This window comes from Dendrobates tinctorius, unplaced genomic scaffold (genome assembly GCF_039654945.1).
Source record: "Dendrobates tinctorius isolate UK_male_01 unplaced genomic scaffold, ASM3965494v1 ptg000086l, whole genome shotgun sequence".
Taxonomy (NCBI): Eukaryota; Metazoa; Chordata; class Amphibia; order Anura; family Dendrobatidae; genus Dendrobates; species Dendrobates tinctorius.
The window spans coordinates 61543945-61616033 of record NW_027361754.1 but is presented as its reverse complement, the minus strand read 5'-3'; the positions used below and the strand labels follow the sequence as shown (position 1 = coordinate 61616033).

Here is a 72089-nt window from a genome sequence, read left to right as displayed (position 1 = left end):
TGGGAGTTTGCAACCATTTTATCTCCTCTCAGCTGGTTTATGACCACATAAGGAGAGATGTGATCATAAATCAGCTGAGAGGAGCTCAGAAAATAACAGATAAAAGGAGTTAGAAAACAAAGAAGTTCACTGACAGATTCTTAATTAACTCATTCTGCAGTTAGCAATGACCAGTGCAACACAGAGGCTATAAAAAGCAAACTGGGCAAAGTTATTAAACTGTTAACAAAGGTCATTTTAATTAATAGATCTTAGAATAAAAATAAGTTCCACATTTGGATGTGTTAAAGGGACTCTGACAGCACAGAAGGACTGTTCAAACCAAGCACAGACACTCGACTCTCTCATACAAATGAGCGCTCGCTTGCCCGCGCACTCCCGTGTTCTCTGTGCGAAAGCCGCCGACTGACATCTTTTTCCCTCCTTTAGTACATAGAGCAGCATAGCTGGACACACAATGGTGGTCGAGGTCTCTGCACCATACATTTTACATCAGCTGGAGTTATGGCGTATACTCCACGCTCTGGACCAGATAACCGTTGATAGCAGCACAGAGCGCAGCCCTCCATAGCACCATCACCTCACAGAGATCACTTCATTATAGGCCTAAGGTCTGCCTTATCGCTAACCATCTGCTGCATGACCCGGCAATGTATCTGGTCACACCCCGGACTGAGTAGTAAATGATTTCTTCATTCATAAACTGAACATTGCTCTATAAGGAACATGAAATCTCCTCAGTTTTTCTCATTACAGTAAGTCCAACAATGATTTTACCTGAAAACAAAGAAAATTAAAAACATTACTAAATGACTCCACAGTTTAACCCAGGGTTCCCCAACTCCAGTCCTCAAGGCCCACCAACAGATCATGTTTTCAGGAATTCCTTTGTATTGCACAGGTGAAGCAATTATCACCCAAGCAATACTAAGGAAATCCTGAAAACATGATCTGTTGGTGGGCCTTGAGGACTGGAGTTGGGGAACCCTGGTTTAACCTACCGTATTTTTTCAGACTGAAGGCTGCCCCTTACTATAAAGCAAATCCCAGGTTTAGACAGTAAAATTAGGAAAAACATATATATCCTACTAGTTTAAACTTCCCTGGAGGTGTAAAGACGAGGAGGGATCAATTTCACTAATTGTAATAAACTGGTGTAGAGTTGGAAGGTAACAGATCTATTGTTTCTCTACACATATCTATACAGCACACATTATGTACATGTTGCGCCCCTGTGGGTTCAGTCGCCACAGGGGTACTGCACCTCCTCCTGAGGTGTAGTATCCCACTTCCCAGGTAAGATGGAACACCTGACCAGACTCCACCACTCACATCCAGCACAAACACTAGTAGTGTAGCAAAGCACCCTTCATGGCTCCCTGCTTGGAGCGTAGCAAAGCACCCTTCAAGGCTCCCTGCTTGGAACACGAAGAGTGCTTGGAGGTGGGTGGAGCTTAGACTGCGCAAGAGAGGGGGGAATGTTAGGAAAAGTCAGTTGGTGAGAGAAGGTCCCCTGAGAGGGATGGAGTGAAGGAGGTGCTGCAGCAGTCTTCAGAGACCTGGAGCTGCTGGCACAGGAAAGAGATATTCGGAAAGCCTAATTCTCCATAAGAAAGATAGTTTTGTACGGAACATAAGGAGAGGAAGAGAACTAAGGACTAGGATTAGAGCAGAGCCCTTCCTCAAGTTAGAAGTGCATGGCCGGAGTCCGGTCTCTGAGGCTGTTTGTGAAACTAATGTTCCTGCAGCAGAAACTGGAGGAATAGGAGCTGTGACCACTCTATTCCCACAAAAGACTCGAAGACACGGTGGCAAGCTAAGTGTGAGCCGGGACATGACGGATGGAGTCCCCGAAGCAGGCTACAGTCACTTGTCATGCGAGTGGAGTTTGAGTAACAACAAGTGGAGGAACTTGAGTGTAACTCAGTACTGCAAGTACCTCAGATAAACGCTAGAAAGGAGACATTCAGAACAGGCACACGAAAGGGAGTGCTGGAAAGGTTAATTCCACCTTCCTGGGAGTTGGCTGAGGCCCTGATCTGAAGACCGCAGCATTGAAGCGGGCACCTGTCTGTGCCAAGAACGTGAGTAAAAGAACTGGAACTGCACTCAGCTGTCTCATCGCCTTCTTCCTGCGCAAACCCACTCAGCACTGCTACATCTCTGTGCCTAACACTGCACCATCTACCTCAACACCTATTGCTACTGCCCTGGGACTACAGCTCCACCTGTGGGGAGCATCAACATCTTTGCTGCACCACACCATCTGTCCCAGAGAAGCAACCCTGCCGCGCTGGTCAAACTGACCAGAAACCACAGGTGGCGTCATGAATCATCTTACTTTATCCCCATCACTCTACCCCTTTTACATTGACCACCTGAGGCCATGGACCGGGTCACGGAGACATCTCCCATTGAAATCAACGGGCCCGGCACCGAGTACCCCACGGCCTCAGGGAGCGAGTCAATTTTTGTGTCACGAACAGGATAACGAAGCCCGGTACCACCGGGTCCTGTGTGCTGAAGATTTATTGGACTTAAGATTTCTGAAAATGTGCAAAATAGCCAAAATGATAGACTGTAAAATGGACTCTCAAAATGGCCGCCGGCACGGTGAAGAAGGGTGTGACAACATGGGTGGCCCTAAGAAAAGAGTGCAAACTGTCCTGGGCCTCCCCTGCCTGAACTTCTATGCAACAGCAACATGGCCCACCCCCAGAGGGGTCCATATACTGGCTTGGTATGGAGGAAGAGGAATGAGGCGCCGCCCCAGGAAGGAGGAGCAAAGCTGTGAGGCGGGAAGGGAGCCCAGGGAGAAGCCTGAACGCCAGGACGCCGTGTTGGAAAAAGGACGGAGGCCTGAAGAGCGCGAGGAAGCTGAGCTTGTCTTCCCCGGCGTACTAGTCGAAGGCTCCGGCCCTGCTTACGTGATGGACCGTCAGCAGCTGGAGGAAGAAATTGCCCTGCTGAACCGCAGTCTGCGGCTGAAGCAGGAGGCTCTGCAGGCCTTGCATCGGCAGCGCACCCAGGAGGGGCCTGCAGAAGCGGTACCTCCACCACCGGTACCCGCCATCGCTGCAACAGTTCTCCCCCAGGCAGCACCTGTGGAACCCGCGGCTGCTGCGTTGCCATCGGCAGCACCTGTCACCACCTCCACGCTGCTACCGCCGCTGGGCGCTGCCTGCCAGGAGGAGTTATCTGAGGACCTGGGAGCTGAATGTGAGGCAGAGACTGTGATCTTGTCTGGCCCTGGCGCGGCCGTGCAGGTCCCACCAAAGGCCTCAGCAGACCCTGAACCAGCACCAGACCCAACTACCACTGCGTGCAACAGGCCGGTGCTCCTCATGGAGCAAGTGGAGGAGATGTGTTATCAATTTCAAGACGCTAAGCTGATCGCAATGGAGAACTGGAAGAAGTCCCTGCTGAAAAGAGCAAAGTTGGAGCAGACGCATCCCATCCGGCGGCTTCTGATCTCAGCGGAGGAGCCTGAGCAGCTGATAGGTGTTACTATGCATCACGGATTTCCCCTACCAGAGATTTGTCATCCCCGCATTTCACCATGCAAGTGATGACAGGCTGCTACTCTACCACCGCAGGCAGCCATTCCCCAAGCTCAAAAGGAGGACTATGGACCATATGTGATGCCACCAGGTAGCGGCCATCCTGAAAGTCTTCCCTCGAAGCAAAAGAAATCTGCTTCCACCACCCCAGGAGGGGAAAACTACTAAGTACATTTACCAGTAACTGAACTGTTACCCAGGTGGGTTTTGGCACCGTTGTGCCCTCATTTTCTGTGTTTCCCCAGTTCGCCCAGTTGGCACCAATTTTATTGAACTGAGCGATCATGAACTTGGAGTGATCCAAAAACTTTCATTGTATATAGTTTGCGCCTCTTAAGCTGCTCTCTCTTGGTTTTACACAAGCCTTTCTTCAAATAAAGAACTACCTGAGATCAGAACCAAAACTCGCGGGTGCGGCCGAATCCTGGGTCTGAAAGTCAAGACCAGTAAGTCCTGCAGCCCACCCAAGACCACTGTTGGAGGTTTGGGGCGAGTCCTCCACCAGCAAAAGGGACACTGCAAGACATCAGGCTGGGACGGTGTCTGCTACTCAAGAATCCTTACTGTTTTAAAATAAAGCACTTTATATTATGCCTTATAGAAATGTTTATAGCAATGTTTAGCTGCAGTATTAGAAATAGATGTTTTGCAGAAAGTAGTCGAGAAGTAATTGGGTTACCCTCCCAGGGCCGTGGGGTACTCCGTACCGGGTCGGTGTCAGCGGGATGTGTCACAGCAGCGGTGACCCGGTCCGTGGCCCCGGGCGCCCAAGCAATGGCGGGGAACAGAAATGGTGAAATGCAGTTAATGGAATAGTTTGTGACGCCACCTGTGGTGTTCGGCAAGGGAGGTGTTAAGCCGACGCTGCAGACAGATCCTCCGGGACAGATGGTGTGGTGCAGCAATGATGTTATAGCCCTCCACAGGCAGGGCTGTTGTCCCAGGGCAGGATAGGTGAAGAGACACTTAGATGGTGTAGTGTTTGGCGCAGGGGATGTAGCAGTGCCAGGCGGACAGACGCAGGAAGGAATGGAGGACACCTGGGCATGTAGTTCCAAAGCTTTACTCACTGTCTGTAGTGCCCGCTTCTGTGTCGTGTCCTCCGGGTCAGGGACTCAGTCAACCTCCAGGCAAGATGGAATGCTCCCTTCCAACACTCCGCCAACTTATGTGCCTTTTCTGAACGTCTCCTCTATAGCGCCTTTAAGTGTGAAGATCTCCTAGTACTGAGTTGCACTGGAGTTCCTCCTGACAGATGTTCCCAAGAACCCTACTTGTACGGCAGACAGCTGTAGCCTGCTTCGGGAACTCTCTACTCCTGAGTCCCGGTTCACTATCCCTGTTGCTGTTGTGCCCCCAAGCCTTAGATGGGAGTAGTGCATTTACAGCCCAATACTCCACCGGTGTCTGCTGCAGAACCATTAGTGTCCATACAACCTAGGGGACCAGGCCCCGGCCTTGCGCTTAGAACTTCTAGGCAGGGTTCTTCCTCTAACCCATGTCCTCTGTGTTCCCTTTCACTCCTATGTTCCGTACTTGTCTTTCCCTCCTATGGAAGCTCAGGCTTCAGTTCAATGCCTTTCTCCTTCTTTCCTTTCCCGTGCCAGCTGGCTCAGATCAGTGAGGCAGCTGCAGCACTCCTTCCTCCATCCCTCTTCCAGGGATCCCCACTCCTCTCCGAGTGGCTTCCTCTCTCTGACTCTCCATCTGACTGACCTCTAATCCTTAAACCTTCCCGCTCTTTTATGTGTATTCTCAACTCCACCCACCTCCCAGCACGTTTAGTGTTCCAAGCAGGGAACCATCAAAGGTGCTCTGCTTCTCTCTCAGCAAGGAGCCGCAATGTGGTTTTGCTGAACTACTCTATTGGGTGGGGTGCGAGTATTGGAGCGTGGTCAGGAGCCTCCAACTTACCTGGATGGTGGGGCACCACACCTTAGGAGAAGGTGCAGTACCTCTGTGGAGACTGAGCCTCAGGGGCACCACATAATCTTTAATAAAAATGTGAAATTTTGAACAAAAAAATTTGAACCGGGTAACAAACCAGGAGTCAGCGGTTGTCACCTATGGGACTAAAAGAATAGGAGTAACAGTAGATTGTGAAAAATATGTTGAAGCAAGGATGGTAATGCCTAATCTGGCAGTGAACTTCTTGGTAACAGTTACTGCCAATAGCACTTCAAAATAGGTGAAATGCTAAATTATAGGTATTCTGTAAACTTGTTCTGCAACATTGAAGCTTTAGTACTCTCCTTAAGAGAAACTGTTTTACATTGTTAATCTAAAAAGAAAATTTTGTATGTTCCGGTAACATCTTAATTCTCATTTGTTTACAGCCCGCGGACGTGCTGCGGTTAACGGAGGGGGAATGTGGCGCCCCTGAGGGTTCAGTCGCCACAGAGGTACTGCACCTCTGGCTGAAGTGCAGTACCTCTGTGGCGACTAAACCCGCAGGGGCGCCACATATACACACAAAGCTCTCCTATAAATACACACACAGCTCTCCTATAAATGCACACACAGCTCTCCTACATGTACGCATACAGTGCTCTGTAAAATAAGCACACAGCTCTCCTATATATACACACAGCTCTCCTACATATACATATGGCACCCCAAGAGTACGGTTGCCACAGGACGTGCAGAGAGAAGCTGGGGACAGGAGCCATAGAGGAGCTCACCCCCAGGCTTGAGCTCCAGAGACTGGATGCCGAAGTCCGAGGCTGTGTGGGTACTAAAGGTCCCACAGCAGAAGCCGGAGGACAGGAGGCCACAGATCCTCTGTTCCCAACTGAGACTCAATGACATAGCAGCACGTGTGAACCACAGATGCCATATAGGAGCGATTCCTGAAGTAGGCTGCAGCTGCCTGTCATGTGAGTGGAGTTCTACCTAAGTAGCAGACACAGAGAGGAGCTTGAATAGAGTCCACGGCAGCAGGCACCTCAGAGAATAGCGCCAGAGAGGAGGCCTCACAACCCACCTGAATAAGGAGATTCCCAAATTGCTTTCAGGCTGACGGTCTCCAGAACCATCTGTAGCCTGAGCCCAAGACTGTACCTACACAGCTCAGTAAAAGGTAAAGGAAACTTCACTCTGTTGTGTCCTGTAATTGTTCCTGTGTCACCTATCCAACTCTGCTGCATCTATCATCATCAAATACAACATCTTTTCTATCACCTCTGCCCTGGGACAAAGCTCTACCTGTGGAGAGCTATACCAACTCTGCTGCATCACCATCAGTCACAGAGGTCCTGCCATGCAACTCTGGTGCCTCTGACCAGACAACACAGGTGGTGTTAAAAACACTTTATAAACTGTGCAAACTCTTTATTTTTCTCCTGTAAATATCCCCTTTTATTGGACGCCCAGGGCCACGGACCGGGTCACTGCCACTAGTGTGGGAGAGAGGGTCCCCATCGAGTGTCCGGGTCGGAACCAAGGGAACGTCACCTGGGTTCCGGGGGAAACTGTTTCCGGGGGACAGAGTTCAGGGACGGACCATGGAGACTGACAGGTGAACTGGGGGAGGAGCCAATATAAAAGGGGCGGGGAACGCTAGTCACAGTGAGTCAGCAGAACGAGACAGAAGGAGCAGGAGATCATGGGAGCAACTGAGAGCCAGAGCGACTCACTCGAGCCAGGAAGGAGGCCAGAGACAGGAGAGATACTTCCCCTGGACATCAGTGGGACGGCGCCGAGATGACCGTCTGAGAACCGCTGCCCCGCGACGACCAGCGGCGGCCGCCGCCTTCCTCCTGCCTGCGGCTGCGGCCTGCCCGCGGTCACCAGCGGCCATTGCCGCCTCGCTCCTGCCCGTGGCTGCAGCCTGCCCGTGGTCACCAGCGGCCGTTACCGCCTCGCTCCTGCCCGCGGCTGCGGCCTACCCGCGGTCCCCAGCGGTTGCTGCCACCTCGCTCCAGCCCGCAGATGCGGCCTGTCTCCCGCCGCCCACAGCCGCTCTGCCCTCACCTGTGGTTGCGGCAAGTCCAGTGCCGTCGGTGGCCACCACTGTCCCGCTCCGGTCCGTGGCAAGGGCCGAGCCTCTGCTTGCCGCGGATTCCCCGTCGCAGCTGTTAGCTGCGCAGGTGGCCTCCCCCTCGCCACCCCACATCGCTGCCGCTTGCCCCAGTCCGGGGGCTGCGGCCCATCCGTCCAAGCACTCTGCCGGGGCCTGTGGTGCTCCAGTGTCATCAGAGCGCCGGAGCGCTCAAAGACTTTGTCAACGCTTCAGCAACTGGACCCAGCGACTGCTACGCCGAAAGACCACCATCCCGAACGGCGAGGGATGTCTGGACGGCTAAGTTGACTATATAATTAAGGACCCGTAGTCGGCCATACCGCGGCCCTATAGTGACCGGCTATTGCTGGACGTAGTCGTGTTCTACCCCGTTTGTGTTTGCTTGTATAGAGCCCCTGCGAGTGCAACCCTTGTTACCCCTTTTTGTTGGTCAGGCTGTGACTGAGGATAGTTAACTCTAGGCCTATAAACGTTATTAGAAAAATCACCAAACCGTCTCGCGACTTGTCACTGCATCCTGCGTACCTGCAAGTACCACACTGTGACACATCCTTTTAAGGACCAGCCCAGTACCAAGTACCCCACGGCTCTGGCGGGAGATCCATACACATACAGTGCTCTGCTACATACACAGACAGCTCTCCCACATACACACACACAGCTTTCCTAAATAATCATACATGGCTCTCCTATACAGCTCTGGCAAAAATTAAGAGACCACCACATCAAAACCCTGTCATGGCCAGCCCATTCTCCAGACCTGAACCCCATCGAAAATCTCTGGAATGTAATCAAGAGGATGATGGATAATCACAAGCCATCAAACAAAGAAGAACTTCTTAAACTTTTCCGACAGAAGCAGTGTGAAAGACTAGTGAAAAGCATGCCAAGACGCATGAAAGCTGTGATTAAAAATCATGGTTATTCCACAAAATATTGATTTCTGAACTCTTCCTGAGTTAAAATATTAGTATTGTCGTTTCTAACTGATTATGAACTTGTTTTCTTTGCATTATTTCAGCCTTTTTCAGGTCTGAAAGCACTGTTTTTTTATTTTGACCATTTCTCCTTTTCAGAAAAAAAATAATTATTGCTTGAAAATTCGGAGATGCTGTCAGAAGTTTGTAGACTAAAAGAACAATTTACATTTTACTCAAAAATATACCTACACTGCGTTCCAAATTATTATGCAAATTGGATTTAAGTGTCATAATGATGTAATTGTTTGTTTTTCAAATAAACTCATAGATGGTATTGTGTATCAGGGCTCTTTGGATCACTGAAATCAATCTCAAATTCCTGTGATAATTAGTTTACCAGGTGAGCTCAATTAAAGGAAAACTACTTAAGAATGGTGTTCCACATTATTAAGCAGGGCACAGGTTTCAAGGAATTTAGGAAAGAAAAAGGACCTCTCTGCTGCTGAAAAAGCATCAAATAGTGCAATACCTTGGTCAAGAGATGAAAACATTAGATATTTCCCAAAAATTTAAACGTGACCATCGTACTGTTAAGAGATTTGTGGTTGATTCTGAGCACAGACATGTTTGTGCTGATAAAGGCAGAATGAGGAAGGTTTCTGCCAGGCAAGTTCATCGGATTAAGAGAGCAGCTGCTAAAAAGCCATTACAAACCAGCAAACAGATATTTAAAGCTGCTGGTGCCTCTGGAGTCCCTCGAACCTCATGGTGTAGGATCCTTCAAAGGCTTGCTGTGGTGCATAAACCTACTATTCGGCCACCCCTAAAAAGTGTTCACAAGCAGAAATTGTAGCAGTGGGTCCAGACATACATGAAGACTATTTTTCATACAGTCTTGTTTACTGATGAGTGTCGAGCAACCCTGGATGGTCCAGATGGATGGTTGGTGGATGGCCACTATGTCCCAACAAGGCTGCGACTTCAGCAAGGAGGAGGAGGAGTCATGTTTTGGGCCGGAATCATGGGGAAACAGCTGGTAGGGCTCTTTAAGTATCCTGAAGGTGTGAAAATGACCTCTGCAAAGTACTGTATATAGAGTTTCTGACTGACAGCTGTCTTCCATGGTATAAAAAGCAGAAATGTGCCTTCAGGAGCAAAATAGTCTTCATGCATGACAATGCACCATCTCATGCTGCAAAGAATACCTCTGAGTCATTGACTGCTATGGGCATAAAAGGAGATAAACCCATGGTGTGGCCACCATCTTCCCCTGACCTTAACCCTGTAGAGAACCTTTGGAGTATCATCAAGCAAAAGATCCATAAGGGAGGCAGTTCACATCAAAACAGCAAATCTGGGAGGCTATTCCAACTTCATGCAAAGAAATCCAAGCAGAAACTCTCCAAAAACTCACAAGTTCAATGGATGCAAGAATTGTGAAGGTGATGTCACAGAAGGGTTCTTATGATAGCATGGAACTTGGCCTGTTAGGATGTTTTGGAGTTAAATAGCTTTTTTGTTCAGTGAATGTGACCTCCTAATGCTGCAAATTCCAGAAATGAGCATTTTCAGTTCTTTAAAACAGATCAAATGTTTAGAAATTCTACTGTGCCTAATAATTTGGAACAGTGCAATTTGAGTTTTTATTCATTTTGGAGATTATACTGTTATCATTGGGAAGTTTCTTCAATAAAATTTGATGTATACTCTAACGGGTGATGACTTTTATTAGACTGACTGTCATTTGTACTGACTATTTAGGAAAATCAGAGAAAAATATCATTTGCATAATAATTTGGAACACAGTGTATAAAGAGAAAAATCAGACAAACTGAACATTTTAAAGTGGTCTCTTAATTTTTGCCAGAGTTGTATATACATATACTGTGCTCTGCTACATACCCACACAGCTCTGCTATATATACACACACATCTCTCCTAAATATGCACACTTAGCTCTCATACATATACACACATAGTGCTCTACTACATACCCACACAGCTCTTCTATATATTCACACAGCTCTCCTATATACATGGGTCGCCCTCCCAGGGCTGTGGGGTACTCGGTACCGGGTTGGTCTCAGCGGGATGTGTCACGGCAGCAGTGACCCGGTCCGTGGCCCTAGGCGCCCAAGTAATGGGGGAACTGAAATGGTGAAATGTAATTGATTGAATGAATAGTTCGTGATGCCATCTGTGGTGTTCAGCAAGTGAGATGTTAAGCCGACGCTGCGTGCAGATCCTCTGGGACTGGTGGTGTGTTGCAGCCAAGATAGTGAAGCTCCCCACAGGTGGAGCTGTAGTCCCAGGGCAGTGTAGATGTGGGGGTAGAGGAGAGGCGCAGGCAGTGTAGAAGCTGGTACCCAGATGTAGCGGTACAGGGTGTGTTGGCGCAGGAATAAATGGAGGACACCAGGGCTTGTAGTTCCAAAGCTTTACTCACAGTCTGTAGTACACACAGGTGCCTGCCTCCGTGCTGTGTCCTCCGGGTCAGGGACTCAGTCAACCTCCAGGTCAGATGGAATGCTCCCTTCCAACACTCCGCCAACATGTGCCTTTCTGAACGTCTCCTCTATAGCGCCTTTGAGTGAAGTACTCCCAGTACTGAGTTACACTGGAGCTCCTCCTATCAGATGTTCCCAAGAACTATACTTGTGCAGCAGACAGCTGTAGCCTGCTTCGGGGACTCCTTACTCCTAAGTCCCGGCTCACTATCCAAGTTGCCAGGCGCGTTTCCGGTGGGGGCAGCCAGGGCATTTGCCCCGGGCGCAGCCGACAGGGGGCGCCATCGGGCCGCCTGATGCGGTGGTCCAAGTAGGAGACTCTGCCGCCCCCCCACAAAGATGATTCTCCCTACCCTTTCTCTGACTGAGAAAGTGCTGCGCGGCATCGGTGTACTAGCGTCTTCAGACCAGACGCCAGTACATACATGTGACTGTCTGTCTGCCGTGGCGCCACTGACAGTGACTCACAGTCACTTTTTCTGTAAGCTCCAGCGGCGCCTCACCGCCACCGGCACTTCCGCATTCATGAAGCACTAGCAGCGTGATCAGATCACATGATCACGTTGCTGACGTCACACGCCGGGGGCCGGTTCTTCAGAGGCGAAAACTCAGGAGGCAGCGTTGCGGTTGGTGGTAAGTGCTCCAGACGGGTAATGGAGCTGAAGACACCCGAGAAGATTATTGGTGGAAATTAGGACATGCTCTGGGGGCTAGGAAGGGATGGTTGGGGTCGGGGACTGATGCTAGTGGCTATAATGGAGTCAGTGCAAGGGAAGATTGGGCCCAGACAGTGTGTGAGGACGAGCAAGGCCATGGTGCACTGCAGACATATTCATGTGGTGTGGTGGAGAAAGATGAGGACGTTATGGGGGAAACCTGAGGATATTATGGGGGAAACCTGAGGATATTATGGGGGAAACCTGAGGATATTATGGGGGAAACCTGAGGACATTATGGGGGGAAACCTGAGGACATTATGGGGGGAAACCTGAGGATATTATGGGGGAAACCTGAGGATATTATGGGGGGAAACCTGAGGACATTATGGGGGGAAACCTGAGGACATTATGGGGGGAAACGTGAGGACATTATGGGGGAAACCTGAGGACATTATGGGGGGAAACCTGAGGACATTATGGGGGAAACCTAAGGACATTATGGGGGAAACCTAAGGACATTATAGGGATAAGTGGGGATAAGGGAACATAATGTGTGGGGGGATTTTGAGCGGGGAGGGGGGAACATAATGTGTGGGGGGATTTGGAGTAGGGATATTTAATGTGTGGGGGATTTGGAGTGGGGATGGGGGATACTTATGTGTGTGGGGAGATTTGAGGACACAAATAAAGAGTGTATGTATGAGGGCATGTATGAGGAAACAGTATGGGGGATGGGTGCAGGCACAGTATGGTGAGTGGGGGATGGGTGCAGACAGTATGGGGAGCCAAACGGGTAAATGTATGTGGACACAGTATGAGTAGCGATGGAAAAAATCTATGTGGACACAATATGGGGAGTGAGGTGATGGGATGTGTGCAGACACAGTATGGGGAGTCAGGGGTATGTGTGAGCAGGCAGTATAGACAGTATAGAGAGTGTGGGGGTAAATATATGAGGAGACAGTATGGTGAACAGGTGGGCTGTTAGAGGAGACAGTATGAGGAGGGGAATAGTGTGAGGAGACAGTATACACTGTATTGCAGATATTTTTATTTAGGAGCATTATAATGACACTTCTATCTTTAAGGGCATTGTGTGGAGATTTGCTGCTGAAGACCTTAGAAGATGGAAGTCTGCAGAGATGAGATGTGGATGAGAAAACTCATCAAGGGGTCTGGACAAGAAGAAAAGAAGGAGACCGACTTCAGAGACGACGTCATCTATAAGGTACCTGGACGTAAATATTATTTGTGATACTGACTAATTCTCATGTTTTTTATTTATGTTAGGAGCATTACAGGGGTTGTCCAGGTCTGTGCTGAGTCTCCAGACATTCTGTGTGACTGCAGACTTCTGAATTCTCACAGTGCTCACTGAACGCTGTTAGGATTCTCTCGTGCCGGTAATTTACATACATGCGGTCACATGCTGACTAGACGTGTGTGGCCTCACTCAATGAAAATTAACAGAGCGAGGTCGGGTACATCTAGTCGGAATGTGGCCAGAAGTATATAAATCACATACTTGTGCTGACATGACCGTGTACTCTTGCCATCTTGCCACCGGTACGGGAGAATCCTAAGTGTGCAGTGCATTTGTTGTGAGAATTCAGAAGCTGCAATGTCAGGATTCAGCTCTGCAGGTTCCAGTAGTCATCACATGGACACTTCACTATGAAAATCGCATACTTATGGTCTTGTGATGAGCTTCTCTTCCTGCTTCTTTCAGTTTTTCATTGAACATTGAGATCATTAGGGAGAGCAGCTCGTCAGTACATCACCAAGTTTGGAAATCGCTTATGTACTGGGGGGGCGCAGAACCGACTTCTTGCCCCGGGTGCCAGAAAGCCTAGATACACCTCTGGAAGTTGCTGTTGTATCCCCAAGTCTTAGATGGGAGTAGTGCATTTACAGCCCACTACTCCACCGGTGTCTGCTGTAGGACCCTTAGTATCCATACAACCTCGGGGACCGGGCCCTGGCCTTGCGCTTAGAACTTCTAGGCAGGGCTCTCTTCTAATCAACGTCCTCTGTTCCCTTTTACTCCTACGTTCCGTACTAGTCTTTCCTTTCCATGGAAGATCAGGTTTCTGTTCAACGTCTTTCTCTTTCTTTCCTTTCCCATGCCTGCAGACCCAGGTCACTGTGATCTGCTGCAGCACCTCCTTCCTCCATCCCTCTCTCAGGGATCCTCACTCCTCACTCCTCTCCGACTTACTGACTGACTGCTCAAATCCTAAACCTTCCCACTCTTTTATGTATTCTAACTCCACCCGCCTCCCAGCACGTTTCGTGGTCCAAGCAGGGAGCCACCAAAGGTGCTCTGCTACACTCCAAGCAGGGAGCCGCAATGTGGCTTTGCTGAACTACCGTGTTGTGTGGGATGCAAGTGTTGGAGCGTGGTCAGGAGCCTCCAACTTACCTGGATGGTGGGGTACCACACCTCAGGAAGAGGTGCAGTACCTCTGTGGCAACTGAACCCTCAGGGGCGCCACACTCTCCCCCGTTAAACACAGCAGGTCCGCTGACTGCAAGGTAAACAAAGTTGACAATACAGGAACATACAAAATTTTTTGTAATGCTGAATAAACATTTCTTATACTAAAGTTCCCAATGTGGGAGGTACGGTTTCTTGAACGTTGCAAACAGTTTTAACTAGCTATCTAAATTCAAAATTATGCTACCTAATTTAAAGTGCTATGGAAGCAAAGTCAATGTCCAACATCAATTCACATTTTCTAGCAACACATCTCTTTTCTGTTACTTTACACATTTTTCTACTTTCTTCCTTACATGACAACCGCTGGTGTCTGGTTCATCACATGTAACTTCAATTCTTTATTCACATTCAAGGGGTTTGTACTTCAAAATTTCTTTAGTATACCATTTACTATACTTCTACATTTGTAAAACATTCACTGTATTCCTTTCTCAATTATACCCTATAAAATCTGTCATTAAACATTATCACTTTCTAGCTTTCTGTTTCAAAAATATGTTAACCATTATCAATAAGTGCAAAGAGTAGACACTGGTCCGGCCAACATGTCTGGAAATGTCCCTATGATGAGGTAATTCTTCCTTCAGGAAGAGAGTCCTATGTAAAACCAAGAGAGAGCACCTAAAGAGGTGCAAACTATGTACAAGTTGCAGTTCTGGATCATTCAGTGTTCATGATCTCCACAGTTCAAATGTGATGGCTGCCAATGAAACTAGGCAACAACTGGAAAAACAAAACTAAACCATGATGATCAAAATAGGAAACAAAAGGCACAACGGTGCAAATACCCTCCTGGGTAACGAGAGTTATTTTTGCTTTAGATTGCTAGTGGTGGTCTCCTTCTGGGATTTCTGGAAACTGGTCACTGGAACTGTTTCCAGGGGAGATACCTTGGGTGCCTTCATCCTGTTGCTGGTTGCTTGCCATAGGGCATGGTGGTAACAGCTGGTGAGATTGCCGCATAGGGCATTGAAGCTGTGGTAAAGGGAACCCATGATGCATATCAATGCCCATCAGCTGTTCCTCATTGGTGGGTGGTTCCGCTGCCCTGGTGCGGGGCCTAACATCCTGGGAGGCCGCGGCCTGTTGGCGCTGGTAGGCGGCTACGCGGGGGCTTTGCAGCCAAGGGATCCCGATGTCAATATCCCAAAGCGACCTAGACTCCTCCAAGCCCTGAAGATGCCAGATCGTGCGCGCCTGCTCCAGCCGTACCCTTCTCAGTAGGGACCTCTTCCACCTCCCCATCTCCAACAGCCTAGTGTCCCCAGCTAACTCTTCCAACTGCCCCATTTCGAGTTCCGCAAGCCAGCCTCTGACAATGTGAATTCGGGTGGCAACCCATTATGAGGGCCGGGGTATATACCTGGTGTCTCCCGGCGATGCGGTCTCTGCTCCTGTGCAGGCATAGTGGCAGTGGATGCTGTTCGGTAGGATACCGGGGACGGCGGTGGAGCCAATGGCGGCTCCGGGTCCGCAGAGGTCTCTGGAGGGACCTGCGCGGCCATGTCAGGTCCGGATGGGAGCTCTTCTTCGTCCGTTTCGGCTCCCAAGGCCTCAGACAGCTCCTCCTGTGGTAACGGCAGAGAGGGGACAATGGATGCTGTTGGGGGCATGGCAGCGGTCACAGGCTCCACAGAGTCTGCCTGGAAAAGATCCGGAGCAGCAACGGCGGGTACCAGTATTGTGGGTACCGCAGGTGTAGGCCCCTCCTGGGCGCGCTGCAGATTTAAGGTCCATAGCGCTTCCTGCCTCAGTTGCAGGCGGCGCGTCAGCTGGGCTATCTCATCCTCCAGCTGCTGGCGGTTCATCTCGGACACTGGGTTGGAGCCTTCAGCCATGGCGCCGGGGAGATCCAGCATAACCTCCTTGCGTTCCATAGGCCTCCTCCTGTCTCCTTCCAAGATGGCGTTCTGGCATTCTTCTTCCTGTCTCTGCACTTTTCCCGCCACTGGCTTCTGCTCCTCCTTCTTGGGGCGGCGTCTTCTTCCAACTCCTCCATACCAAGCCAGTATACGAACCCCTCGTTGGGTGGGCCATGTTGCCGTTGCATAGTAATTCAGGCAGGGGAAGTCTAGGACAGTTCGCGGTCTTTTCTTAGGACGTCCCATGTTGTCACGCCCTTCTTCACCACGCCAGCCGGCCATTTTTAGCATTCATTTTACAGTCTATTAAATTGGGTCTTCTGCACATTTTCAAAAACTTTAAGTCTTAGGCACACAGAACCCGATGGCATCGGGTCTCATCATCCTGTTCATGACGCCAAGTTGGGTCGCCCTCCCAGGGGTACTCGGTACCGGGCCGGTCTCAGCGGGATGTGTCACGGCAGCAGTGGCCCGGTCCGTGGCCCTGGGCGCCCAAGTAATGGGGGAACTGAAATAGTGAAATGTAATTGATTGAATGAATAGTTTGTGACGCCACCTGTGGTGTTCGGCAAGTGAGATGTTAAGCCGACGCTGCATGCAGATCCTCTGGGACTGGTGGTGTGTTGCAGCCAAGATGGTGAAGCTCCCCACAGGTGGAGCTGTAGTCCCAGGGCAGTGTAGATATGGGGGTAGAGGAGAGGCGCAGGCAATGTAGAAGCTGGTACCCAGATATAGCGGTACAGGGTGTGTTGGCGCAGGAGTAAATGGAGGACACCAGGGCTTGTAGTTCCAAAGCTTTACTCACAGTCTGTAGTACACACAGGTGCCTGCCTCCGTGCTGTGTCCTCCGGGTCAGGGACTCAGTCAACCTCCAGGTCAGATGGAATGCTCCCTTCCAACACTCCGCCAACATGTGCCTTTCTGAACGTCTCCTCTATAGCGCCTTTGAGTGAAGTACTCCCAGTACTGAGTTACACAGGAGCTCCTCTTATCAGATGTTCCCAAGAACTATACTTGTACGGCAGACAGCTGTAGCCTGCTTCGGGGACTCCTTACTCCTAAGTTTCAGCTCACTATCCAAGTTGCTGTTGTGCCCCCAAGTCTTAGATGGGAGTAGTGCATTTACAGCCCACTACTCCACCGGTGTCCGCTGTAGGACCCTTAGTATCCATACAACCTCGGGGACCGGGCCCTGGACTTGCGCTTAGAACTTCTAGGCAGGGTTCTCTTCTAAAAGCCTATACTATTACTGGTGGTTCAGTCCCTCTGTCCTTGTTCACATTCACGTCACTTGACAAGTGGAAAGGTTTTAAATACAAGAGTTAGGACTGTCCCACAAGGGTTGCCGTGACGTGGCGGGATGGCTTCTACATTATTTTGATCAAAATTATGTTAACTAAATACCCTTATTATTACTATTATTACTACCTTCATGCAATTTTTGCAATATATTTTTTTACTTTTTTTATTTTTTTTACTTTTTTATTCCAGGATATTTGTTTTGTGTTTTGCTTTTGGTTTTCTCTGTGTAAAGGTCATGTGTTCATATGCAATTACATTTTGCATGCACATTAATTTACTTTTTCTGCTCAGACCCAGTTTCTCACAGGGTTCTCTTCTAACCCATGTCCTCTGTTCCCTTTTACTCCTACGTTACGTAATAGTCTTTCCTTTCCATGGAAGATCAGGTTTCTGTTCAACGTCTTTCTCTTTCTTTCCTTTCCCGTGCCAGAAGACCCAGGTCACTGAGATCTGCTGCAGCACCTCCTTCCTCCATCCCTCTCTCAGGGATCCTCACTCCTCACTCCTCTCCGACTTACTGACTGACTGCTCAAATCCTAAACCTTCCCACTCTTTTATGTATTCTAACTCCACCCGCCTCCCAGCACGTTTCGTGTTCCAAGCAGGGAGCCACCAAAGGTGCTCTGCTACCCTCCAAGCAGGGAGCCGCAATGTGGCTTTGCTGAACTACCGTGTTGTGTGGGATGCAAGTGTTGGAGCGTGGTCAGGAGCCTCCAACTTACCTGGATGGTGGGGTACCACACCTCAGGAGGAGGTGCAGTACCTCTGTGGCAACTGAACCCTCAGGGGTGCCACATATACACACACAGCTGTTCTACATATATACACACATAGGTCTCCTACATGTAGACACACAATGGTCTGCTACATGCCCCACAACTCTGCTATATATACACACAGCTCCCCTATATACAAACAACTGTCCTTCATCCACACACATGCAGCTTTTCTATATGCACACATTGGTTTTATTTTACTGAATACCTCTATTTAGCAAAAAAGTAATATTTAGTTAGTGCACTATCAGGATTTTACATACGGTATGTCAGCTCCCAGCAGTTTACTCCCCTCAATGACAAGAGCAATATTTATACCAACTGTCATTACTCATACATTTCCAGAAGTATGGCAATAACCCGAGGAAGGTTCTCCACAACTGTTATTTCATGGAGAATGCAAGTATTAGACCGGTCCTCTAACAGGAGCTCAGCCGAAGACAGGAAAGACATTGATGGCATTCTGGACAGACATGTTTTAGGGTCCGTTTAAATGGAACAAACGGCAGTATGATACAACCAGTGATCGTTGAACTTTTACAGATCCATGGTCGTTTAAATGCCTCTTTACAAGGGCAGACCAAAGTATACGATACTATATTAGATCGCTGTGGGTGCATAGGCTGCCGTTACTCTCGGCAGTGAGACTCCTGTTTACATGGGACGATGCACCGCCAAGAATGATGATCTTTTCACACTGCACAAAAGATCATTGCACCCGGTGAATAAGCGTTTTGCACATTCATCAGGTGATCGGCAGCAAGAAAATCGTGAAACTAGCATTTTTTAGCGACGCTCATTTACGATTATTTTGCAGCTTTAAATGATCCTGTCACCTCTTTCTCCATGTATGAACCAATAACACCACTTTATTCAGCGCCTGTGCTGCATTCCATAAAGTTCTATATTATGTCCCGACTTTCCTTATATCCCCCTCAAAAACTTTAAAACTTTTGAAATGCTCCATCGAGGTATGCAAATTCACATAGTCCAGTCTAATGGATGTCATTGCAGCGGCGCCTGTCCAACGCCTCCCCTGCTAAACGCGGTCCTCCTGCTGTGGATGATTCATCCAGTGTCATCCATATTGCCGAACCAAGTTTCGCCCCTGCACAGGAACATCTCCAGCTCGCGCAGGTGCACTTTGCTCTGCTCTAATGCAGGCAGAGTCTAAAACCTAACTGCCCATGCACCGGTACACATCTTTCTGGCTCTGTTTACCGGAACCATATTGCTCATATTGTTTTGTTCCCTGCTGCAGGTATTATCTCCTCTTCTGCAATTTCTGGTGGGCAAAATGGTTCCGCAGTAGGGCAGAGCAAATTACGCGTGCGCAAGCTGGCGTTGTCAATTTCATTTGGCTACATGGATGACAGAGGACACCATTCACATCAATCACAGCCGGATGACAGCGTTTAGCAGGAAAGAGGAGGGACAGGTGCCGCAGCAAATGACACCCATCAGACCGGGACTGTTTGTTATCCCTCAATCTCCACCACCTCTTCTATGATGGATGGCTCTGACTTCATAAAACCATAGAAGGATAGGGATAGATGGAAAAAACAGGTAGGAAGGTGTAATTAAATATTTGACCTCACCCTGATGCACTGAGAACCTGTGCTTGGTTTGAACAGTTATTTTGTGCCGACAGACACCGTTTAAATTCTGAAGGCTATGGCACAAGTGTTCCACCACTGGGACCTATATCTGCATGTCCAGAATGGAAGCCTCCCACAAGCCTAGTACCAAAGTCACAAGAAATAGAGTGGTGTCTAGACAAGCTCTCGGTTCTCTTTACTCTTTCCTTTGGAAGTTACCAATACATCCAGGACTAAGATAAAGCGCCTGTTGGGTGTAAAACGCCTGTTGTCCATGTCTTGTAGTGTTTTCACATGCTACGATGTTGATATTTTACTAACTTGGAATAAAGTCTACTGAAGTTTTTATAGGGAGCGTGCCGCATATTGGATTCCTCTATACTATATTGGACTGTTTATTTCTATTTGCTTTTTACTGAGCAACCAACTAATGTGTGGTGCAGATTGTGTTTTTTTGACATGCCAGTACTGGCTTTTTCTATTTGGACTTGGTGGGGCAAGCCACTAAAGACTGAGCAAGGTGGAGCAAGCCACTGAGGACCGGGCAAAGTGTGGTAAGCCACTGAGGACCGAGTAGGTGGAGCAAGCCACTGAGGACCGGGCAAGGTGGAGCAAGCCAATGAGGACCAAGCAGGATGGAGCAAAGCCACTGAGGACCAAGCAAAGTGGGGCAAGTCCCTGAGGATCGAGCAAGATGGATCAAGCCACTGAGGACCGAGCAAGGTGGGGCAAGCCACTGAGGACCAGGCAAAGTGGAGCAAGCCACTGAGGACCGAGTAGGTGGAGCAAGCCACTGAGGACCGGGCTAGGTGGAGCAAGCCAATGACGACCGAGCAGGATAGAGCAAAGCCACTGAGGACCAAGCAAAGTGGGGCAAGTCCCTGAGGATCGAGCTAGATGGATCAAGCCACTGAGAATCGAGCAAGGTGGAGCAAGCCACTGAGGAGCGAGCAAGGTGGAGCAAGCCACTGAGGGCCGAGCAAGATGGAGCAAGCCACTGAGGACAGAACAAGGTGGAGCAAGCCACTGAGGACCGCCCTCTAGGACTAGTTATTACAGACACAGAGTCCCCGGAAGGATTTTCTCTAAAACAGCAATTTGTTTAAGAGTAAAAGATACAACACTGGGCTCTGATCCATTTGTTTCCAGTGATTTCTGATCATCAGGTGCCTGATCCAGCCCATGTTGGCAGGATTGGGCGCAGTTATTTGCTTCTGATGCTATCAGACATCTGTGACCACACGATCGGTGCCAGAGCAAAGTGAAATGTGCATGATCGTTACATGGGTATGTGTTTGTGTAGAGATAAATGTGGATAAAGGTCATTGTGCGAGGAGTAAGGAAACTGGATTTAATCTGTAATGAGGCACGAGATTAATGTTCATTTCTGCAAATACCAGGGCGCTACACAACACAATAACAAATGCAGATAATTCAGCTGCGGTCTTAATGCCACATGAAGCCTCCGCACATCTCGGTGCATGATCACAACAGTGGTATTGTACGTACTCGCTGCCTTACAACCCGAGCCTTTGTTACAGATCTTCGTGGAAAGTAATGCATTTGTGTGGTCTGGGCTATTGTGTAACCGAACACTCACCAAAACCCACATGCTTCCCATCCAGCCAATCGCACATACAGCGAGCGGTGTAAAATTGGCAGCCTCTCGTTACAGGGCCGGTGTTGGCCTGCAGAGGAAAACACAGGGCATGTTTACATGTATATTCACCGCAGAGACATTAATGGAAAAAACGGATGAAAGCAGAGCTGATGTTAGAGAGCTACTAACCCCAGAGTCAGGACCGTATATAATAGGCTTTGTAGACTTCCTATAATAAGTCACACTTGAGGCTAAAAAAAACAATTTTTGCAGTTGGGTTTCTTTAAAAAAAAAAAAAAAAAAATTGCACCATTTTCATTCTACAGGCTCTGTGTTGCACTGTCTATTGCTGGCTGCAGAATGAATTAACTGAGAAGCCATCAGTGAGCTCGTCGTCAGAGGTCGTAACTCCTTTATCCATCTTTTACTGAGCTCCTCTCAGTTGATTGATGTTTGACTACAGACCACATGAAAGTTGAACGTGCGGCGAAATCAAAACAACATTTCTTATGAAAACCAATTGCAAAAAATATTTTCATGCATTTAAGTATGTAAAAAGAGTAATAATAATAATTGCATCACAGGTGGACAACCCATTTACGTGGTGATATTTTACTAGACTTTTTGCGGGACAGAAAGGTTGCCCTTGTCCCAAGCTATAGGGCTGATACCTGAGAACGACAAAGTTCAAGACCCAAATTTACAGAAGAAAAGTTTGTGCTTCTTCAAGTTGATCCGGAACAAGCGGAGAATCTGTCCTGATCTGTAAGACGTTTCAATGTAATGGTACGCGGCAGCACACAGTGTGTGGATACCGGACCAGGGGACTGATTGTTTTCCATGTACCCAGCACGGGGTCCAGGAACTAACGAGAGCCCCTCGCTGTGAGCCAGAATAACTCTCCTTGTCTTCAGGCTTCAGCTAGTCTGACTATCCACTTATTCCACATAGCGAGCATTTAAGAAATGTGATACCGGTTTAGAAATCCAAACGCTTCAAAGGGGGAGCGAGAAAATTACGCAGGATCAGACGCCGAACGGGATCTCCATCACTTTCTCTGAATCCGTGCGAAAGGCTGAAATATTAACCAGTCCTTGTCCTTTCCGGGTGAATTTTTTTTCTCTCTTTTTTTTTTTTCTCCATTTTTCCTTTTCATCTTCCAAGACCCACATTTATTTATTTTTCTTATCAACACGGACATATCAGGGCTCATTCATTTATTTTACAACGTATTGGAAAATAGAAATAAAAATTTTAAACGCTTTGAAATGGCAAAAAAATATAAAAAAATAATAATTTTTGGGGGTTTTGATTTTTCAGTGCTTGTTGTGTGGTAAAAATGTGTCTACGTTCTCCGCGACCTGTAACTTTTTTTATTTTTCAATCTGTGTGGACTTGTGATTTTACATGACGAGTTGACGTTTTTTATTGATACCAATGGTACATACGACATTTTGATCACTTTCTTTAATTGCAAATTTGGCTTTCCAATTTTTTTCCGCTTTATGTCGTTTACTATAAGAGTTATTTATTTTTATATTTTGATAGGCTGGACTTTTATAGACGCGGCGATACCAAATCCGCTTTTATTTCTCCAATTTTAGCGGGTTTAAGGGGTGATGTGAGGACAAAGGCTGGCTGCGAGTTATAAGAGTATGGAGATGGTCACCATGGGGGCTTATAGCAGGTCCCCGGTTACTATGACGACCCATTGGCACCCCACTATCACCTCGGGGTTGGAAGAGAGGGATGCGAGCCATGCGCACACCGGCGATTGTGCCAGTAACTGCCGATGTCAGTCTATAAAGTAGAGCACATGAAACAATCATCTGGTTTTTATAGTGCCGCCATCTTTCATGGTGCAATACAATTTCTGATGAAGACAACCCTGGACAAAAATCAAGAATTATGCTAATTCTATCTATGTTTAGGCAAGTGCCAGATTAGTCAACGCTCATAATAATAGATCCAGGTTATAGATACTGAATTTTGCCATGCGACTCTTGTTGCAAAACCACAACTTCCAGCAAATGAGTAAATCATTTATCAAAGGGTTGTGTCATCCATGATTATTAATTATACAAACAACAGTGACACCTACAGTCTATGAGAAGCTACTGCATGTATCAGAAAAAAAGTATAACACATGTAAGAAAGACCGGGCTGTGGGTACCTGCTCTGCGCTTGGTCCGGAACTGTTGGCGCTGTCTCCTCTGTTGTCCGGGGTAAAGCTTAGTGGACCGGACCTAGACTTGCATCCGAGAGCAGGGGGTGTGGCTAAGCTAAAAAAGCCACAGCGCACGCAGAAGCGGTCAGATTTGGCGGGAACATACAGCGCGCAGCTGAGAGAAGTGAGTGCTCCAGTCCTCGAGCACTGCAGCAGCACCAGCCCACGCCCAAGCATCCCCGCTACCACCCGCACAGACTGTACACAGAGATGGGCAGTGTCCCCGCTGGCCTTCACAGAGCAAGGTGCAGAACGGTTTGGGCCCGTGAGTACCGCACGTGTGCTGCCTGAGAATGACTGGGTGTGTGACCGTTATCTGCGCTCTGACCCTCCGGTCTATATTTGCCGAGCCACGTTAGGCTGAAGCCGTGTTGCGACCCGTATCCTCTCCACCGCACCCGTATATGGACTAGGAGCTCAGCAGAAGATATCAGAGACTAAACGCTGCCACCAGAAGACGGGTCATCGTTATCTGCAGGACCCCACCGGACCAACCCCGCGTCAGCTGTTGTTGATGCCATCGCTTGCCTTACAACCTCCACAGCCTGAGAACCGACTGACTGGATAAGTTAATCCTACCCGAATTATTGGTTCTATTGTATCCATTGTTCCTCCAACCAGTATATCCTTTACTTCTGAACTGCTTATTTCCCCCATTTAACTGTTTACCTCGCTGCGTGGAGTATCCCTGTGTTAAGTAAAATTGTTAACCCTTGTTCTGTCTCTTATCCATCACTGCATCCCACAACCTGCTCCCACTTGATGTAGTCGGCAGGATGCAGTCCACAGTCACCCAGGAGACAGACCAAGCGGTTGGGGTGCTCCAAAGGCCAGCATCTCATTGGGGACAATGTTGAGTAACCTCCCAAAATTTACAGGGAACAACACCCTACTATGGGACTGGACTGAACGGGTCAGGGGTATATTGAGGATTCACCCCATGACCCCCACAATGGAGGCAGAGATTGCCATGATGGCCCTGGACGGAGAGGCGAGAAGCTCTTCATGTTCCGGCCCCCCCATGAGCGCGACACCTTCAACAAGGTGTTACAAATCTTAGAGGAAATGCATGGAGACCCCACAGATGTCGGAAAATTGTGCATGCGCTTGTGTAGCCGTGTCCAAAGGGAGGGGGAGTCCGTGACACACTACATGAATGTGCTGCAGGCGGTCCACACTGCGAGTGCTAATCGAGACGGTGTAGGTGTAGGACCCCCTGATGTAGCTCTGCGGGATGAGTTAGTGGCAGGCTTTAGAGATGCGCTGCTTAAGCAAGCTTTGCGAGAGCGCTTGTGGGTAAATCCATGTATGTCATTTCTAGAAGTTTGGGCTGAAGAGTGTGCACGTGAGCAAGAGCAGGGGGTGACAGTCCCGACAGGGAATGTCCGGATTTGGGAGGTGTCCGTTTCACCAGCCACCGAACCAAGTGTAATAAACTGCAGGTACTCAGGATGTCGCCACGGATCCGAGACAGACCAAGAGTTAAAGATTTATTTATAGGGATTTTTCTCTCCACGCAAGGAGGAGCAGTAGGGGGTTAAATGTGACAGTGTAAAACAGTAAAGCAGCACAATGGAACTGAAGAAACCAAAAAAACAGTTATGCAGCGTTGAAACGGTTAAACTCAGATAATTATAACTTATCATTCAGGGGAAAGCTTGATTGAAGAGTCTACTTCTCCCACGTTGGCACCGACAACAGCGGCGCTTGCAGTCTCTAAAGTCTCAACTCTGAATGAAGTTGGGACCTCCAGGGGTTAAATCAGGGAGCAGAGAGATGATGCGAACCTGAGTCTCCCCTGAGTCTCTGTATGATGCACCGTCTGTCTCTCCGCAGGAACGATGCTGCGCACACTATGAAGTCTCTTTACCACACTCAGGGGCTCTGACTTGTCACTGCGGTCCCTGGGACTGCGCGCTTGTGTCACTCTCTTTGCACTGTCAAGGGGGAAGTCTCCTCTAATCACAGAAGCTACCAAGTCCACGTACTCACATTCGGCACTCTCAATGCCTTGTCCTTCAGTCTCAGTCCTTTGATGGGGAGTTCTCTCTCTCTGGGAGCGTGGTGCTGCAGCCTGCTCTCTGTCCCGCGCTCTGCTCTCTCTCTCTGCGCTTTGCTTTTGCGCCCTCAACCTGCACAGCTTCTTGATCACTGCCCCTTTCCTTTGGTCACTGCCCCCCACGGTCACATGGTTCAGTCGGTCCGGGCCAGAAAGTCTTCCCCCCGGCAACTCTGCTGTCTGGCTAGATGGTTCCGGACACTGAGCAGGAGAGGTAACCCCTTTTAGGCTCGTCTTCCTCTTCACCCCCTTACACAAGTATGGTGAGAGAGCTACGGAAAGAGATCCAGGATATACGAGAGGAATGGTCTGATTTGAAGAAATCTTCAGCACCCCTGAGCCCCTCTGGGGGCAGAACTGACCTTGAACCTCGCCAGGAAATGTGAACGCCTCACCTAGAAGAACAGCCGACCTGTTACAACTGTGGAGGCACTGGCCATTTTCCTTGGGGATGTGCATGACGGGGAAGATCCGTCCGTTAAACTAGGAGGCTCCATGGCTGGGAGATGCTGCCAGGGGCCTGAGCAGTCGATGAGGAGAGCAAGATGTCCCAGAAGTTTACTTTCCCTGAGTCCTTGTTTGGGCCACAATGGATGGTCGGGCCGTCCGCTGTTTAGTTGATGCCGGTTCTCATGTGACCACTATGCCTGAGACCTAGTTCAGAAGTCACTTCCCCCAGATGATGCGACCTGAATGGGGCCCCGTGATCAAGTTGACAGCTGCTACTCAGTTGCCCATTCCGGTCGCAGGGGTGGTCTGGATGCAAATCACAGTGTATGGCAAAAATATGAGCCGGAAAGGAGTGTTGACCATTGGGGACCCTGGCAATGGCCCAGCTGTGACTTTAGGGATGAACGTGTTGAAAGAACTTAGGAACATCCTTGTCAACGAGACAGCCGATGTGTTCCTGAATCGATGGATCCCTCGCACCCCTCAGAGGACAGTGTTCCAGCAGTTGATCCGGGTGGCCCAGGCCCAAGAGACCTCGAGTGAAGGAAAAACATTGTGTAAGGTTAACGTCCCGGCCACCGCCAACCTTGTCTTCCCACCAGGTTAAACTGTGCTCACTCTGCCAATCCGAGCCTGTACCTCCCTCGAAGGAGTCGAAGTCCAGATAGAGCCGGCTTTTGTGGAGCAGCTACCTCCAGGGCTCCTCATTGCGCGGACGTTAGCTACTGTCCACGATGGAAATGTACCAGTGCGATGTGTCAACGTCGGGGAGGGCGATCTCACGCTTCCAGGAGTGAAATAGCACAGATCATGGGCATGCCAGAAGAGCTAATACCACCAAAAGCCATGCAACTTACAGTGAAACAGGAGGATCCCTGGACAGTGGCCGTAACAGTGTCCTCCGAACCAGAATCTAACCACTTAAAGGAAGGACGTCGAATTCTGGAGCCGAGTTAACTGAACTCTCACCACAAGTACAACAGGTGGAAGCCATGCTACAACGATACCAGGATATTTGTGCTCGTCATGACGATGATTTCGGGTGTACCACAGCTATCACCCACGAGATCCCAACGAGAAACACTGCAACTATTAGAGAACAATATCGATAAATCCCACCACAAATGTACCAAGAGGTGAAGGAGATGTTGGCGCATATATTGCAGAGTGCAGCTATCTGAGAGAGCCAAAGTCCAAAGTTTCTCATTTTCCAGGTGAGCTAAAGGATTATTATCGGTGCATACTAAGGCTAGTTTCACACTAGCGTTTGGAGGCGCAGCGTATGCTCGCCGTGAAGCTCCGCCCCCTGCCGCACCTCCTCCGGTCAGCTCCGCCTATGGGCGCATGACGCTGCATGCGACCTGTGTACCCTATCTTTAGCATTGGGTACGCAGGCCGTGCGCAGGTATGCTTTTGCCGGCGCATGCGCCCTTGTGACACGATGCGCCAAAATGCAACACGATGCGTTTGGCGGCAAAAGCATACCTGCGCATGGCCTGCGTACCCAATGCTAAAGATAGGGTACGCAGGTCGCATGCAGCGTCATGCGCCATAGGTAGAGCTGACCGGAGGAGGCGTGGCAGGGGGCGGAGCTTCACGGCGAGCATACGCTGCACCTCCAAACGCTTGTTTGAAACTAGCCTTAGTATGCACCGATAATAATCCTTTAGCTCACCTGGAAAATGCGAAACTAGGGGCCTTGGAGCAGCTATGGGTGGCCCGCATGGCTAAGTACCAATATAAAATTATCTATTGGAAAGGAGCTGAGAACACACATGCCGACGCTTTATCCTGAGTGGCGCACGAGCGACCTGGACCTGACCAAGATGAAGAACTGGAAGCTGAAGAGATACCTGAATTCCATTACTCCACCAGGACGGTGGTGGCTACGCAGACACAGATCGACGAGACGCCTAGAGCATGCACCCTAGGACGATCCCGTGACGACTGGGTATGACTTCTCGAATGGATGCTGTATCCCCCGTTGGTATTTCGTGAGTAATAGCCATAGTGCAGCCAAAGTCATCCTCACGATTTGCAAATACGGACTTGTATCACCCCAGTAACGCTTACACTTCTTGTACTCGGGTGGGCGTGAGTTCAGATAGATCGACGCGCATCTGTCCTAGTATGCGCCGACCCTCCTGGATGTATTGAGGTTCTATTGTGGAGACCTTTACTGACCACGGGTCTTTGGGATTAACTGCCAACTGTGTGGCCTGGGACGTTATGATTACTTCGAGCATGTCCACTATCTGCGCCACTTCGCCCCTGTGTGGGACGACAATTTCCTGATCTGTCAAATTAAAGCAGCGTACAGGCACCGTCCCTTCACGGACAATGGCCAATGTCTGTGCCACTACAAGTTCTGAAGGCAATTGTTCAGTTACCGAGGGTTCCAACTGTACTTATACCCGACTCGTGGGGAATGTGCTCGGACTGGCAAAGTCAGTAGGGTCTGTCCTGGTTGTAGGGTGAGTTTAGTGGAGGCCGGCACAACCACTTTTCCTAACGTTTCCCCATGACTAGAGGCTTCCTGGGCTCAAGCTGTACGAAATAGCCGTTGAAACACTTGTCTCTGGGGGGTATGCGGACTCCACTGTTTCCGAGACAAACGAGAAGGTTCATCAATGAGCAGTTTTCCGAACTCTTTCAGGATGTTCATCCCCAGGGTGACGGTATGACCGTGACCGGCTTCCCCCAGGGTCAGCACTATACCCTTCCATCCAAGATCTTTCCCACACAAGGAGACCTGAATCCACACCACCCCTGTGACCGGGATGGGCAAGTGATTTGCCGCTGTCAGCTTTTCTACCGGGCCCCTCTCAGGCCGTAGAGTCTCTGGAACGTGTCGACGGAAATACGCTTCTGGCATCGTGGTCACTTGAGACCCAGTATCCACCAGGCAACGCACTTCCTGACCATCGAACTCAGCCCAGACCAGAGGGCACATAGACACCAGATTTGTGGGACTTTCACTACTCCCTCCTTTCCATTCTGGCTCCGGGCGACATCCCCCAGACTCGGAACCCTCTAGTTTAACGGACGGCGTGGCCAGGGCCCATTCCGCCATGGACATTCCATAGCCATATGTCCTGCTTCCCTGCAGTTATAGCAAGCGAAGGGTCTCTGTTGGCGGAACCTTCTGGCATCGTTGCGGGCATCTGCATCACCTTGGCCCCCGGCTGCGTACTGACCGATTTCAACTTTCTCCTTCATCTGAGCCAATTTCCCTTGAATATTCACCAGCTCCTTTCTCATCTCTTCAACCCATTGGGGTTCAGCAACTGTCTTCACTGCTGCTTCACCACTCTGGACCTTCCCTACCGGGACAGTCACCCTCTGCTCCTGTTCACATAAGCGGGCCTCTTTTCCTATGTCAGCAAAAGTGATATGAGGGTCCGCCACACCCGCTCTCTCAGGGTCTGCTTGGTCAGGGTGTCCCGCAGGCCAGTCACCAACAAGTCACGCAACATGACATCTACCGGCCCTATCCCCACTCCGTCCTTCCTAGCAATGCTCATTCTTTTACTGCGTAACCGTCTCCCCCTCTCTTTGCATGTGACTAAACATGGGTCACCTCTAAGATTTGGACTACTTTGGTAAAAGTATCACGGTCTTGGGGGTACGCAACATCACTGAGTCTCCATCCACAGCCATAATGGCCACCTCACCCTCTAGTGCGGGGGTCATAGGGTCATCATGCCCCTCATGCGCTCCGTCCAACTCCACAACATAGTGTTGGACCGTGAAAATGTAGGCAAGTAATTTAACATGGCCCCCAGGGAGATTCTGGTTCTGGGCCAAGCTGCCTGTTCTGCCGCCTCCGTGGTGTTAGACTGCACCCTGCCGACTACGCCAAAATGTAAAAGGTACTGGAAGTGAAGTTCGATGGATGCAGTGAAGAGCCGGAGGCAGAGAAGGGGTTAAAAGAATTTACTTAAACAGGTTATTGATGTACAAGGAATACTCCGCACAGGGAGATGAGATCAACAACGAAATGGCACAGGAACACTGAGCTGAACAGCAGAATTTGAACAAAAACAATATTTGAGGGAAAGGGTGTACGAAAGAGGTAACTTATTGCTTGCAGTTCTTGTTGGGGAGAGGCTGGAATATCTCCCTCCGGCGTCGTAGATCGTGGACAATGTCTCTGGCTCTGTTACTGTACATAGGAACAAAATGCACTGTCTCCCGACCATGCCTATGTATCCGGACTCGCTTGGCTTGAGTACGATGGAATGTAGAAACAGCCTCTTTTGTTGATTCCTTGGTGATGGCGCAGAACACGAACAGCATGCAGGCTCGCAGGCCGCGGCACGTTCTGAGGAGAACTCTTGTGAGCCAGAGAGTAATATCTGTGCTCCTCAAAAGATTACTCTGTTCCATCAAAGATGTCCTGAAAAAACGGGTCCTGGATCATCCTGAGGCCACTTCTGAGGTGGGAGTAATGTAAGGATTCCGGACTTTCCTTTGTGCCTGTTCGCCCTTATACAAGATGGAGTCTTGTATCTCGCCTTGTCATGGAACTTCCTGTCTGTTCTGATTATTTAAGTCCGGGCCGTGTGTTCCTCTTTGCCTGAGTATTTTGTTGCTATTGGCTCCTGAGCTCCTGCTGTTCTGATGGTGGACTCCCTGCTGCTGCTGCTCGTTACTCGGTGCTCTGCCTCTCCACTTTATGCTGCCTACAGTCCTCTGATGCTGTCTATGCTTAACTATAGTCTGGACTTCTAGTGTGGAATAGAGTTGAGCTACTTTAGTCGGATCGGGTTTCATGAAATAAAATTTGTTTCAGATGAAACTGATCCGACTAGGGCAAAAAAAGTCAGAGTTTTGTCCGAAACCCGACCCCAATGCAAGTCAATGGGAAATAAAAGTTGGCATTGAGTGGATGAATGTCATCCGCTCAATGCTGACTTTTATTTCCCATTGACTTGCATTGGGGTCGGGTTTTGGACGAAACTCCGACTTTTTTTGCCCTAGTCGGACCAGTTTCATCTGAAACAAATTTTGTTTCATGAAACCCGATCCGACTAAAGTCGCTCAACTCTAGTGTGGAACTATTTATCTCCGGATCTGCTGTGGCCTGTAAAGAATCCTAACATCACTTTCTCCTCTAGGCCTGTGTTTGTTTGGCTGCGGTACTGGACTTGTGCGGGACCGGGTGGGCAGCTTCTGGTCTGAACAGGTAATGGATTAACACTTTCATCTTTATACCTATTTATACTATGAATTCTGTTCCTTGAATTACAGGCCAGTCGGGATGGGTGCAATACGCATATGAGCATACATTGTAGCCATTTTTATTGAAATGTGATTTACATTCAATTTCTATCCCCTGTTCCCACCCATGTGTAGTCCTTTTTGTGCCCTACATGTGTAACCTGGCTTGGATTTATGCCTTTCACCGTTGACCCATTTATCCTGTAACCTCAATAAAGTATATTTTGTATATTTTCATCATTTTTGAGACTTCTGATCATTTTTCTTTCTGCTGTGAGTTAATTCTAATCACGATTGTCCCTATATATAGTCCATTTGAATTTTTTGCCCACTAGATATTATGATATGGTCGTTTCCTATAGTCATTAATTGATATATGGGCAATTTTTCCATGAAGGTTTCATGGGTGCAGAATGCAGACAAGGGTGCAGAATGCAGACATGGGGGCAGAATGCTGGACATGGGGGCAGAATGCAAGTCATAATGGGGACAGAATGCAAGACATGGGGGCAGAATGTGACAGTGAGACACAGGAGGGTGAAGAATGTGAGGCACGGCGGCAGAATGTGACAGTAAGACACAGGAAGGGGCAGAATATGAGACACAGGAGGGGGCAGGATGGGAGACACATGGTGCAGGATCATGGGGCAGGAAGGATATGATGGAGACAGATGGGAGATCATATGGGGCACAGTGGATACCCATGAGGGCGGCATGGGAGAACATATGGCTGAAGCCAGGAATGAGACACACGGGGGCCAGGATGGGAATATTATTACCATAGGGGCTAATTAAGGGATATTATTACTGCAGTGATGTATTTATTATATTTTTTGAGTATACTGTTTTAAATGGGAGAAGGTCCTGTTACTGTGTAGAGTGATAATATGTTGCCTTTTTTTCTTCATGTGATGTAATGTAGAAGTTGGGAAAAAAATAAGTAACGTGTTCTGCAAGCGGAGCTCTAGATAACTGTGTTATTTCCTGCAGAGATGAGCCCTGGCTGAAAGACGTGATGGCGATCTGTGCTGGATGAAAGATGAAAAGCGAAGATGAAGGACTTCACCTAGAGACATCACTGGTGAGTTAGTGTGTTACCTATACACTGTATACAGTGTATACAGTATATACAGAGTGTGTATAATGTCACCAGTGATCACTGTGTTACCTGTACATTATATATAGAGCTCCTGTGTATAATGTCATTGATCACTGTATTACCTGTACACAGACACTGCATACTAAGTACAGATCTCCTGTGTATAATGGCACTTATGGTGATGGTATTGTGCTTTTTTTATTACTGATCAGTATTGTAGTATTCAGTCACTATGTGGTGGTAATTAGGGATGGGCGAGTCTACTCGCTAGGACTCGTTACTCGGCGACTAGTAAGGGACTCGCTGGACTCGTTACTCGGCGAGTCTCCCAGTGATTACTCGCACAGTAACGAGTCCAATGCAAGTCAATGGCAATCCTAGTTTTGTCAGAGTTTTTTTTTCTCACTCGCTAGACTCGCTATATCACATCGCTGTCAACAGCGAGTCTGAGCGAGTCTGAGCGAGTCTACGATTCCGAGTCCTGTATACTGGATTCAGGACTCGCTTATACAGAATCTGTTATGTTCCTACAAGTTTCCAAGACAGCCTATGTCAACACACAGCGATTGTGAGCGAGTCTGAGCGAGTCTACGATTCCGAGTCCTGTATACTGGATTCGGGACTCGCTTATACAGAATCTGTTATGTTCCTACAAGTTTCCAAGACAGCCTATGTCAACACACAGCGATTGTGAGCGAGTCTGAGCGAGTCTACGATTCCGAGTCCTGTATACTGGATTCGGGACTCGCTTATACAGAATCTGTTATGTTCCTACAAGTTTCCAAGACAGCCTATGTCAACACACAGCGATTGTGAGCGAGTCTGAGCGAGTCTACGAATCCCGAGTCCTGTATACTGGATTCGGGACTCGCAAATATAGAATCTGTTATGTTCCTACAAAGCTTCCGAGACAGCCTAGCGTGTTAGGTCAGAAAACTTTTTTCGATGGACAAGCATGTTAGCCAATCATATTCAGTAATGTTGGTTGTGGCAGGACTATGATTGGCTTCTGTCCATCGTGATGCCTATGTCATGTATGAGAGGCGAGGCTGTATATAAACCTTTTCCACCGCCATTTCCTCTACATTCCTGAGAGATCTGAGATAGAGCAGGGTGAGGTAGATGCTTGAGCAGATCATAGGGATTGTCAGTTAGTGTAGGGAAACTTCAAGATTCCTTATATTAAACCCAAACAGCTCTTCTGAGAGCTACCAGGAGGACAGAGGAGTGTAGACTGTAGGCAGGCAGGCAGGGAGGATAAAGCCTTACAGTGCAGTGCACAGTGCAGGGACTAGTGTGCAGCTTCACTGCTAGGTGTCAGCACACACACTTACCCCGCCAGCAAGTGACGCCTACAGCACCACCTAACTCCATCTCGGTGACTGTGCATTTGTCAACAATGTCACAAAAACCACAATTTCCCAAAAAAGAGGTTGCAAAGGGACGAGGTCGTGGCCGTAGCAGTGCAGGGAACATCACTTGAGCGATCTCCCTCCAGGCTGTAGTCCGCTGGATGTTATGCCCATAGGCAGGGTCAGTGGGGAGCCAAAGCAGGGGCCGAGCCTCCACCAGATCAATCAACTGCAGCGTGTTGACAGTGACACGGGCCATGATTGCTCTGTATTGCTCTGTGTGTGTGTGCGTATGTCAACTCGACTCGGATTATTTCCTGTTTGCTCAAAGCATGGTGTGTGCTAGAGAAAATCGCTTCCCTCGCCTCATCGGCGCTAAATAAGACAAACAAATGCGAGTTTGGACTCGGACACAGCAGCAACAAACTGTTGCGAGTGGGGTTTACAAATCGCCAATGCAAGCGCTTTCCGAGACACATCTGCGATTTGTAAATCGCACATTACTCACTAAGACTCGCTTCCCCATTCATTAACATTGGACTCGCTAGACTCGCAACGAGTAGCGAGTCCCGGGCTCGGACTCGCTAGAGTCAAGCGATTCCGAGTAATTTAGGACTCGCCCATCACTAGTGGTAATATGTGGTCTGGACATGGTGTTGCGGTATTTGTCCCTTGTATGTGCTATTATTTGGTCACTTTGTGGTAGTAATATGTGGTCAGGTCATGGTGCGGTGGTATTTGTTCCTTGTATGTGGTATTATAGGTCACTATGTGGTGGTAATATGTGGTCTGGACAAGGTGCGGTGGTATTTGTCCCTTGTATGTGATATTATTTGTCATTTTAAAAATTGAAAAATAAATAAAAATATACCTAAATTGTATTGCATATTTTAACAAATATTTAATAGGTTAGCGAAGAGTAGAGCTCGGCCAAAAGTGTCTACAGTGTTGTGATGGCGGCTTAAAAAATCTTTTGGCCAAAACAAAAGCTGCCGGCTATATGTGTGATCTGGTGATGGGAACTGTTAGGGCAGAGACACACTGCCGTATTGCTCCTGCGATAATCGCATCGCACTGAACGGACTGGCCGGCACCTCTCCTGACCTGAGCATGACAGCATGATGGATGAGGTGTAAAACTGCAGCGTTTCTGCACCTGCGGGTCCACAGCAGATTCTGCTGCGTTGTACAGTACCTTTATTTCCTATGGAAATAAAAAAAGCTGTGCACATGCTGCGGATTTTTCCGCTCGGTTTTGCTGCGGTTTACAATCCGCAGCATGACAATTGTTTGGTGCAGAAACGCTGCAGTTTTACACCTCATCCATTATGAGGTGTAAAACCGCAGGGCAAAACCTCAGATAAACCGCAGGACTTTTGTCCTGCGGATTTACCTGCGGTTTTCTCTACAAAATCCGCACACCCAAAAAACTACGTGTGCACATAACCTAAGTGCTTTGTGCATACCTGTATCATATTACTGTTGGACTGGTTCATATTAGGGGTCGCGCCCCACTCTTCAGTTACACAGGACAATTCCATATTATGCTGTGCATTCGCTACTGTTGCAGGAAGTGCTCTGTTAATTTTGCTTTACTTGCATCATTCTATATTGTGCTGTGTTTTCGTTACTATTGCAGGAAGTGCTCTGTTAGTTTTGTTTCTCGTGTTAATATACTCATTTGCATTAACTTTGGTCTCAGTTTCGTATTATCCCACGCAATCAGATTCCATAGTACCCATATAATCATTACAGTATACATATACACACAGGCCCGGATTGGTAATATGCCCAACCGGGCATTTTCCCGCTGGGCCGCTGTCATGTGGGCCGCGGGCTGGCAGCGCCCGCTCACCTGGCTGATTGCCAGCTGATGCGGGCACTGGCCTGGCTGTTCTTCCTGCCACCAACCCTCTGCGGGCACGGCGGTTATAGCTTCCAGCCCTCCCAGGATTATTCCCCCACTGCAGGGAAATAAGCCGCCACGCCCCCCCACACACCCCATTCTCGCCCTAGCATGAGACCTCCCCCCACAGCCACTCACAGCATCGCTTGGCTGCTCTCTTTTCTGTACACAGGACCTGTGATGAGGTCACATTAGGGGAGGAGTCAGGGGGTCACATGATCAGGGACCTTTGTCCAGACCCCTGATCATGTGACCCCTGACTCCTCCCCTCCTGTGACCTCATCACAGGTCCTGTGCACACAGCCCTGCCTCTTGGTGTCTGCAGGAGTCTGCTGGTTGTCATGGTGCTGGATGAGGGAAGTATGTGTGGGGTCAGGAGGGGTTTACAGGATAGATGTAGCAGAGCTGTGTGTGTACGGAGCGGAGCCGTGTGTGTACGAGGTGTACGGAGCGGAGCTGCATGTGTACGAGGTGTACAGAGCGGAGCTGCATGTGTACGAGGTGTACGGAGTGGAGCTGCATGTGTACGAGCTCTACGGAGCGGAGCCGTGTGTACGAGGTGTACGGAACGGAGCCGTGTGTATGGAGCAGAGCCATGTGTGTACGAGGTGTACCGAGTGGAGCTGTGTGTGTATGAGGTGTACAGAGTGGAGCCGTGTGTGTACGAGGTGTGCGGAGCCTCGTGTGTACGAGGTGTACGGAGCGGAGGCACGCGTGTACAAGGTGAGCGGAGCCGTGTGTATGAGGTGTACGGATCGGAGTCGTGTGTACGAAGTGTACAGAGCGGAGTCGTGTGTATGAGGTGTACGGAGCGGAGCCGTGTGTGTACGTGTACGAAGCATACAAAGCAGAACCGTGTGTGTATGAGGCGTGCAGAGCCATGCATGTACGAGGTGTATGGTGGGGAGCATTCATACCTCCCAACCGTCCCAGATCCATCGGGACATTCCCGATTTTAAGAGAGAGAGAGACTGCCCCAGCCGGGCGCTTACTTTTCCCGCGGACAAAGGATTACATGGTGGAGCCACGAGGAGCACTTTAAAACTCATGTGACGTTCTACCAGAAGTGACGTGCTAGAAGCTGACCAGAAATGAGATAATTTCGGGAGGAGATTGTGACGGAACCATCGAGGCACTTCAGGGAATGCTTCAGATCACTGTGTCCTCATCCGTCAACACGGACAGTGGGATTGCCTTGAAATCGGGGATGCCGGCCATGTGAGCGGATCATGATATGTCCTGCACCAGGAGGCTCAGGTGGGCACTACAATGGGAGCCGGGCTGCTATAGTATCTTTATAGAATATTTCTTTCTCTCTGTTCTTTCTTTCTTTCCCATCTTTCTTTCTCTCTCTGTTTTTTCTTTCTTTGTCCACTCTTTCTTTCTCTCTGTTCTTTCTTTCTCTCTGTTCTTTCTTTATTTATTTCCCCTCTTTCTTTCTTTCTTTCTTTCTTTCTCTCTGTTCATTCTCTGTTTTTCTTTCCTCTCTTTCTCGCTCTATGTTCTTTCTTTCTTTCCTTCCCATCTTTCTCTCTCTCTGTATTTTCTTTCTTTGTCCACTCTTTCTTTCTCTCTCTGTTTTTTCTTTCTTTGTCCACTCTTTCTTTCTCTCTCTGTTCTTTCTTTCTCTCTGTTATTTCTTTATTTCTTTCCCCTCTTTCTTTTTTTCTTTCTTTCTGTTCATTCTCTCTTTTTCTTTCCTCTCTTTTTCTCTGTTCTTTCTTTCTTTCCCCTCTTTCTTTCTCTCTCCCTCTCTGTTCTTTTTTCCCCCTTTTTTTCTCTCTGTTCTTTTTTTTCTGTCCACTCTTTCTTTCTCTGTTCTTTTTCTTTTTTCTTCTTTCTTTTTCTCTGTTCTTTCTTTCCCCTCTTTCTTTCTCTCTCTCTCTCTGTTCTTTCTTTCTTTCCCCTCTTTCTTTCTCTCTCTCTGTTCTTTCTTTCCCCTCTTTCTTTCTCTCTCTCTTTTCTTTCTTTCCCCTCTTTCTCTCTCTCTCTGTTCTTTCTTTCTCTCTTTTCTTTCTTTCCCTTCTTTCTCTCTCTCTGTTCTTTCTTTCTCTCTCTAATCTTTCTCTCTCTCTGTTCTTTCTTTCTCTCTCTGTTCTCTTTCTTTCCCACTTTCTTTCTCTCTCTGTTCTTTCTCTCTGTTTTTTTCTTTCTCTTTCTCTCTCTCTCTCTGTTCTTTCTTACCCATCTTTCTTTCTCTGTGTTCTTTCTTTCTTTCCCCTCTTTCTTTCTTTCTTTCTTTCTTTCCCTTCTTTCTTTCTTTCTTTCTTTCTTTCTTTCTCTCTATGTTCTTTCTTTCCCCTTTCTTTTTTTATCTCTCTGTTCATTTTTTTATGTCCCTTCTTTCTTTCTCTCTCTGTTCTTTCTCTCTCTCTGTTTTCTCTCTGTTCTTTCTTTCTTTTCCTCAGTACCAGCCACTGTGCCCAAAATGCCAGCCACTGTGCCCTCAGTACCAGTCAGTGTGATCAGCAGTGCTAAATGGGTGTGGTTGGGGCGTGTACATGGGCGTGACTAGTTTTGAAATGGGTGTGGTCAGGGTGTGGCCTTCAATTTGCCATGGCGCGAGCTGCACCCTTTGTCCCTTTTTCCCTTCTTCAAAAGTTGGGAGGTATACCCAGTTATACAGGTGCACGCAAGCAGCAGTTATTGTTTGCAGCGCATGTAGCAGGACCCCTGCTGCATGGGTTAAGAACGTGCTGACTTTGACATCAGGATGTTCTATGTGAGCGGAGAGAGCGCGCTCTGCTCTCCCGCCCCTGGCTGCAGCCTGAAGTATCAAGTACTGGGACACTCAGCACAGGAATTGTGGAGCTCCTACCCGCACCTGTAATCTTCTGCCTGTATTTAATCTGGGTCTGGGTAAGTGTAATCCCAGCCCAAACACGTTTAAATTAAAATACATCAGCCCCGGCAGCACCTGTATATACACCAGCCCCAGCACCTAAATAATACACAGGTGCTGGAGCTGATGTATTTACAGGTGCTAGAGTTTATGTATAGATAGGTGCTGACTCGAGGCTGATGTATATACAGTGTACACTGTATACACATCAGCCTCGAGTCAGCACCTACCTATACGTAAGCCTCAGTAACAATAAATACGTAAGCCTCAGCACAAGTATATACACCAGCACCTGTATAATAAACAGGTGCTGGGGCTGATGTATATACAGGTGCTGCCAGGGCTGATGTATATACTGTTGCTCACTTGAGGCCGATATATATATGGGCTGTATGTATATACATCACTGATCAGCCTCTAGTCAGCACCTATATATACATCAACCCCAGCACCCGTATATACATCAGCATCAGCACCCATATATACATCAGCCTCCCGCACCCGTATATACACCAGCCCCAGCACCCGTATATACACCAGCACCCGTATATACACCAGCCCCAGCAACTGTATATACACCAGCCCCAGCACCCATATATACATCAGCCCCAGCACCCGTGTATACATCAGCCCCAGCACCCGTATATACATCAGCCCCAGCACCTGTATATACACCAGCCCTAGCACCCGTATATACATCAGCCCCAGCACCCGCATATACATCAGCCCCAGCACCCGTATATACATCAGCATCAGCACCCGTATATACATCAGCCCCCCGCACCCATATATACATCAGCCCCAGCACCGGTATATACATCAGCCCCAGCACCCGCATATACATCAGCCCCAGCACCCATATATACATCAGCCCCAGCACCCGTATATACATCAGCCCCAGCACCCGTATATACATCGGCCCCAGCACCCGTATATACATCGGCCCCAGCACCCGTATATACATCAACCCCAGCACCCGCATATACATCAGCCCCAGCACCCGTATATACATCAGCATCAGCACCCGTATATACATCGGCCCCAGCACCCGTATATACACCAGCCCTAGCACCCATATATACATCAGCCCCGCCCCAGCACCGGTATATACACCAGCCCTAGCACCCGTATATACATCAGCCACAGCACCCGCATATACATCAGCCCCAGTACCCATATATATATCAGCCCAAGCACCCGTAAATACATCAGCCCCAGCACCCGTATATACACCAGCCCTAGCACCCGTATATACATCAGTCCAAGCACCCGTATATACATCAGCCCCAGCACCCGTATATACATCAGCCCCAGCACTCGTATATACACCAGCCCCAGCACCAGTATATACATCAGCCCCAGCACCCATATATACACCAGCCCTAGCACCCATATATACACCAGCCCTAGCACCCGTATGTACATCAGCCCTAGCACCCGTATATACATCATCCCCAGTACCTGTATATTCATCAGCCCCAGCACTCATATATACACCAGCCCCAGCACCCGTATATACATTGGCCCCAGCACCCGTATATACATCAGCCCCAGCACCCGTATATACATCAGCCCCAGCACCCGCATATACATCAGCCCCAGCACCCGTATATACACCAGCCCTAGCAACCGTATATACATCAGCCCCAGCAGCCACATATACATCAGCCCCAGCACCCGTATATACATCAGCCCCAGCACCCGTATATACATCAGCCCCAGCACCCATATATACATCAGCCCCAGCACCCGTATATACATCAGCCCCAGCACATGTATATACATTAGCCCCAGCACCCGTATATACATCAGCCCCAGCACCCGTATATACACCAGCCCAGGAAACCCATATATACATCAGCCCCAGCACCCGCATATACATCAGCCCCAGCACCCGTATATACATCAGCCCCAGCACTCGTATATACATCAGCCCCAGCACCCGTATATACATCATCTCCAGCACTCGTATATACACCAGCCCCAGCACCCGTATATACATCAGCCTCAGCACCCGTATATACATCAGCCCCAGCACCCGTATATACTTCAGCCCCAGCACCAGTATATACATCAGCCCCAGCACCCGTATATACATCAGCCTCAGCACCTGTATATACATCAGCCCCAGCACCTGTATATACATCAGCCCCAGCACCCATATATGCATCAGCCCCAGCACTCGTATATACACCAGCCCCAGCACCCATATATACATCAGCTTCAGCACCTGTATATACATGAGCCCCAGCACCCATATATACATCAGCCCCAGCATCCGTATATACATAAGTATATACAGTAGTCTCAATGTGATATATATTAGGCAGTATGTAACATAATATAGTATAACACTGTCAATTATAATGTAGAGTTGTGTGTATATAGTGTAGAGCTGTTCATATAGTATTTTGCTGTGTATGTAGTGTGGAATCCACACTATATACACTGGCCCATCTCTACACTATATAGTATATACACAGCTCCACTCTATATTCCTTACCACAGTATACAGTGTGGAGCTGTGTACATTGTGTATACTCCTCCTGTCCTGTATACATGGTGTAAATATAAGTATCTGCTCTAAGTGTGTGTATCTATGAAAATAAAAAGCGCTCCGATGAATTGTGCAAAGTGGCGGACTCTTTATTAGCCCATGTGACAAAGTTTTGGATCTATAACAGATCATTTCTCTGCTATGGAATTTAAATATTACCACATGGGCTAATAAAGAGTCCTCCACTTTTCTCTCTTATTTAATCGGTGTGCTGATTATTTTCTTTTTATAAATCCCTTTATGTAAGGGTGTGTCCTAAAAGCATTTCACCCACTGATTAATATTTGGTGGTGCTCAATTATGACACATATATCAAGGCTGACATGACCACCTGGTGAAAGCGGGCAAGTGCCGTCAGGGACTTGGCATGCTATGGGGCTCCTAAGTAGTGGGGCTCCGGTGCCAGCGCCGATACAGTTGAAAACAATGATGAGTGAGGGAACCATCCGCTGATGCTCCCTCTCTCATCATTCCCCCTCTGCGTCTGAGCTCTGTGACGTCTTAGTGCAGAGGGTGCAATTACATCACTATAGCGAATCGTCTTGTGCCGAGCAGTGCAGAGGATCAGAATACACTGAGGAGACCAGAGCAGTGGGGACAGGGAGAAGTATTATATGGGGCCCATTATACTGTATAAAGTAATATATGGGGCCCATTATACTGTATGAAGTAATATATGTGGCCCATTATACTGTATTAAGTAATATATGGGGCCCATTATACTGTATAATATATGGGGCCCATTATACTGTTTGAAGTAATATTGAGTATGAGGGCCCATTATACTGTATGGACCATTATATGGGGCCCATAAAACTGTATGCAGTAATGTATGGGGCTCATAATAGTGTATGGAGCATTGTACCGTATGGAGGAATATGTGGGGTCCATTGTACTGTATGGAGCAATATATGGGGCTATTATACTGTATGGACAATTATGTGTTGCCCATAATACTGTATGGAGGACTATGTGGTGCCCATAATACTGTATGGAGGACTGTGTGATGCCCATAATACTGTATGTAGGACTATGTGGTGCCCATAATACTGTATGGAGGACTATGTGATGCCCATAATACTGTATGTAGGACTATGTTGTGCCCATAATACTGTATGAAGGACTGTGTTGTGCCCATAATACTGTATGGAGGACTATGTGATGCCCATAATACTGTGTGTAGGACTATGTTGTGCCCATAATACTATGAAGGACTATGTGGTGCCCATAATACTGTATGGATGACTGTGTGATGCCCATAATACTGTATGTAGGACTATGTGGTGCCCATAATACTGTATGGAGGACTATGTGATGCCCATAATACTGTATGTAGGACTATGTTGTGCCCATAATACTGTATGAAGGACTGTGTTGTGCCCATAATACTGTATGGAGGACTATGTGATGCCCATAATACTGTGTGTAGGACTATGTTGTGCCCATAATACTATGAAGGACTATGTTGTGCCCATAATACTGTATGGAGGACTATGTTGTGCCCATAATACTCTATGGAGGACTATATGGTGCCCATAATACTGTATGGAGAACTATGAGGTGCCTGCAATACTGTATGGAGGACTATGTGGTGCCCATAATACTGTATGGAGGACTATATGGTGCCTATAATACTGTATAGAGAACTATATGGTGCCCATAATACTGTAAAGAGGACTATGGTACCAATAACAATGTATGGAGGACTAAGTGGTGCCTATAATACTGTATGGAGGGTTATCCAAATTTGGAAGTTCTCCCCTATCTTTTGGATAGGGAATGACTTTCTGTTTGTTGTGGATCTGACCGCTGGGACACCCATGATCCCAGGAAACGTAGCTTTGAAGAGCACCATGTAAATGGAGCTGTGGTCCAATCATACGCACTGTGGTGCCATTCACATGTGGCTCTTTAAATAACTCCTTTAATAGAGTGATGAGGGGAAGACAAACAAAGTATAGCGAAAATTCACTGATCAGGGCTGATGAGTGCTATAGTATGTGGGCTGGTGGGGTTTGTGTGGCAGGGCTGCTTTTTTGTCCCAGTCCGGCCCTGTATACACATCAGAACAGAACAAAGTAAAGTACATACATATGGGAATAATACACCCAAGCTTACTACATATTATTGATCATAACAGAGATTACTACACAGATACAAGAACAGAATTGGTGATCAGAAACATAAGTTTGAGGCTTGGAAGTTGCACTTTATCCTCATGGTTTTTGCCATATTCAATTGGCATGTTTTTTCAATGCACATGTCACGTGAACGCTCTATAGGTGATACATACCTAAGAATGACCCGACCTCTTTTACTTAACCTTCTCTCAGCTGTTACCCCAATGGTTGCTTGTGATCGGCTACATGCAAACTGAACAAAAATGTGACAAGCGCAAAGAGTGCGAAAACAATGATACGTTAATAATAGTATATTACAAGTTGGTAAAATTCTGCATCGGGGAGGCTCGCACCAGTGTACAAACAATCATTTAGAGTGTTTCATCCAGAAAAAGGAGATTATTGTTTCTCATTTGCCATCAGTGTTCTGACTGTTTTTTCACAGCAGCTATTAATGATTTACAGAAAGATTTACAGTTTCCTATGTTAGAGGATTGCAATGTATCCATAAAATCAGATGCTGTATTGTGGTATCATAATTTATTTTTTTTTGCCACCATAGAATTGAATGGCGAGTAAGGAACTCAGCGCTCAAGTTGCAGTGAATGAAACAAATTATTTTTAATGGCAATCTAAATAGTCAACGTTTCTGTCCTAATGTTGGGCCTTCATCAGAACTGTGGAAAAATATATGAAAAAATTAACAGTAATAAGTGATAACAACGTATATACACATATTTACATATTATACAGAATTATGTCAACAGAAATAGTTCCATAGTATGGGATACAGTGACTATACGTCCGTTTATACGAAGCGTCTCTTGTTGTTTTTTGAATATTTGTATTTTTCAGTATTCTATCATTTTTCAAAACAGTATTCCTATACAAGTATCAGAAATGTATGTCAATCATTTCAGAAAAAAAAGACACAGCAGAGACCTAGAATGAAGTTCCAAATTCTGTCACAAGGTGTCAGCCTGTCCAATAAGACTCCTGGAATAGTAGTGATAGAAGACACCTATGGGCAAGGCTGGTGTCAGCACTCTGTGCACCTGGACAAGTGTCGGGGCACTGAGCAGATGGAGGGACCCACTCGCCGTTGGGGACACCGGTGCGCTTTGGGGGCCAGATGCCGCTTGCTCAGGGTCTCAGTACTTGCAGTACTTGCCTCTCCCCGTTCCTTCGCAGCTGCGGTGTCTTTCGCGTCTCCTGACTATGTGACGTTTCAGGTCAGAGGGTGCGATGATGTCACATCGATGCACTCTCTGCTATGAGCAGTCACAGTGCAGAGAGCCAGAAGACGCCGACCCTGAGGAGTCCGAAGTAGACCAGTGGCAGTGAGGAGAGGGGAGGATTTCATTTTTATTTTTAATGTTTGGAGCAATATATGGGGTTCATCACATACTAGAGCATTATATGAGACCCATCATATACTCGAGAATTATATAGGGCCCTGTTGAGAAACGGGGTCAGTGGGTGCTCTTGTCCGCTGGCCTGGCTGCCTTTAGAAAGACTGCATGGACCAGGGCTCATACCACTGAATGCCCACTCTATCTCCTTGTGGGCAGGACACTACACAGACAACACAGGGTTAGGGTAAAACAGTGTGGCCAAGCTTTATTGAACCACAACATCCATTAGCAAATAGAACAATTTCAGCAATTACCCAAAATGGTGCACACCACAGGGTCTCACCCCTCCGCTGACTCACCGAGATGCTAGTGGATTTTATGTCAGAGCTCCGAGGGTCGCTATTCCACCTGTGATAACACCCAGCGAGGAGGTTATGACAAGCGTAGGAAGATAACAGAGAGCAGTCCAGTGTTCTTTCAGCTGGGTCTGACGTACCCTCCGCTGGGATCCTGAAGAGTTTCTCGTCTTTTGGGTGTTTAGCAGGAGGTCCGGCTAGTAGCTCTATGTGGTGAGATGAGACACCGTCTCTCTGTCTCAGGGTCTTTTATACCCGAGGTAGGTAAGCTACAGTATTTTTAGAATTACCCAGTGTCCTTCAGTACACCCTCACAGCCATCCCTATCTACATTCAAGTCAACAAACTGATTCCAGAATATAAATAAACTTCAGATAAGCACACACTGTTACATGGTATATCATTGTGCACGTCAGCCTTCTTGACCCATCAGAATCCACACTTAAATCCACAAGCCAAATATACAGACAAAAAGTCAATTCCTCCAGGCCTGTTAAAACATAGCCATCTGGGCAATTAAGATATACTCTGGTTTCTTCACATTGCTCCCCCATCTTAATTAACTAGACGTGATAGGCTTCCGGTCATCCTCTACTTGTCGGGACAGTCCATCGGTGTTTCCATGATCTTTGCCCTTTTTATGAGAGGCAGAAAAATTATAGGACTGTAAGGCCAGACTCCATCTGAGTAAACGTCCGTTGTCCCCAGCAATCCGATTTAACCAACTTAAGGGGTTATGGTCGGTTATGACGGTGAATTCCATGCCGTAGAGGTAGGGCTGCAATTTCTTTAAGTCCCAGACTATTACTAAGCATTCTTTTTCTATTGTGGCGTATGCATTTTCCCGGTCCAACAGCTTCCGAGAAATGTAAGCTACTGGGTGTACCTGACCATCGTCCACCACTTGACTGAGTACGGCTCCCAATCCAGCGTCTGATGCGTCTGTTTGAACAATGAACCGACGGCGGAAGTCAGGAGCAGTCAGGACTGGGCTTTGGGCTAGCTGGGTTTTCAACTGTAGGAATGCGGATTCACACTCTGGGGTCCAGATGAGATTGCGGGCATATCGTTTGGTGGTAAGGTCAGTGAGGGGCTTTGCTACTGTACTGTAATTGGGGATAAACTTTTGATAATAGTTTGCCGTCCCTAGAAAGGCGTGTACCTGTTTTTGATTGGGTGGGCGAGGCCACTGGGTAATGGCTTCTACTTTTGCAGGGTCAGGATGAATGCACCCACTTCCGACCCGATGTTCAAGGTATAGTACCTCGGCCATCCCCATCTGGCACTTGTCAGGTCGAATGGTAAGGTGGGCTTTTGCTACCCTCTGCAGCACCTGTGACACATGTTGTAGATGCTCTTCCCAGGTATTGCTGAAGATTGCGATGTCATCCAGGTAGGAATAGGCATACCCCTGACATCCCTCTAGTAACTGGTCTACCATCCTTTGGAAGGTAGCCCGGCATTCTTCATCCCGAATGGCATGCTGGTAAATTCAAACAGGCCAAAAGGGAAATGATTGCAGACTTCTCTTGAGCCTCTTTTGTGAGTGGGATCTGCCAGTATCCCTTGCTCAAATCGATAGTAGATGTGAACTGAGATCCACCTAATCTGTCTAGTAGTTCATCCGATTGAGGCAAGGGGTAGGCGTCTGTAATGGTGACCTCATTGAGTCGCCTGTAGTCCACACAGAAGTGAGTACTCTTGTCTTTCTTGGGCACCAACACTACACTGGCTGCCCATGGGCTATGGGAAGGAACTATGACCCCCATGTTCAACATGCCATCCACTTCGGCCTTCATCATTGCCAACACTGGAGGTGTCACCCGGTAGGCCGGTTGTCTGAATGGAGTGGTTACCCCTGTGTTAACATGATGCTGGACCAAGGGGGTTCGACCAGGCTGACTCGTGAACAGGGAGCCATATGTACCAAGCAGTTCTGTTAATTGTTGCTTCTGTGATGGACCAAGCCGCTACCTCAACGGGACATCCGCTACCCCCATTCCCCTTTTGGATTCCACCAATAAGTCCGGGATCTGGTCCAGATCTGGATCATCTAAAGGGGGACAACAAACCGTTATGTTGGTAACTTCCCTTTCCTCATAAGCTTTTAGCCTGTTCACATGATAGGTCCGTTCACGAACACCTGCTCGATCCAAAGCCACAGTGTAGTCAGTCTCCCCGCATTTCCTGGTGATGGTGAGCGGACCTACCCACATGGCTTGCAGGTTGTTTTTGCGTACTAGTACTAGAACCTTCTGTCCACAGGTAAATTCTCGCAATCTGGCAGTGCGGTTGTAACACCGTCGTTGCCTTTCCTGAGCCACTTCTAAATTCCCATGGGCTAAGGCCAAGAGGCACCTCATCTTCTCCCTAAACTTTTGGACATACTCCAGGATGGGAACCTCTTCTGTGGGAAAAGTGCCCTCCCAAGTCTCTTTTACTAACTCTTAACGGCCCTCGTACTTTTTGGCCATACAGCAATTCAAAAGGAGAGAACCTGGTGGAATCCTGCGGCACCTCCCGGTAGGTGAACAGGAGCTGCTGCAGGTTTTTCTCCCAGTCCCCTCCCTCAGACTCCACATACCGACTAATGAGCTGCTTAAGCGTTCCATTGAAATGCTCACATAACCCGTTAGTTTCGGGGTGGTAGGGGGTGGTACGCATGGGGCGGACACCATGTTTCTCCCAGAGGGTCTGAATCAGCTCGCTTTGTAACTGGGTCCCCTGGTCGGTCAATACCTCCTGTGGAAACCCTACTCGACTAAAAATGTCCAGTAGAGCTTGAGCCACGTGCTCTGCATTTATGGATGACAGAGCAATGGCCTCCGGGTAACGGGTGGCAAAGTCGACCAGGGTGAGGATGAACCTTTTTCCGCTGCAGCTGGGGTTAGCTAAAGGACCCACTAAATCTATGGCAACCCTCTGGAAGGACTCACCTATCAAGGGCATGGATTGGAGCGGGGCACAACAGAGTGCTCCCCCCATCCGTTGACAAACTGGACAAGAGGCTCGGTATTTCCGCATCTCTTGGGCGACCTTTGGACAGAAGAAACTACACAGTAGTCGAGCACGGATCTTTCTCACTCCCATATGCCCAGCTGCAGGAACGTCATGTGCCAAGCGCAGGAGTTGGGTCCGATACTGCTGAGGCACCAAGAGCTGATGGACACGGGTCCAGGGTTTCTCTGGGCATGATGCAGGCTTTTCACTATGCAGCAGTCCATTCTCCCATCTATACACCTCCCCTTGATTTATTTCCCCAGGTAGATCAGCCGCACTGCGGGCAAATTCTAGAGTGGGGTCTGTGAGTTGGGCCTCCCTAAACTCCTTGCGATCTGTCTCCCCCCAGTCAATGGCAACAGTCTGGTCAAGTGTACTCACCGCCGTCGGTTCATAGGAGGTTGATGAGGGGTTGGAGTGTCGGTTATCCTCGGGATGGGTGGCAGAAGGATCCACATCATGGTGTTTCTTGGCTTGGTTGACAGTAACAAATTGGCTGAACAGTTCTTGTCCAAGGTCATTCCCCAAAATTACAGGTGTGGGGAGGCCATCCATGAGTCCCACTTCCACCTATCCCTGGTCAGTACCCCAGTCCAACTGCACACGGGCCAGAGGGATGTCCGAGTACTGACCTCCAGCCAGGGAGATGGTCACTTGGCGGCCTGGTAAATGGTGTTCAGGTGGGACAATATCTGAGCTGGCAAGGGTGATGGAGGACCCAGTGTTCCAAAGTCCCTGGGCCTGGATATCACCGACCTCGACCGGCTGGATGTGGCGTAGGAGGTTGTCTGGTGTTGGATGGCTAACCCGCTGTGTATTATCTCACTGTTGCTGGGGTGTCCTGGGTATAGCATCCCTCCGACCCTGCTGGCTCATTTTGACAGATGACGGGCTGAGCTGGCAGACGGGCTCCAGGCATGGGACCCCGGCCCTGGGAACAATCTTTGGCAATATGTCCAAGGCGCCCACATGTATAGCAGCACCGTGGGTTGGGAAACTCACGGGTGCTGCTGGAGACCCATTGGCCTGGTGGTCGGTCAAGTCCTTGGTTGAACGGTCTTCTTGGATCGGTGGGCATATCGTTTCTCCAGCGGGGTCGGTTGGCTGTAAACTCATCAGCCCATCGGGTTGCTTGCTCTGGGGTGTCGGGTTTCCGGTCGGCTACCCACTCTCGATTTTCTGGGGCCATCTTCTCCATAAGTTGCTCCAGCATGATCACATCCCGAAGGGCAGCAGCAGATTGGGCAGCCCTACCATCAAGCCAGCGGTTGCAGTGTCTCCAGAGTTGACTGCCAAATTCTACATTGGAGACCCCCTGGCGAGACAATGTCCGGAACTTCGTGCGATATCTCTCGGATGTAATGGTAAAAAGTGCCAGCAGGGTGTCCTTACTAGTTTCATAATCCTGGCAGTGTTGAGGCCCAAGTGACCGGGCAGCATCCTGTGCCCGACCAGTCAAACTAGTCCACAGGTATTTAGCCCAATCAGCTATGGGTACCTGGTGCATTAGCATTAGAGTCTCAAAATCTTGTAAATGTTCATCGACTTCGGTGTTTGACTCATTAAACACTGGCCCGTCTCTGTAGCGGAGCTTTGTTCCTTGTTGGGGAACTACCATGGGGGGTAGGGTTCGATGCTGGCTGTAGGGGTACTGGAACTCCCAAAACTGATTCCATAACACAAGCCCTTTCACCACTTGAGGCTCCAGGTCCCAATGCAACCAACAACTCCTGGATTCGGGCTGCAGGTGACTGGATAGATTCCAGACTGGCACAGGGTCCTGGTTCTGGCATTTCCTCTGGGTCCATCTCATCAGAGTTTTCGTCATCCTCCACGACGTTCTGGGTATCCCAACGAACTAATTCCTTGATCAAATCCGAACGAGTGTCCGTGGTCCGGTATTTAATACGTCGTAGCTGGCACAGCTCCTGTAGTTGTCGTTTCTTGTTACGGCTATACATCCACTCCGGTCCTCTTCCCAAGGCGAAGTTGGTAGGGTTGGACATGGTGCCATCCAAAACCTACTGTGTATGCCTCATCAATGGTCTGCTGGGTCTGTCTGTATGCCTCCCTGTTTGTGAAGCCCTGGACGGTGTTTACGAACACCAGTCCCCTGCAGCTCCTCCGGTTCCACCGGGATGAGTAGTATCCCACTGCTGCCACCAAGTGTGGAGAAACGGGGTCAGTGAGTGCTCTTGTCTGCTGGCCTGGCTGCCTTTAGAAAGACTGCATGGACCAGGGCTCATACCACTGAACGTCCGCTCTATCTCCTTGTGAGCAGGACACTACACAGACAACACAGGGTTAGGGTAAAACATTGTGGCCAAGCATTATTGAACCACAACACCCATTAGCAAATAGAACAATTTCAGCAATTACCCAAAATGGTGCACACCACAGGGTCTCACCCCTCCGCTGACTCACCGAGATGCTAGTGGATATTATGTCAGAGCTCCAAGGGTCGCTATTCCACCTGTGATAACACACAGTGAGGAGGTCACGACAAGTGTAAGGAGATAACCGAGAGCAGTCCAGTGTTCTTTCAGCTGGGTCTGACGTACCCTCCGCTGGGATCCTGGAGAGTTTCTCGTATGTTGGGTGTTTAGCAGGAGGTCCGGCTAGTAGCTCTATGTGGTGAGATGAGACACCGTCTCTCTGTCTCAGGGTCTTTTATACCCGAGGCAGGTAAGCTATATTTAGAATTATCCAGTGTCCTTCAGTATACCCTCACAGCCGTCCCTATCTACATTCAAGTCAACAAACTGATTCCAGAATATAAACAAACATCAGATAAGCCCACACTGTTACATGGTATATCATTGTGCAAGTCAGCCTTTCTGACCCACCAGAATCCACACTTAAATCCACAAGCCAAATATACAGACAAAAAGTAAATTCCTCCAGGCCTGTTAAAACATAGTCATCTGGGCAATTAAGATATACCCTGGTTTCTTCACAGGCCTATCATATACTGGAGCATTATATGGGGCCAATTATGTATGGAGCATTATATGGGGCCCATCATATATGCGAGAATTATATAGGGCCCATCATATACTGGAGCATTATATGGGGCTCATTCTGTATGGAACATTATATGGGGTCCATTATGTATGTAGCATTATATGGGGCTCATTCTGTATGGAACATTATATGGGGTCCATTATGTATGTTGCATTATATGGGGCTCATTCTGTATGGAACATTATATGGGGCCCATTATGTATGGAGCATTATATGGGGATCATTCTGTATGGAACATTATATGGAGTCCATTATGTATGAAGCATTAAATGGAGCCTATCATATACTGTATGGAGCATTATATGGGGCCCATTATGTATGAAGCAATATATGGGCCTCATTATTCTGTATGGAGCATTATATAGGGCTCATTATACTGTATGTAGCATTATATGGGGCTCATACTGTATGGAGCAATATATGGGGCTCATTATTCTGTATGGAGCAATATATGGGGCTCATTATTCTGTATGGAGCAATACATGGGGCTCATTATACTGTATGGAGTAGTATTTGGGGCTCATTATACTATTTGGAGTAGTATAAGGGGCTCATTGTCCTGTATAGAGCAATATAAAGGGTTCATTATACTGTATGGCATAGTATAAGGGGCTCATTGTCCTGTATGGAGCAATGTATGGGGCTTATTGTACAGTATGGAGCAATATATGGGGCTCATTTTTATGCTAATTCTCAGATGTGTTTGACAGTACCAGCTATATCTGAGATTTCAGAAATCTCATGCATGCACATTGATTTTTTTGTCATCAGTATTTTGTGCTTTGCATTTTTTTTGGACATAGAGCATGTCACTTCTTTCAGCATTTTTTCAGTGGTTTTCACCCATTGAATTGAATGAAAAAACGCACCAAAAATGCTGCAAAACCTTTGTTTTTTGCCATAGCTTTTTTCCTACCAAGCGCTCAGGTTTTGCTGCAGAAATTAAACGCAGCAAAAGCGCCAAGTGTGAACTTAACCATCTGCTGCACTGAGGATGCAGAGCCTTATAAATACATTTTAGGATCCATAGAGTGACGACGATCTAATTCATAGCAAAAGATGTCAGAAGTGGGATTCGAACCCACGCCTCCAGGGGAGACTGCGACCTGAACGCAGCGCCTTAGACCGCTCGGCCATCCTGACTGTATGGGCATGTGATGCAGAGCTGTCTTCAGCAGGAGGCGGCCGGAGCTGCGGTTATGTCTACTGCCTCCTGACATCTAGATACAGAAAAGATGTATATCTTTGTACCGTGTTAGCCAGTAGATAGAAAAATATTCAGAATTGAGAGTCCTCAGTGGTTGATACCTTTTAATGGCTAACTGAAAAGATGGTAACACATTGCAAGCTTTCGAGACTTCTCAGGTCTCTTCATCAGGCATAGACTAATACAAAATCTGAAGAGTCACATATTTATGCACAATACAGCCTAGAAAAAATGCAATAGATGAGACAAGTGATGTGAAGCGGAATAGTCATTATGGGAGAGGGATAAGCATAATTATTGGAACAGTTCATAGATAAGCAGTGTGAAGGTTTTATTGCCCTCTGATTGCGTCTAGTTCTGTGTTGTGATGCCCCCAGAAGGTCTGAGGAGCAAATTACTTAATTGATGTAAAAAACATAAATCCATGCGACACATTCATTCCTGCACTGAATATATCGAAAGTTTTCATAAATTTATATTCAGAGATTCTTCTCTCTCTCTGAGACTTGAAGTTACCTTTTAATACAAGTAATTTAATGGCATTTCATAGCATGATAGAGAGAGAGAGTGAGAGAGAGCATATTTTCGCTGCTTCCAGGCCAGAATTTCAGTGTTGAAATGGTGCCCGGAGCAAGTAGCGGACCGTCAATGCAAAAAAAGTTGCAGAGTCCGTCTGGTCCGCCCGGAACCGCTAAAATTTTCACGGATCCGTCAAAAAACGGATCCAACGGACGACTGTCAGTCAGGATCCACCGCTAATGTAAGTCTATGGGGGGAAAAAACGGATCCGCCCCTTTCATGGCGGATCCGTTTTTTTCAAAACTTGGCGGATTTTGACTGATGTTGAAAAACTGAAGTGTGAAACAGGCCTTATGAGTACAATTCCATATTTAGATTGTGAGCCCCATCGGGGACAGTGATGATAATGTGTGCAAACTGTAAAGCGCTGCGGAATATGTTAGCGTTATATAAAAATAAAGATTATCATTATTATCAGTACAGCAGAATTCTCCCACATTATCTCCAGTGTAAACCATGTGCCTGAGCTCAGGATCATAGATCTATGTCCACTGCCCCAAAACAGCTCTCATCAGCCCCAGTGGCCTAATGGATAAGGCACTGGCCTCCTAAGCCAGGGATTGTGGGTTCGAGTCCCATCTGGGGTGGCTTTCATTTTTCTCCCGACACTATTATTTCTATAAAATATTATATTACTTTGTATTTTAGTCAGGTTGTATTATGCACTACCTAAATATTTGTTATTTTCTGTAATAATTCTGCCCCATTATTAGGCGATTGCTATGAATACCGAGATATCAAAGGAGCTGCTGCTCTCTGGTGGCAGAAAAGTGAACTGCATGGAAAGGAAAAAGTCTGCTATGTTGTAAGGCCTCTTTCACACTTGCGTTTTTTACAATCAGTCAAAATCCGCCAGGTTTTGAAAAAAACGGATCCGCAATTTTTTTTGCGGATCCGTTTCTTTCCCCATTGACTTTCATTATTGGCGGATCTTGACGGATTGCCGTCCGTTACATCCGTTTTTGTGCGGACCCGCCATAATGTTGCTGTCCGTCAACATCCTCAAAGATTTCCGTTTTTTTTTTGCCGGCGGATCCTCCAGACACTGAATTAACCCGAAATTCATTCTCTCTCTCTCTTTCTCTCTCTCCCTCCCTCTCGCTCTCTCTCTCTCTCTCCTTCCCAAAAACGGATTCGGTGACATCCGCTCACATCAGTTGAGAACGGATCCGCTTTTCCGCCTTTTTCGGCGGATTTTAACTGACACAAAAAACTGAAGTGTGAAAGAGGTCTAAGATAGATCAAAAAGGAGAACCTGTGTACAGTGCACTGAGGACAGGTAGAGAATGATGTCCACGCCTTCTAATCTGTCCTTCCTGTAAGCTCTGTGTACCCAGCATGAGGCGCTGAAAGTGCTGCAACATAACATGTAGCGGCTGGCAGCTTGGGACACTGTTCTGAAGAAATATGTGACTGGCGCACTGCTGTGGGGGATCAGTGGCTGGAGTACTATTGTGGGGGGTCAGTGGCTGGCGCACTGTTATGGAGGCGTCTATGGCACGCACACTGTTATGGGGATCAGAAGCATCTATGGCACGCACACTGTTATGGAGGCATCTATGGCACGCACACTGTTATGGGGATCAGAAGCATCTATGGCTGGCGCACTGTTATGGAGGCATCTATGGCACGCACACTGTTATGGGGATCAGAAGCATCTATGGCACGCACACTGTTATGGAGGCATCTATGGCACGCACACTGTTATGGGGATCAGAAGCATCTATGGCACGCACACTGTTATGGAGGCATCTATGGCACGCACACTGTTATGGAGGCATCTATGGCACGCACACTGTTATGGGGATCAGAAGCATCTATGGCACGCACACTGTTATGGGGATCAGTGGCTGGCACACTGTGAAGGAGGCACATAAGACATGTATAGTGTATGTACAGTATGTGTGTATATTGTTATATGTGTGTATATATGTAGGTTTGTGTGTGTGTAATATATATATATATTGTATATACACAAACTTTAGACATATTTATATTTTACTAGATTATGGCCCGATGCTATCGCATAGGGAGGATGCGATAGCATCACACCTCTTGCCATGTTAACCCTCAACACACACACTCCTCAACACACACTCCTCTCACCTTTCACCATCTCCACTCACTCTTTCACTCCACATACGACCCCTTCTCTCACTCCATCTCTCATACTCACGCCGTCATCGCCGCTGCTCCACGATCCCCGACATCTTCCGCCGGCGCCATCCTGGATCCAGACGTTGTCCACGGCGGCGACATGTTTTTGCGGCGACGCCATCTTGAGTATCGTGAAATCCCGCAATATTCAAGATGGCGTCGCCGGAAGAACATGTCGCCGGCGTGGACGACGTCGGGATCCAAAATGGCGGCGGCGAAATCTTGCGAGTTTTCACCGACGCCATTTTGGATCCCGACGTCGTCCTCGCCGGCGACATGTTCTTGCGGCGACGCCATCTTGAGTATCGCGGGATTTCGCCGATCCAAAATGGCGTCGCTGCAAGAACATGTCGCCGGCGTGGAGGACGTCTGGATCCAGGATGGCGGGGATCGTGGATCAGCGGCGATGACGGCGTGAGTATGAGAGACGGAGTGAGAGAAAGGGTCGTATGTGGAGTGAAAGAGTGAGTGAACGTGAGTGGAGATGGTGAAAGGTGAGAGGAGTGTGTGTGTTGAGGGTTAACATGGAAAGAGGTGTGCGGTGACGTCACCGGTTACAACTGGACGAGGGAAGTTGTTACAACCGGAAGCTGCTTAGGGCATTTATTATTATAGATACCAGGTAAATATAAGCAAAAGCCTGATATATACAATATATAACTTCATTCTACCCAAAAAGCAGCTGGATTCCTAACCCCCAACATTTAACCTCCAGATATGGGACTTACACGCATTATGTACAATTACTAGTTAAAAAAACTTCTGCCGAAACCCGGGATCGAACCAGGGACCTTTAGATCTTCAGTCTAACGCTCTCCCAACTGAGCTATTTCGGCAATGCATGCTTTGGCTGTCACTTTCTGACATGAGTGATCTATAGCAAAGACTGAGCTAAAAGGAATAGAATCCTAGAATGTTAGCATTGGAAGGGACCTCCAGGGTCATCGTGTCCAACCCCCTGCTCAATGCAGGAGTCACTAAACCATCTCAGACAGAAGTCTGTCCAGCCTCTGTATGAAGACTTCCATGGAAGGAGAACTCCCCACCTCTCGTGGCAGCCTGTTCCACTCACTGATCATCATCACTGTCAAAAAGTTACTTATAATATCTAATCTGTATCTTCTCCCTTTCCGTCTTATTGATCGTAACACCAAAACTAGAACAATGTTTCTTCATGTATTTATTATTCATCTAAGACTTTATTTATTAAACAAATTCACTTGACTTATTATCTGATATAACGGCTTCCGGTATTTATTTTTTTAAAGAATATGTATGAAATAATTCAAATAAATAAGTAAATTAATTATTGGATTAACTAAAAAATTAATTCAATTGAAACCACACGACTGGATTAATGTGCAGCGCGATCTATGACCCTCGGTCTGTGCTCCCAAGCGTGGAAATGCTGGATTTTTTTTCCCCGATGCTTTTTTTTTTAACCTGGGTTTTTACAGCTTTTTCATGCCTTTTTTTCTGTGCTGATTTGAAGCAGTGATTTTTTTTTTGTACAAACGCTGAGATTCTTCAGTTAAAAACACAATTGTGTCTTTTTACAACCGTTCTTTCGGGCTGCCCATAAAATCTTATAGAGAAAAAACCTGAAAAAAAAACCGCACCTTTCAACAGCGTCATTAGTCATCAGTGGGGCAGGAGATCTCCCGAAATCACGAACTGTTAAACGAAGCGGATTTTTTGCACAAACACAAAAACAATTGCGGTGGGGGGGAAAATGCAGAGTGTGAACACAGCCTTAAAGTTTTGATTCTCCATCCTCATTTCTTTCTTTTCCAAATCAAAAATTCACTCTTGTGTGAGAGCAATCTGCATCCAAAAAACTTAGGGATAGGGACATTCCCTACTTAACCCAAGAGTGCAAGCCCCAACCACGGATCTCCATGCCGACGATCTGGCTAATTATTTCAAAGAAAAAATTTCCCATATCCGACAGGAAATTATCTCCCAATCCCCCCATACCATGCACTGTCCTCCCTCCTCCACTGCATCTAGCTCACTCTCTGATTTTGAACCAGTAACAGAAGAAGAAGTAATCAGGCTCCTTGCATCTTCTCGCCCTACCACTTGCACCAGTGACCCCATTCCATCACATCTCCTCCAGTCCCTTTCCCCTGCTGTCACCACTCACCTAACAAAAATATTCAACCTCTCACTCTCTTCTGGTATCTTTCCTTCTTCATTTAAGCATGCCATCATACAGTCATTACTTAAAAAACCATCCCCTCACCAAAACTGTGCCGCTAACTATAGACTTGTCTCTAATCTTCCCTTCATCTCTAAATTCCTGAAACGCCTGGTACACACCCGTCTTATCCGCTATCTCTCAGATAACTCTCTCCTCGACCCTCTACAATCTGGTTTCCGCTCTCTACACTCTACTGAAACTGCCCTCACTAAAGTCTCTAATGATCTACTAACAGCAAAATCTAATGGTCACTGCTCCATTTTAATTCTCTTGGATCTCTCCGCAGCATTCGACACTGTGGATCATCAGCTCCTCCTCACTATGCTCCGTTCCATTGGCCTCAAGGACACCGTTCTCTCTTGGTTCTCCTCCTATCTCTCTGACCGCTCCTTTAATGTATCTTTTGCTGGCTCCTCCTCCTCTCATATTCCCCTTGCTGTTGGGGTTCCTCAAGGATCGGTTCTAGGTCCACTCCTCTTCTCTTTGTATACTGCCCCTATTGGTCAAGCAATCAGTAGATTTGGGTTCCAGAACCATCTCTATGCTGATGATGCAGGAGGAAGAGCACCCGCCGAGTGTCCGGGCCGGAACCAAGGGGACCGTTATCTAGGTTCCGAGGGGGTCTGTTTCTGGGGAGCAGAGGTAAGGGACGGACCGCTGAGACTGACAGGTTGGTTGGGGGAGGAGCCTATATAAAAAAGGCGGAGGAGGCCAGTGAGAGTGAGTCAGCAGAATGGGGGAGAAGGAGCAGGAGACCGTGGGAGCTCCAGGGAGCCAGAACCACGAGCCGTAACCAGAGAGGAGGGCCGCGACAAGAGGGAGACTCACGGTGGACTGCAGAGAGAAGGCGCCAAGCCGACCGTCAGAGAACCGTTGCTTCACTTCAGCCCGTGGCCGCTGCCGCCTCACTCCAGCTCGCGGTTGCGTCCTGCCCGCAGCCACCCGTGGCCTTTGCCGCCTTGCTCCAGCTCGCGGCTGCGGCCTGCCTGCAGTCACCCCCGGCCATTGCCGCCTCACTCCAGCCCGTGGCTGCGGCCTGCCCGCAGCTGCTGCCGCTCCACTCCTGACCGCGGCTGCGGCTCGTCCATTGCCGTCCGCAGCCACCACCGCCCCACTCCAGTCCGTGGCAAGCGCCGGGCCGTCGCCCACCGCAGATCCCATAGTGCAGCCGCTGGCTGCGCCGGTGTCCTACCAACCGCCACTAAGCACTGCCGCTGCTTGCCCCTGTCCGGGGGCTGCGGCCTTGAACTCTCCCACTCCCATGTGGTGTTCCGCTGCCTCTGCTGTGGGACACTCCACCAAAGAACTCTTCTAGGGCCTGTTGTGCCCCTGCTTCACCTGGGCCTCGGAACACCCGAAGACTACACCAGATCCTCAGCAGCTGGGCCCAGCGGCTACGACGCCGAAGCACCATTGTCCAGGATGCCGAGGGATGTCAGGACGGATAAGTGACACTATATAACTAAGGACCTGTAGTCGGCCATACCGCGGCCCTATTGTGACCGGCCTTTGCCAGAGCAGTCGTGTTCTCATAACCAGTGTTTGCTTGTATTGAGTCCCTGCGAAGACAATTTCTGTTATTTGTCTGGTTGCTTAGAATAGCCTTACCGGTATTAATCTATAAAAGTTATTACCAAAAGTTCAGTCCATCTCGCGTCTCGTCACTGCATCCAGCGTACCTGCCATGACCACATTTGGCGTAGTCGGCAGGATGCAGTCTCCGAGCGCAGACAACGGCACCCCAGACCAAAGCGGGGCCGTAGATGCAGCAGATAACGAGGGCCCCCTGTCCAGCATTTCTTTGGGGGCTATGCTAAGCAACCTGCCAAGGTTTTCCGGCTCCAGCACCATGCTGAGGAGCTGGACAGAGCGAATGCGAGGGCTCTTCCGAATGCATCCGATAACCCCTGACCTAGAAGCCGAGGTAGTCCTCATGGCATTAGATGGGGAGGCCCGGGATTCAGTAATGTTGAGACCCCCAGGACACCGCAACACCTTTGCTAGGGTCTTGCAGATTCTGGAAGAGACCCATGGGGATCCAACAAATGTGGGAGAGTTGAGGACCCGGTTGTTCAGTCGAATGCAGGGAGAGGGGGAGACCATCACCCAGTATATGAATGTCCTCCAGGAGTTATACACAGCCATCGAGCGGAAGGACAGCGTGGGGGTAGGACCCATTGACATTACCCTACGCGACATGTTAGTGACTGGACTCCGAGACCCGTTAATAAAGCAGGCATTGCGGGAGCAGGTCCGAGTGAACCCACGTATGGCCTTCTCTGAGGTAAGGAGTCAGGCACGTGCTCGAGAGCAGGAGCAGGGAATGATGGTCCCCGTGGGGAAGGTCCGGAGTGTGGAGGCCTCCATAAACGCTGTCAGGGAGCCCCAATGGATAGAAGAGATGAAACAAGAGCTGAAGAACATCAGGGGCGAGTTGGCCGAAGTGAAAAGAAGGACCAAGTTCACGACTAGGTGGCCTAGTTTCAATCCCAGGCCCTGGGGGCCTCGCAATGCTCGGAGCGGCCGGGCCTCGCACCCCCGGTGTTATGAGTGCGGGGAGGTGGGCCACTTCGCACGAGAGTGTCCACGGCATGGGAGATGCCCACCCCGGCAGCCATTAAACAAGAGGGCTCCGGGCTGGGGGGACGCCGCTCGGAGCGAGAAGCCACAACAAGGGGTGGTGGAAGTCCCGAAGATCTGGTCGCAAAATGTCCAGTGGTATGGGCAGAGGTCGAGGGCCGTGCCGTACGGTGCCTAGTGGACACGGGGTCGCAAGTAACGACCATGCCTGCAACTTATTTTTGGCAGCATTTTCCCGAGACAGCGAGACCCCAGTGGGGGTCCATGATAAGACTGGTAGCCGCCTATCAACTACCGGTCCCTGTCGCCGGAGTGGTTTGGATGCAGATGACGCTGTGTGGCAAATCCCTCGGTCGCCGGGGAGTGATCCTGACCCAACGGGAAACTAACAACAAGCATCCAGTCATCCTGGGCATGAACATACTGCAGGAGTTTGGTAATTTACTCCTCAACGACCCCACGCAAGAGACCCTGAACCAGTGGGGTTCCCGCACGGCTCAAGGGCAGGTCTTCCAGCAGTTGGTGTGGGAGGCGCAAGTTCTCCAGGAATGCCAGGAGGGTGAGGCACTGGGCAAAGTCATCACGCCAGTGGCTCCCCCGCTCATGCTGCCCCCCGGGCAGGCAGTGGTGGCCCTGCCTATCCGGGCTCCGGTGCCTTTGGAGGGCGTAGAAATGCAGGTGGAGCCATGCTACTCGGAACGCCTGCATCCTGGCATACTGGTGACCTGCTCCCTGACCACGGTGCGGGGAGGGACCGTCCTGGTGTGCTGCATCAACCTAGAAGACCAAAACATCGTCTTAAAGCCCCGGGCCAAAATGGCTAAGCTGGTAAGGCCTTCGGAAGAGGTGCTGCCAGCCCCTGCGGTCCAGTTAAAAGTGCAACCCGAGGACCCTTGGGCAGTGACTATTCGAACTCTGCAGACTGCCGAGTCCTCGACCCAGGAGAAAGGGCGAAACATCCTGAAAAGAATGCAGGCCGAACTCTCCGGCCTGACTCCAGCCCAACTTCTCCAGGTAGAAACACTACTCGGGCAGTATCACGAGGTATTCGCCAGCCACAAGGATGATTTTGGATGCACCACAGCCATCACGCATGGAATTCCCATGGCAGAAACGGCTCCCATCTGGGAACGATATCGGCAAATCCCTTCACAGCTATACCAGGAGGTGAAAACTTTACTGGGCCAAATGCTCCGGAAGGGGGTCATACGAGAAAGCCAGAGCCCCTGGGCGGCTCCCATTATGTTGGTCCGCAAAAAGGATGGCACCCTGCGATTCTGTGTAGATTATCGAAAGCTGACCGTCTGCACCATTAAAGACTCGTACCCGCTGCCCCGCATAGAAGAGTCCCTGTTCACCTTGGGGAAGGCGACGTACTTCTCGACTTTAGATCTGGCCAGTGGGTACTGACAGGTGCCGATGTCAGAGGAAGACAGGGCCAAGACGGCATTCATTCTCCCCATGGGACTGTTTGAGTTCAATCGGATGCCGTTTGGGCTGGCCAACGCCCCGGGAACCTTTCAGCGGCTGATGGAGCGGTGTCTGGGAGATCTCAACTTCAAAGCCACGCTGATTTATCTGGATGATATCATTATATATGCCGCTACGTTTGAGGACCACCTGCGGCGGTTGGGACAGGTGCTCGGCCGGCTGCAGAAGTACGGGTTGAAGGTAAAACCCCAGAAATGCCGCCTGTTTTGCACTCAGATCGAATATCTGGGGCATATCGTCTCAGCCAAGGGCATTAGACCGTCCCTGGAAAAGGTTGCCGCCATCCAGGGATGGCCTACCCCCGAGACGGTAAAAGACGTGCGGGCCTTCCTGGGGTTGGCCAGCTACTACCGTCGTTTCGTAAAGAATTTTGCACCCCGAGCCCAAGCCCTGCAGGACCTGCTAAAGGGGGCTCCTGCTGGGTGAATGGGCAGAAAATCCAGTGGCAACAACTGCAAGAAGAAGCTTTCCAAGACATTAAGGCTGCACTCTCGGGTGCCCCGGTGTTAGCTTATGCGGATTTCTCACAACCGTTCATACTGCACACCGATGTGAGCCTCCACAGACTAGGGGCTGTGTTGTCACAGGTTCAAGACAGCCAGGAGAAAGTGATCGGCTATGATAGCCTATCACTTCATGACTCCGAACGTAACCCTGACACTTACAGCTCCTTTAAGCTCTAGCTCCTTGCGGTAGTGTGGGCCATGACGGAGCGGTTTGCAAAGTATCTGGCGGGCTCCGAGGTAGTGGTGCGGACTGACAACAACCCGCTGGCCCATTTGGAAAATGCCAAACTGGGGGCTCTGGAGCAGCGATGGGTGGCGCGGATGGCCAAATTCAACTATGAGATCATCTATAAAAGAGGAGCAGAAAATGTACACGCTGACGCTCCAGGATCCGGCATACAACCCCAGAGAAAAGTCGGGGCGACGAACTGGAAGGGGAAGAGACGCCGTGCTCACAGCTGCCACACAGGAAGAATCCCATTTAGGACCCTCACGGGGTATGCTGGAACAATCACGGGACAGATGGATCCAACGGCAGCAAGAAGATGGAGAAATTGGACTCCTACGCCGATGGGTGACCACCAGCAGACTACCCACCGACTCTCAGAGACAGACCTTGACTCAGGATATGTTGCTGATGTTACGCCAATGGGAGAAACTAGTCATCAAGGAAGTACTATTGTATCGTAAGGCAGTATCACGGGCGACGTCTGCAACAGCTTTGCAGGTAGTCGTGCCTGGAGCCCAGCTCAGTGAACTGGCTCGGGAAGCCCACGAAAAAGGGGCTCAATTCGGAGCTCAAAAGACCTTGCAATGGTTGCAGCAGATCTTTTACCATCCGCGCTTTCACTCTGCTGTGGAAGAAAGTTGCCGTGCCTGCCGCCTGTGTGCCGCTAGCTAAACCACCCGCACAACGGGCCCCGGTGCAAACGATAGTGACATCCGCGCCCCTCGAGCTCTTAACGGTGGACTATTTAACCATTAGTCCCACATACCAGGGGTATGAATATTGTCTCATTATGGTGAATCATTTCACCAAATTTGCCGTGGTAACCCCTACCCGAGATCAAACTGCGAAGTCGGCCGCCTATGCAATCTGTAAAAACTTTATCCAAGTGTATGGCTGCCCTCAACGGATACATTCAGACCAGGGAGCGTGCTTCCTGGGGAAAGTCATGGAGGAGTTACATCGTCTCTATGGTATCGATAAATCCCGGACCACGCCATACCACCCGCAGGGAAACAGGGCCTGCGAACGATTTAATCGGACATTAATTCAAATGTTGCGTACCCTGGAAAGTGACCGGAAGGCCCGCTGGCCTGAATATGTCCCTGAACTAGTGTGGGTCTATAACAACCGGGTGCACCGTGTTACCGGCTACACCCCCTACTCACTGCTATTTGGACGGGAAGGCAAAGGGATCACAGAGGTAGAATTGAACCCGGAGGTACCCCAACCCTGGACCGGGGTGTCATCATGGGTCCAAAGCCACCAACACCGACTACAAACCCTCCACTGAATCGTCCATACAAAACTCGAGGACCTAGAACACCCAGGGGGGACTCTGCCTCTGCCCACCGACTTCCAGTCTGGGGATCGAGTACTCGTACTAGACCAGCTCCCCCAGAACAAGTTAGAACATCGGTGGGAATAAAGCCCTTACCGAGTATTGCGCCGAATAAGCCCCGACGGGCCTGTGTACGAGATACAACCTGAAAAAGACGGGGCACTTCCCACTCGTACTGTGCACTGTAATATGTTGCGGCCCTGTACATCTGCCGACCCCATGCAACCCGAGTCTACCCCTCAGGTCCCCAACCCCATACCAACGGTCTGGGACCTGGATGACGAAGAAGACTTCCCAGCAGTACCCGCAAGCCCTCCAAGAAATGACTTATCAGTAGGCCCGGTCAGCCCGCCAGAATCGACCAGCCCACCACCTCCCAACACCCCAGAAAGCTCCACCACAGTCAAACTAAGACGCTCCGAGCGGTCAACAGCTGGCAAACCTCCCGAACGTTACGAACAGGACCAGTTCGTATGGCAACAAGAACTTTGGTCTCCAAAGGCTAACCCAAGCCTACTAAAGCCCTCGCCCGAGAACTGGAGAGCATACAGGATGGGGGATTGTAGGCGGAAGGGCCCTCGCCTAGTGTCCCGGCCGAACCCAGGGGACCGTCATCTAGATTCCGGGGAGGTCTGTTTCCAGGGAGCAGAGGTAAGGGATGGACCGCTGAGACTAACAGGTTGGTTGGGGGAGGAGCCTATATAAAAGGGGCGGAGGAGCCCAGTGAGGGTGAGTCAGTAGAATGGGGGAGAAGGAGCAGGAGACTGTGGGAGCGTCAGGGAGACAGAACCACGAGCCGTAACCAGAGAGGAGGGCCGCAACAAGAGGGAGACTCACGGTGGACTGCAGAGAGACGGCGCTGAGCCGACTGTCAGAGAACCGCTGCTTCACTTCAGCCCACGGCCGCTGCCGCTTCACTCCAGCTCGCGGCTGCGGCCTGCCAGCAGCCACCTGCGGCCGTTGCCTCCTCACTCCAGCCCACGGCTGCGGCCGGCCTGCTGCTGCCCGCAGCCGCTGCTGCTCCACTCCCGACCGCGGCTGTGGCTTGTCCAGTCCGTGGCAAGGGCCGGCGCCCGACGCAGATCCCATAGTGCAGCCGGTGGCCTACCAACCGCCACTCAGCACTGCCGCTGCTTGACCCTGTCCGGGGGCTGCAGCCTCGACTCTCCCACTCCCAGGTGGAGTCCCGCTGCCTCTGCTGGGGGACACTCCGCCAAAGAACTCTTCTAGGGCCTGTTGTGCCCCTGCTTCACCAGGGCCTCGGAACGCCCGAAGACTACACCAGATCCTCAGCAGCTGGGCCCAGTGGCTGCGACGCCAAAGCACCATCGTCCAGGACGCTCAGGGACATCAGGACGGATAAGTGACACTATATAACTAAGGACCCGTAGTCGGCCATACCGCGGCCCTATAGTGACCGGCTTTTGCCGGAGTAGTCGTGTTCTCATAACCAGAGTTTGCTTATATTGAGTCCCTGCGAGGACAATTTCTGTTATTTGTCTGGTTGCTTAGAATAGCCCTACCGGTATTAATCTTTAAAAGTTATTACCGAAAGTTCAATCCGTCTCGCGTCTCGTCACTGCATCCCGCGTACCTGCCATGACCATAATGACACCCAATTATACGCTTCTTCTCCAGATATCACGCCTGCTTTTTTGGAAAACACCAGTGATTGTCTTACTGCTGTCTCTAACATCATGTCCTCCCTCTATCTGAAACTGAACCTGTCAAAAACTGAACTCCTCGTGTTTCCTCCCTCTACTAACCTAACTATGCCCAACATTTCCATTTCTGTGTGTGGTTCCACCATTACTCCCCAGCAACATGCCCACTGTCTTGGGGTCATACTTGATTCAGAGCTTTCTTTCACCCTCCATATCCGGTCATTGGCTCGCTCTTGTTATCTGCACCTCAAAAACATTTCTAGAATTCGACCCTTTCTTACTTTCGACTCTGAAAAAACTCTTACTGTTTCTCTTATTCATTTTCGTCTGGACTATTGTAACTCTCTACTAATCGGTCTCCCTCTTACCAAACTCTCCCCTCTCCAATCCATCCTGAATGCTGCAGCTAGGATCATATTCCTCACCAATCGTTATACCGATGCCTCTACCTTGTGCCAGTCCTTACACTGGCTACCCATCCACTCCAGAATTCAGTATAAACTTATTACCCTCACCCACAAAGCCCTCCATGTCTCAGCACCACCCTACATCTCCTCCCTCATCTCAGCCTACCACCCTACCCGTGCCCTCCATTCTGCAAATGACCTGAGGTTAACATCCTCATTAATCAGAACCTCCCACTCCCGTCTCCAAGACTTTTCACGTGCCACACTGATTCTTTGGAATGCACTACCCAGGCTAGTATGATTAATCCCCACAGTATTAAGCATGCCTTAAAAACGCATTTGTTCAGACTGGCCTATCGCCTCAATGCATTAACCTAACTATCCCTGTGTGGCTCATTTCAAATTTTTTTACCATAACCAGGTTCATCGCATCATGTTTTCACATGCTTTATGCATTTAATAGCCCTCTGTGTCTGTACTATTACATATTTAGACTGTTAACTGGTTCATGCAGCAACAGGAACACCTTCTTACACTAGGGATGGTCCAAACAATAAAAACAATAAAAGCAATCGTTACCATCCGCCTTTCGTGTCTCCCCTTTTTCCTTATAGATTGTAAGCTTATGATCAGGGCCCTCATTCCTCTTGGTATCTGTTTTGATCTATGTGTTTTTTGGTATGCTGTAATGTCTTTTGTCTGTAGAAGTCCCCTCTATAAAGTGTAAAGTGCTGCGGAATATGTTGGCGCCATAGAAATAAAATTATTATTATTATCAGCAGTTGCTAATAGGCTGCCACTCACATAACAGTGCAGCTGTCAATATAAACTTTTCTTACTTTATTTTGGGGGGTCCTTCCTCTTTTTTTGGATGACGAATGCCCTTTGAAATTGCAGAGAAATTCCTAAACGGTCTGAAAAAAGAAACATTTTGACTTTATTATAAATGTAAAAATAAGGGGGGAAAATCAGCACTTCATGGTCATAAAATCACTTTTTGTTAATGGTGAGTTTAAAGGCCCCTTTACATTTAGCGATGCACCAGCGATCCCGACCACGATACGACCCGGTCAGGATTGCTGGTGCATAGCTAAATGGTCGCTAGTGAGCTGCCACACAGGCAGATCTCACAGCGATGCAGCAGCGATACAGCGGTGGTAACTTACCTTCCAGACGCGGCGATCCTGACGTCCTCCCGTCCGCGTTCACGCGTCGCTCGTTGGCGCCAGCAGGAAGCGCCCGACAAGAAATGGAGCTGCGCGATCTCGCGCGATCAGCGATGGACAGCCAGTCGGAGGTAAGTATCACACATAGCGATATCGCTAGCGATATCGCTGCTGCGTCACCAAATCGGTGATGCGTTAGCGATATTGTTAGCGATATCGCTATGTGTAAAACTCCCTTAACCCTTTCATGACAGCCAATACGTATATTTACTGACCTGAGATATAAGGGAATATCATCCCCATAAGGGTGACATTCCAGCAACTGTTTGCTGTCCACTATGTCTGACAACTTGCTGTATCACAAATGATCGGTGTTGGCACCATCCATATCTGTTTAAGCCCTTAGTTGCTGCTGTCAAAAGTGACTACATCAAATAAATGGTTAATAGATTGTGGGGGCTTGCACTTTAATCGCATTGTCACACCGAGATCATGATTGTGTGGTCCTGATATTTGCCATAGCAGTTCATGGCCAAATAGCGGCCTTAAGGGCCTGTCACACTAAGCGATATCGCTATAACGTCACTGTTTTTTGTGACGCAGCAGCGATATTGCTAGCGATATCGCTATGTGTGATACTTACCTCCGACCCGCTCCCCCGCTGGTTATCGCTGAACGCGCGAGAACGGCCTGGGCCATTTCTCGTCATCAGCTTTTTGCTGGGCTTCCTGTGGCGCTGACGAGCGATGCGTGGACGCGGGCGGGAGGACATCAGGATCGCCTCGTCTGACAGGTAAGTAGCGACCCACGACCTCTGCTATGTCGCTGGTGAGATCTGCCTGTGTGGCAGCTCACTAGCGACCACTTAGCGATGCACCAGCGATCCATATCGTTGTCGGGATCGCTGGTGCATCGCTAAGTGTGACAGTACCTTTAGGCTAAGTGCACACGTACCGGAACTCTCGCGGAAATTACCGCGAGAATTCCGGAATTCCAGTCCGCGGGAAAATCGCATTTTAAATTCCCGCGATTTTCCCGCGGAAAAACTAGCATTTTGCAAGCGTATTTAGCTTGCAAAATGCTAGCGTTCTCCAAGCGATCTGTAGCATCGCTTGGAGAACTGATTGACAGGTTGGTCACACTCGTCAAACACAGTGTTTGACGAGTGTGACCAACTTTTTACTACTGAGGCCGCCTATGCGGCCTCAGTAGTAAAAGATAGAATGTAAAAAAAAATAAAAAATGGTTTTATTCTTACCTTCCGACGTCCCGCGCATCCGTTCCCAGTAATCCTTTGCGAAAATGCCCGCGATAACGTCCGTTCTCGCGGGATCGCGATGTCTCGCGGTAATTCGCGATGACGTCGCGCGAATGACCGCGAGACTTCGCGATCCCGTGAGAACGGACACCATCGCGGGCATTTTCGCAAAGGATTACTGGGAACGAGAACGTGAAGAGAAGCGGGAAGGCTGCGCGGGACGTCGGAGGGTGAGAATAACAATATTTTTATTTTTAAATTCTATTTTTTACAGGGATATGGTACCCAAAGCCCGGAGGACAGTCTCCTCTCCTCCGGACCGTGGGTACCATCCGCAAATGTTCTGCTTACTTTCCGCATGGTGTGCACAGCCACATGCGGGAAGTAAGCGGAACAATGCATTCCTATGGGTGCGGGATCGCCGCGATTCCACAAATTAATGAGCATGCTGCGTTTTTTACCGCAAAGCAATTCCGCCGCGGTAAAAAACGCAGCATTAGCACAGCATTGCGGAATCCCATAGGAATGCATGGGATGCTTATTTTTTGCGTTTTCGCGGCAAAATTGGGCGGTTAAAACCGCCGCGGAAACGCGAAAAAAACGCCACATGTGAACTCAGCCTAAGAGTCTCCCGGCTATAGTGGTCAGTTCAGAAGTTTTTCATTCCGGCTATACCACTTTCCATTAATTCCTGAAAATCAGCTGAAGGGTTAATAAACTACCTGACAGCAATTTTCAATATGTCAGGGGGTGCTGTTTTTAAAATGGTATCATGTTTGGGGTTTTCCAATGTGTAGCACCCCAAAAGCCACTTCATACCTGGATAGGTCCCTCAAAAAAATAAATTTTGTAAATTTCCTTCAAAAAAATGAAAAATTATTGCTACATTTTTAAACCTCCCAAATCGCTAATGTGGCGCCCCTGAGGGTTCAGTCGCCACAGAGGTACTGCACTTCCTCCTGAGGTGTGGTACCCCACCATCCAGGTAAGGTGGAGACACCTGACCACACTCCAACACCTGCACCCCACACCACAAAGTAGTGTAGCAAAGCACCTTCGGTGGCTCCCTGCTTGGAGTGTAGCATAGCACCCCTTGGTGGCTCCCTGCTTGGAACACGAAACGTGCTGGGAGGTGGGTGGAGCTGAGTTTATATAAAAGAGCGGGAAGAGTTGAGTCAGTCAGTCAGTCTTTCATTCAGTCAGTGAGTGAGGATGTAGAAGGACAGAGAGTGAGAAAGAGAAGATCCCCGGGAGAGGGATGGAAGAAGGAAGTGCTGCAGCAGGCCACAGTGAACTGGGTCTGCTGGCACAGGAAAGGGACAGAGAAAGGAAGCTTGATTCTCCATAAGTAAGAAGGATTAGTACGGAACGTAAGGAGTAGAAGAGGACTGTGGAATCCGTGTTAGAAGAGAACCCCTTTCAAGCTCTAAGCGCAAGGCCGGGGTCCGGTCCCCGAGGTTGTACGGATACTAATGGTCCTGCAGCAGACACCGGAGGAATAGGAAGCTGTAAGTGCTTTATTCCCATACAAGACTTGGGGGCACAACAGCAACGATAGTGAGCCGGGACTTAGTGAATGAGAAGTCCCCGAAGCAGGCTACAGCTGTCTGCCGTACAAGTAGAGTTCATAGGAACATCTGACAGGAGGAACTCCAGTGTAACTCAGTACTAGGAGTACTTCACTCAAAGGCGCTATAAGAGGAGACGTTCAGAAAAGGCACATATGTTGGCGGAGTGTTGGAGGGGAGTACTTCATCTTGCCTGGAAGTTGGCTGAGCTCCTGACCCGAAGGACACGGCACGGATGCAGGCACCTGTACCTGCAACAGACTGTGAGTAAAGCTTTGGAACTACATGCCCTGGTGTCCTCCATTTATTCCTGCGCCAATCCGCCCAACACTGCTACATCCCTTGCGCCCGACACTACACCATCTAAGTGTCACTTCATCTACACTGCCCTGGGACTACAGCCCTGCCTGTGGAGGGCTATAACATCATTGCTGCACTACACCATCTGTCCCAGAGGATCTGTCTGCAGCGTCGGCTTACATCTCCATTGCCGAACACCACAGGTGGCGTCACGAATCACTTATAAACTTTCCCGTTTACAATGGGCGTCCAGGGCCACGGGCCGAGTCCCAACTGCCGTGACATCTCCCATTGAAGCTCATCGGGCCTGGTACCGAGTACCCCACAGCCCTGGGAGGGCGACCCACTAACAAAATAAATTAGCGTGTTAAAAATGGTGCTGATGTAAAGCAGACATTAGGGAAATGTTATTTATTCATGTTTTTCTCTGGTATGACTATTTGGATTAAAGGGATAATCATTCAAAATTGCAAATTCCGGGGGCGAGGTCTGCGTGCTGAAGATGGAGGGAGTGTGATTCCAGAGCTCCAGTGACTCCAGACTTACATCGGCTTATATCGGCATTCAGCGGCTTCCTCGACCGCCGTGCAGTGCACCGCCGGCTTCCTAACACCCCCGGGCACATGATGACCCGTGGTAGAACACAGAGAAAGGCTTCTCCTCCGCGCCTGCCTGACTTCTTTCTGAGGACTCAGACTGCACATGCAGCAGGGAAAATGGCAGCAGCTTCCCCTCCCCCAGGATCATCTCGTTCCTCCCACAGCTCCCAGGGCTCAGAGAGAGGTGAGACCTCAGCAAATACACATCACAGTAACTCTGCACCTATGACTAGGGGGGACATGAGGGATTTCCTGGCATCTATACGCACTTCTTTAAGGGAGGACATGCAGGACATGTTAAAGGAGATGAGAGGAGAAGTTAACTCTTTAGGAGCACGTACAGACCACTTAGAAAACAAGATCTGAGTATGTTTCTGTTATCAACGCTCTTGTGGATGAGAATCAAGCCATGAAAGGTAGATTGGCAGGGGCATTTGATAAAATACACGATCTGGAGGACAGATCTAGAAGAAATAATCTTCGTATAAGAGGCATCCCAGAGACTATAGGAGATAAAGATCTGGCCCCCTTCCTCCAAAACTATATGCAAGCTGTCCTGCCATCGCTCTCCCCAAGGGACCTGTTAGTTGACAGGGTCCACAGGACGCCCAAACCCAAGCACTTGGATTCATCTCTTCCCAGGGACACTCTTGCAAGGATACACCTGTATACTACTAAATAGACCTTTCTGAGACAAATAAGCAATCCTCCTGAGCTTCCTTCTGAGTTTCAGGCACTGCAAGTTTTCCCAGATCTGTCGGCTGCTACGCTGTCTAAGAGGTGGGAATATGCCCACGTCTGCAGAGCCTTAAGGGAGGTCTCCGTGAAATATCGGTGGGGTTTCAATCCTGTGAGGCTTTTCATTACTCATGACTAGAGTTGAGCGAAACGGGTCGAAAAAATTCAAAAGTCGCCGACTTTTGGCAAAGTCGGGTTTCATGAAACGAAACCCGACCCTAGGATGAGGTCGGCCACGAGGTCGGCGACTTACGCGCCAAAGTCGCGTTTCAAAAGTTTGTTTTGCGCTCTTTTTCAGCCAATCAGGATCCACGGACACTGTGGGCAACGTGATGACATAGGCAGGGGTCACCACCATCTTTCAGAAGGGCATGCAAGTGATTGGCTTGCTTTGGTGGGCGTCACAGGGGTTATAAAAGGGCATGCACGCCGACCGCCATCTTACTTCTGCCGATCTTAGCATAGGGAGAGGTTGCTGATTCTGTAGGGAGAGCGTTAGGCAGGGAAGAAGACACCAAAAACTGCTTCTGCTGCTAGCGATTTTGCCTGTACAACACACCAGTCACTGTGCAGTGCAAGGGGAGGCTATATAGTGGTGTATCAGTGGTGTTGGTTGTTGGGCTGCCTTCTAAGGCTTCCTGACATTCCTGCATTGCTGTTTACCCACTGCTCCGCAAACTGCTTTTTTAAAAGCAATCACAATTTTTTTTTTTGTCCTGCTGAGGTACTGAGCGTGCATTTTTTCACACCATACAGCGGTGTACGCTCCTCACACAGTACCGTGTAACGGCTGTTATCACAGCCACAGTGAAGCTATCAGTGAGTCACTCTGTGAGAATAAGTCGAGGACATGTTCCGTTCTTACAGACCTGCACTCTAGGGAGATTCCAATTCTGCCCAATTCTACATACACCTTGTAGTTTGTGATACACTAGCCAATTTCTGCCTGTGACATAGCGCTCAGATATTCAGTGGGCCTCACACAATCCATAAGTGTCCAGTGTCCACAAGTGTGTGCAGAAATTAAAGATCTCCCTTATCCTCTAGTCACTTTGGTCACAGCTCTGCCATCGAGCCTGTGACAGAGCGCTCAGATACTCAGTGGGCCTCACACAATCCATAAGTGTCCAGTGTCCACAAGTGTGTGCAGAAATTAAAAATCTCCCTTATCCTCTAGTCACTTTGGTCACAGCTCTGCCATCGAGCCTGTGACAGAGCGCTCAG

The 72089-nt window shown here is 48.8% G+C and overlaps 3 non-coding genes across 3 annotated transcripts; 1 reads left to right on the top strand and 2 right to left on the bottom strand.

Moving 5' to 3' along the window:
- Positions 1-51934: 51934 nt before the first annotated feature.
- On the bottom strand, positions 51935-52017 carry TRNAL-CAG (transfer RNA leucine (anticodon CAG)). The gene has a single exon. It is a non-coding gene; the product is annotated as a tRNA-Leu (tRNA).
- Positions 52018-53174: 1157 nt separating this feature from the next.
- Positions 53175-53247, top strand: TRNAR-CCU (transfer RNA arginine (anticodon CCU)). Its single transcript has one exon. It is a non-coding gene; the product is annotated as a tRNA-Arg (tRNA).
- Positions 53248-55580: 2333 nt separating this feature from the next.
- TRNAF-GAA (transfer RNA phenylalanine (anticodon GAA)) lies at positions 55581-55653 on the bottom strand. Its single transcript has one exon. It is a non-coding gene; the product is annotated as a tRNA-Phe (tRNA).
- Between the last annotated feature and the right edge of the window lie 16436 nt (positions 55654-72089).